The following is a 60,948-nucleotide window of genomic DNA, read 5'->3' as shown; positions in this document are numbered from 1 at the left end:
TCAGGAGGTTGATTGCCGAGTGGTTGATGTTGCCGCACTTGGTCCATGCTCTGTCCACCTCCGTGCTCTTTGCCTGTGGTGTTCCCGTGCGTCTTGAATCACGGTGACAGTCCTGTAATTTAAGGTGTTTGTGTGGCGGGTCAAATGTCACGCGCTTCGAGATGCAGTTTGCATGAATGGCGCTCAATAAAATAATTACCGTATTATTAAAATGATAACAATGAGAAACTGCACGACATTCGTCAACGATACTGTGGGGATTTAAAAGTAAAAACAAAGAGAGGCAACGTTTCGGGCAATGGACCTTGTCGTGATGTCCAATGATTGGTCAGGGCCATCGCCCGAAACGTCGGGCGACAATATATTTTTATTTCCTTTTAAAAGCCTCTGGTGTTTGTTGCTGAATGCCGTCGACTTCCGTGCATTGCAGTCGATGCAATAAAAATGTCGACGCGCTGATATTTCTAAACCGCGTGGAAATAAAGCCACTTAAATCGGGAAAACAAAGTGTATGTGATAAACGGTCTTTATTATGAGTACGTTGTCAATATAGTGAACTTTAAAAATATATATTGTATCAAACAAAACGCCGCGTCTTATTATATCGATATGAATAACAATCGGTACACGTTCAAAACATTCCATGCTGCCGCGCAGAAAAATGTACGAAATTGAATGTTTTAATTTCACAACAAACGCACTCCCCTTCCAGGAGCGGACGACGCGTCAGTCAGAGCGCACTTCATCAGTATGGGCTATAAAACAAAACAGTAGCTTTCCATTTTAAATACGGAGTTACACGTACAACAACGATTGTACAGTGGCGTTTGATTTGCAACGTTGCGAATTCAGTTAAATATTAGTGAAATCGGTGTTCCAGTTTTTTGATTGAAATACAATTGTCCACAAACGCACCGCTTCGGGAACACGAAACGCGCGTCGCATTTCTATGAACACGCGTTAAGTTTTAGATTGCCGTGAGTGTTCACGAGTGGATGATTAGCACGCAACTCACGATCTGCAGGCCACAAGTTGAAAACCTGCTCACCTCACAGCCTCATCGTCCCTCCGGGGTGGATTTAAATGAGCACCACATTGCGGGAAGTCATCAACAACAACAACAAAAACACCCACAGAGCGACCTGACCCCCTCTGCCATGAGAATGTGGAATCGCCTACCGACGGGCTCTGTCAGGGCCACCAAAGGAGAGCAGCGAAGCACAAAGCTCGTTCGATCTTCGCCACTTTGATTATTTCGTGCTGGAGTCACCACCATTCAAGGTGAATGTACGGAAGAGTTGTCAAGTTTAATTTCACTAACTCTGTACGTTGCGCATTTAAAAACGGCAAAGGTGCAGCCCTGCAATCGTTTTGCTTGCGCCACTGCTGAAGGAGATGCCTCCAGCGGAGGGGAAGCTCTCGAGAGCCCCGCTAGAGGGTTGCTTGGCCTACTCTTCCGCGCTGGCCGGACGTCTTGGCAGAGGTAGGAATACCCACGCGTCACCGTGCCGCGCACGCAACCCGTTCATACCGCCGGGTTGACAGAGCCGATGGTGTCGGATTTGAGAAACTCGCCGCCGTCGTTTTAACCGCCGTGCCGGGAGATCGAATCGGAACGGCGACCTCCGGATCGCGTTGAGCATTCAAATGAAACGTAACACACACACGTCAATAATAACTTAAGTTTCACAATGAGCTTTCATCACCAGAGAAAATACGACTTTGGCTCTATTGAAATAAAAACGTTGTTTCCCCACGGATAGACACCACGAGGGAAGGGAGCTATAGTCATCACATTGAACGGAGAAAGAAGAGAGCGGACAAGGGACGGGACGGGATAAGGATTAAGTCAAGCGGGAAAAAACGAGCAGACGATACCAACGAGGAGGTCATGCCGTAGAGGAGACGAAAGAGAAATCAATTCCTGAATTGCGGCGCCCCAATCGTGACGCTGGAATAAAGCACGGGGCCGCATCCTTCCAAGTACCGGTAACATCATCGTCATCGCAGATTCGATATCACAACCGCCACCGTCATCAACCATTACCACCGCTACTGTAACAATATCATCTTTATAACTACCACCACCAATACAATAAAAATAATTTTCACCATCACCACCTTCATCATCATCACCACAAATCCGCATCACTATCACCGTCATCCTCCTAGGGTGTCAAATTTGAATAAACCAACACCACAATATAATCTTCACCACCACCCCCCATCATCATCATCATCCCTCTTGGGTGGTGAACTTGAGTATGCAACCAGACAAAGATCCTCCGTAAAGCCTTAACAGATTGTTGGGGCAAGTGCTGTTAGCGAGCACCTATGAAGGCCGGCATGGCACACGAGGGGGTGGGTGGCCAGCACCACGCCCGGCCGCTTTTGTCTCCCCTGTGGCGATGTTTACGCATTGCACCAGGTACTCATTTGAGGCTGAGTCGACCTAAGGGAGGCCCGGTTCAGAGAATCGTTCCTGGTGTTAGCCGTGAGCGGGAATCGAACCCGGGTTTCCAGGTTCGTAGCGCAGTGCGCTAATCGCTACACCACCGCTCCACAAACCACCACCAGCACCAGCATAATCATCATCCCTCTGGGGTGGTTAAATTGAGTACACCATCACCACCACCTCTCAAAGGATGATTACTGTGACCAGCGAGGCTGCACCACTTCAGCATGCAAGCCTAACAGAAGCCCTTGGCTGTGTTGTTAAGGTCATTCCGTATCCCGCGACGGGAAAGTGGAATTGCCACCACGGGATTAGATCTGACACGTTAAGACGAGCGCCCACCGCCCAAAGCCGACAGCCATTGGAGCGTGGCACGTCATCGAGACAAAACTGAGTTTAACACGTAGTAGTAGTCGTCGGGTATTTCACGGCCAATACTACGCATGAGGTTTTTGGGTTGGATCGCGTGAATATAAATGTGTCGCTAAACCCACCCACCACCCGACATAGACAATTAACTAAGGTTTAGTAGGTTAGTAAGTAACCCACACTTGGGTTTACTCTCCAACACACCCGGTGTGCTGTACTGGCAACGAATTGACACATTTTGTTCATGTAACAAACCTTACTAATTGGCTGTGTCGGGTGGTGGCGAGTTTAAACACGCAACTTTGATGAACAATCTATTGTTGTATAATTACACCCCCCCCCCCCTGCTCTCTGCACCTGATTGGATGAGTGATGACGTGACGTTGCTCTATTAAAGACCGCGAGCTCGCGGATGGCTTCACAATTCTGGCTAATCGCCCGATGATGCTGGTTGTGATTACCAGCGAAACGTCGTACTACTCAAATTGTAAATGTTGTTCATTCACTCTCCAACACGCCGCTGGGCTGAAGTAGTAAACTAATCGGCGCGTTGTTGTTTACGTGACAAACCTTCCTGGCTGCGTCGCGTGGTGGAGGGTTACGACACATCCATACTTACAGCGATCTAACCCAAAAACGTTCATAATGGACATGTTTATATTTACGCGATCTAACCTCTACTATGAAAAAAAAAGCACAGCAACGAGAGCCACCACCACCATACAAACAGCAATGGCAAAATCCAGCACCACGGGAACCTGTGGGTGCTCATTTTCTCAAACAGTTTTCGTCACCCGGCGGGCCCGTGCAGCAAACGCTGCCCACGGAGCACCCCTCCAACAGTGCAGTGCCACCCGCGAGGAAACCAAACTAAACTATTTAAAAACAAAATAAAAGCCCCCACTGAGCTGCTACGTGGATCTTTTTTCAGAAGCGACATTGCAAAGGAGAGCTCAACGAAGTGGCATCATCATCCACGTGGAAATGCATAGCCGCAGCAGCAGCAGCCCAATACTCTCAAAGCATCAATGTTGATTCTTAACTGTGGAGGGGAATAACCCGGAGAAAAATCCACGCGAAACAATCGCGGATGGGCCCTTGGTCTAAGATATATTTGCTCGATAAGCCCCCCCCCCTCACCCTCCTCCTGTCGGAGCTAACCAATCGGGTGAGCAGGCGACACATTTGGCACGCGTGATTGGCTGGTTAGTTCCTTGTGTTGCGGGGCACGCACGCACGGACACACGTGTAGGCATGGCACAGGAGCGACGTGACCAGTACTGGACTGAACACCTGACCACGTTTGTCTCTCCCCCGATAAGTGACGTCTACACCGGGGGCACACGAGCGACACGATTAAGGCCGAGTCGGACCCTGGTGTCTTCCTGTGAAGCCCGCGCATCCGTGGCTTGGTTCTGGCTTGGTTCTGGCTTGGCACGGCAAACGGCGAGTGGGGAAAAACAAACACCTGAACCACGACGGTCCTCTTCTGGCTCGGCTTTGATGTGCCCGTGGAAAACGGCGGTTTGTGAGACCCCAAGAGAGAGAAACAGATGACGATGCCTTTCAGAAGTCGTCATTTCTTTTTACCATTTCATTGGCCTCGTGACGGAGAGGCGTGTCTTAAAGTTTGGCAAGTTACTTGCACAAGATGTTTCGTGACGTGCCATGCGGACTTCACTTGGCGTGCTTGGTCTGTCTGTGCTCCAGGATAGCGGTCCATATTCGGCACAGGGTTCCACCTCTGTAAAGCGGACATAATGGATTACTGGAAGAGATCTGAGAAAAACATCTGTTATTATTTTTGTCCGTGGGTACGATAGATGGATACAAACCGAATGAATAACAGTTTACTCTCAATTATCAGTGGGGGGAGATTGAACCGATTGCGAATTAAATGTGCTGAATAAATGAAAAGATAAAGCGTGTTCACATCTGTGCCGGTTCCACTACGAGCTACTCCTCACTCATCGAGGGTCGGGCCTCAGGTCGACTTACGAACGAGTTAGGTTCCAGGTCTGTTCGCAAGTCGATTCGTTCCCAAGTCCAACTTAACTCCTGTCGATTCCAAACATGTTGTGCGGCATGTACACTAAACACGGGTAATGGCTTTAAATGTTGTATAATCCCCTGTAGATGCCACTGGTTCTTTACGTTCTGCAGATGTAGATGCCACCTCCGCCATCTATTGCGTGGCGGTTGAACTTAGGACTCTCGGTCCAAACCGGCAACTGGACATACGGACAGATTTGTTCGTATCTCTAAAAGTTCGTAAGTAGAATGTTCGCAAGTGGAGGACTCCCTGTACTTCACCGCCATGCTACGCCGGGAAATATTGATCTATTATTATTATTATTATATTGTTCGAAGCGAAAGCTTAGTTGTTCTTGCCAAGCTGGCCCATCCCTACCTACGGACCCTACCCACTGATAGCTAATGCTGCTCAGGCATTCACCACCCTTCCACAACCCCCACCACCACGACTCAAACCAGCCCAAGCCATTGCCCGGAGGAAGAGGTGGGGTCCAATCAGGAAGAGGTGTGGCCTAACCAGGAAGAGGTGTGGCCAAAGGAGTTAGGGGTGGGGTCTAAGAAGGAAAGGGTGGGGCCTAAAGAGGTTAAACCTCCCAGTCGATTCAAGGCAATCGAAGCGTAAAACAAAGACGTGCAGCAGGCAGCAGCAATACCTTTAGTGCCACAGACGTTGCCGCAAGCCAACTTGTTAAGATTTAACATCCTTATTTACGTGCTTTTTGCATCGCTCTTGCTGTTTGTATGTATATAGAACTTCTTTAGCACCGTACATTATACCCGGGGTCCACTGCTCCACCCCAATATCTCGGACAACTGAAAGTCGGCTACTCTACTACGCAAGAGGCAAAGGTGCAATTGCCTGCTCACGCCAATGCTGGCAGAAGGCACCTTCACTCGAGGAATGAGAGGACTTGCCTTAACTGGAGAGCTTTGAGGTCCTCTCTGCTCACAAAGCCCAAAATGTCCTGCAGTGAGTAATCTTCCTCTACAAACTGTAAACAACACAACACACACAAAGCGCACTATTGTTGATGCTGCTGCTGCATTGACGGTGATGCACAAGCACAATTAACATGCATACACAATTGTCGATAACGTTGTTGTTGCAAATGCGATTTGTAACTTTTAACCTAACCCGTGTAATCGATAACACAATTTTAATGTGCAATTTCATTGAGGGACTGTGTTGTTGTTGTTGTTTTGGTGTGGTCTCGGACTGTTGTTGTTCTTTTGCTGCCTTGCTGGCCTTCATAGATGCTGCTACTCGCTAAAAGCAGTTGCCCCAACAGTCTGTTAAGGCTATACATGGGGGTCTGTGTCTGTGTGTGTGTGTGCGGTAGTGGAGTGGTTAGCACGCCGCGCTATGAACCCGGCGACCAGAGTTCAATTCCCGCTCACGGGCAACACCAGTGACGATTATCTGAACCGGTCCCGGGCCTCCCCTAGGTCGACTCAGCCACAAACCAGTACCGGATGCGGTGTGTAAACATCGCCACTAGGGAGACAAAGGCGGCCGAGCGTGGTGCTGGCCACCCACCCCCTCGTGTACCATGCCGGCCTTCATAGGTGCTCGCTAACGACACTTGCCCCAACAGTCTGTTAAGGCTGTGTGTGTGTGTGCGGTAAAGCAGCCTCCTCACCTTATCGATGGCACTTCGGGAGACACCCTGATCCCCGAGCCAGCTGACCAGCTCCGGGTCTTCTGATTGGCCGTGATTGGCCACGTAATAACGTGGCCGATCGTTTGGGATGTCTGTGGAGGGTAATACAGCGCGAGAGAAAGACAGCCCGTGTAGCCACAATCCACTGTTGGGGCAAGTTGCCGTTAGTCGCGAGTAGCGCCGACGAAGGCCGGCACGGCAACACGAGGCGATGCCCGAGCAGGTCGGCTACTCCATTACAAAGAGGCAAAGGTGCAGCCCTGCAATTTCCTGCTCACGCAAATGCTGCCAGCGAGCGCCTCCCCACTGGAGGAATGAGAGAATTTGCCTTGGCTGCAGGGCTGTCAGAAGGAGATGTGTATAGATATACACACGTGGTACGGACCGTCCGCTTATTTATCGTCACGTACGCACGAGGGCGTTGTTAAACTGCGCACCGGTTGGAATGCGCGACGTTTTATGAACCGCCGCGCCGGGAGATGGAGTGGAACCGGCGGCTTCCGCATCGCGAGGCCACGTCCCGCTCACCGCTAATCCACCGCTGTGGAAGCTCCCTCCGGTTCTCAGTTAAGAAGCAAAACATTTAACTTTTATTCCTAAGAGACATTTACATATACGCACGGCAAAACCGGTAACCGTTGTAACCAATTTTTATGCTTACCAGCAACCCTAAACAACATGATTTTAACAATAATACAACACTAACAACGCCAACACACGAACCACTGCATTCCTGCTTCTTGATCCACCAATCACACCGCACCAGCGGTCCCAGTGACGCCGCTCACCGATTGGCTTGCTGGTCGTACGGAGCATCTCGATGTCGGTGGACCTCTGCTGGATGGAGAGCTGCAGCAGCGTCTGGTACTCGCGCTCCTTGTCGATGAGCTCCTCCAGCAACCTGCACGCAACCCGGGCGTCACCAACCCGGGCGTCACCAACCCGGGCGTCACCAACCCGGGCGTCACCAACCCGGGCGTCACGACCGGCCATCACGACCGGGCATCACCAACCGGACATCACCGTTCCGCTGCGCCTCACAGACCCGGTGTCTCCTCCTCCTCAACTCTGCTCTCACACCTCGCCACGGTGGCGGCAGCGGCATTAACCCATCCCTCTGAGCAGCGGCATTAACCCATCCCTCTGAGCAGCGCCGCGGCCGGTGGAAGGGCCTCCCTCGATCTGCCCCCCTCCCAAATCTCGGACAGTGGTCGCTACTGCTGCCTGAAATTCCGCCTGCAAATCCACCTGGAATTCCAGCAGCAGCAGCGAGTCACCTTCCACCGTCAAGAAGCGCCAAGCAACAAGCAGAAAAGCGCGCCACCGCTCGGCAGCGTCGCCCACAGTGCCGAGTATTTCACGTTAATCGATCATCTTCTTGGTTAACGCGCACACGGTGTTTACCGGGGCGACCACCGGGATCTACTTGCCAATCAATGATGGGGCGACCATCGTCGCCCCTCGCCGATGGCATCGCTCCTCACCTGCTGTTCTCAATCTTGAGCCGTCCCAGCTGCACACTCAGCACCTGGCTCTGCCGCAAAGCGTCGTGGGACAGCGTGGAGCTCAGGGTGCTCACGCCCGAGGTCACGTGACCGTCGTCGGCGGCGCCCGCTGCCGCCTCGGGGGGCGGCAGCAGCAACTGGATTCCGTGGCGACTGCCGCCGCCACCCTCGCCGTTCTCGACGCGCTGCCCTCTCCCGACGACGACGCCGCCGCGGTGGCGGTCCTCCTCCTCGTCCTCGTCGTCGTCGTCGTCGTCCACCTCTCCGTCGGCGGCAGCGGCGCCGGCGCGGCCGGGCTTGCCGCGGCGTTCTCGCTCGTCCTCGACCACCGGGCCGAAGTGCGACTGAAGTTCTGACGGCAAAGAAGAGCGAGGTAAACGGCGCGCACGGAGAACCCCGCAGCAGCGAGGGCGGGCCCACGCGGGACACCGCTCGCCCACGACGGAGCCACGCGCCGCTCTCCCGACGTGGTTCCGCCGTTGGGTCGGGAAAACGGCGCCCGACGTTTCGCTACGCGTGTTGGGAGCGCGCGTGCGCGGGGAGCGGTGGTGCTGCGGTGGTGCTGCGGTCAGCACGCTGCGCTACGAACCCGGCAAACCCGAGTTTGATTCCCGCTCACGGCCAACACCGGTGAGTCCCCTAGGTCGACTCGGCCTAAAGCGAGTACCCTGGTGCGGTGCGTAGTGAACGTCGCCACTGGGGAGACGAAGGCCGTCGGGCGTGGTGCTGGCTGCAGTGGCGGCCGCCATGGCGGCCGCCATAGGCGCTACTACTCGCCAACAGCACTTGCCTCGACAGTTTGTAAAGGCGACACGGGGGGGGAGGTTGTTTGTGTGAGCGAGTGGAGTGGCATCACACCTGGTATGAGGGTGGTGATTGCCACTTGCACTGCTCTCCGAATGAGGCTGTCCAGGGCAAACATCCAGTGGGGCTTGATGTTGTGGTTTTTCAGCACGCGGTTCACCTGCAGCGAACAACAACAATTACAATTTATAACAACAACAATTATAACTTATAACAACAACAATTACAGCTTATAACAAACACAACAACTTGTAACCCGCCGTACGGTATCCGCTCCTCACTCTCGTAGAGAGAGGACGACTCAGAGAGAGAGAGAGAGAGAAAGGACGACTCAGAGAGAAAGAGAGAGAGAAAGGACGACTCAACTAACGCACAAGAAGCAGCCCCTAGAGAAATGAGAGCATTGCCCCCTTTGTCCCAGTTTCCTCCACAGCGCGTATTCTTCATATGGAGCCCCCCCCCTCATTAATAATCATGAGCGGGTGACGACACTCCACACGGAGCCCCCCCCCCCTCATCAATAATCATGAGCGGGTGACGTCACTCCACATGGGGGGGGGGAGGCACCTCAGTAAAAGGCCAGAACCCTCACGTCACATCAACACCACAACGCTACCGAGACCCAGCAGGAGAAAGGACGTCGTGATGAGCGAGGGAGATGACAACGCTGCCTGTGTTGGCTCGCACACGAATGGGTGCAGTAACCATGACGTCACTGCCTGCCTTGCGCTTGAATATTTCTGATTTACTGCAATACACCCGCCGCCCTTGGACGGGCTAGAGGCTGGTTACTCGCTGTGTAACACGATTTTGTTCCTGGGTAGTAAGTGTTATTTCCTAATTGTTATGCTCAAAAGTATAGAAAATGGCTATTATTATTCCCCACAAACTTTGCTTTTGTGACCGAGACTTTACGTGAAGGAATGACACAAATGCACACCACGTGGTCTCATTGACAACAGGTACATTTCAACATATCACTGTCCTGGTCACAAAGGCAAAGTTTATGGGGAATAATAGCCATTCCCTGTACTTTTGAGGCATAAGCAATTAGGAAATAACACTTACTACCCAGGAACAAAAATCGTGTTACATAGCGAACACTCATCGGCAAAACGAGAAAATGACAAATTGATTGAACGAAGAGCCGCGCACGTCGGTTGTAAGGGTACGCGCCACCCTTGAGTTTATTTTTGTTATTCAACAAAAAAAACGATCGAATAAAAGTGATGAAAGCGCCCGAGCAAGGGACGAGGGGGGGGGCGAGGGGGGGGGGGGAGATTCTTGATGGTGCCGGCCGCCACTCACCGCGTCCTGGAATCCGAAGAGCACCACCTGCAGCTGGTTGATGGCGACGCTGTCAAAGTCCAGCTCCAGCTTGAGCGCCGAGATGGCGCTGGCCACGGCCTTGCGGTCGGGCGAGCGCATGTACTCGCGCAGGCACGCCATCAGCTGGGACACGTGCTGCGCCGACAGACGCGGCTCCTCCGCACCCTGCGGCAGAAGCAGCAAGCGGTAAGCAGCGGCAACAGCAGCAGAAGTAGCAGCAGCAGCAACAACAACAACAGAATTAACAGCAGCAGCAACAGCAGCAGCAGCAGAAGTAGGAGCAGCAACAGCAGCAGCAGCAACAACAGAAGTAGCAGCAGCAACAGCAGAATTAACAGCAGCAGCAACAGCAGCAGCAACAGCAGCAGAAGTAGCAGCAGCAACAGCAGCAGCAACAGCAGCAGCAGCAACAGCAGCAGCAACAGCAGCAGCAGCAACAGCAGCAGCAACAGCAGCAGCAGCAACAGCAGCAGCAGCAACAGCAGCAGCAACAGCAGCAGCAGCAACAGCAGCAGCAACAGCAGCAGCAACAGCAGCAGCAACAGCAGCAACAGCAACAGCAGCAGCAACAGCAGCAGCAGCAACAGCAGCAGCAGAATTAGCAGCGGTAGCATCAGTAGCATCAGCAGCAGGAGCAGGAGACAGCGTCCACGAGTGAAACACGCCGTGCGCCGCCAAGGAAGGACTGCGGCACACCCACCGCGAGCTGTGAGTGCGGCCGTCTTTGTCTCTCCCAGTGGTGCCGGTGGTACGTAGTGAGAGAGAGAATCAACAAGGGGGTGGCGATGGACTTGGCGGGTGGTGGTGAGCGACCTGGCAGGTGAGTGAGTGAGTGATGGTGATAGACTTGGCGGGTGAGTGAGTGAGCGAGTGAGCGGTGGTGGTGGTGGTGGTGGTGATGAGACTTGGCTGGCGCGTGGATGCGGGCGCGGCACTCACCTGCGCGACGAGGATGTCCCGCAGGTTGGCCGCCACGAGCTCCTGCTCGGCGGTGAGGATGCGGTGCAGCGTCGCCCGCCGCTCGCTGTCCTTGCGCAACAGGAAGAGGCCCGGGTCGCGCTCCTCGGGGGAGGGGGGCGCGCTGTGGTCGTACGACGGCGACGAATCCTCGGGGAGTCTGCGGGCGACCCGGCGGGGGGTGCCGGTGGGGGGAGGGGGGAAGGTGGAGGGGGGGCAAAGCGGCAATCGTCCACCGGCGTGCCCGCCGATAGCCACGTGCCCAGCGACCGAGCGCCCAGCGACTTGCTCGCCACGACGTTCGCTTCCAGTTGAAAGCAGCGGCAGGGGAGGGGAGCGCAGAGGAGGGTACGGCAGCGGGGTGCGGGGCAATGGAGGGCGGGGAAGGCAGGGGAGGAGAGGGCAGGTGCTTACCCCAGGAAGAGTGGGCTGCGGGCGCGAGGGTTGTTGTTGTTGTTGAGGCGCCGCGGGGCCGCGAGGGGGTCGGTGCGCGACTCCGACTCGGACGAGGAGGAGCCCCTCTCGCTGCCCGTGCTGCTCGTGTCCACGTGGATCGCCACGGGCACCGACACGCTGCGGCCGTAGTCTGGGGCGGCGAGACATCGCGACGACGGTGAAGCCCGCGCGACGCTGCGACAGACCCAGAATCTCGGTTCAAGACTGGAGGAGGAATCCGACCGGGCTCTGAAACTCGACGTCCAGTCGGGGGGGGGGGGGCGCGGGTCAAGCAGGTTACACCAACAAACGATGCCGAACAAAAAACACTAAAACCGACATGGAGTGCAAAAGAGAGAAGAGGCGAGCAGCAGGCGATGACGTAGGTCACCGGAACGGGAAAGCGTGAAGACTCGTGCCCCGACCGCACGCGCCACCAGCGTTTCCCGGGGGGCGAGCGGGTTCCCCCGCCCTCCCCCACCCCCGCGCCTCACCTGGCCCCTGGCGGCACTGCCCCTTGCTCCTGCGCGCCCTCCCACCGCCCCCCGGTGGCGAGCGAAGGAACGCGTCGGCGAGCAGCTCGGCGGCCGCGGCGCGGGAGTCCGGCTCCGGCTGGAAGCAGCGCAGGATGAAGGCGCGGGCGTCTTCCGACATCGACTCGGGGATCTCCGGGTGGATCTTGAACATCCCGACCTGCGCGGGGGGGGGAGTCACGGACCGCCTCTCGTCGGCCGCCGCCACCGAAGACCGACGGCCCCTCGGCCCGGCGGGCGCTTTTGACCCACGGGTGGACGCCCGCCGGCACGCCGCACGACCGACGTCGGGGCCTAACCGCGGCTTGCCCCCCCCAACCGTCGAGGCTACGCGGGGGACCTTTGTCTCCGTGCGCAACTACCGGCAGCCGCGGCGCGAGGAGATCGCTCCGCACGAGCACCGGAAGCGCCGCAACATCGTGCGCCGCCTGGGCCTGTCCCGCCAGCGGAGCACGTGGCCTCAACGTGCACCCAAGCCTCGCACGAGCGCTGCGGCATGCACGTGCCCATCGGATGTGCGGGCGCAAGGATAACAAAAAGCAGCGGTGACATCGCCGCTGCTTATTGGCGAAAGGGGGATGCTGTGTGTGGTTGTTGTTTGTTGTTGTGGTTGTTGTGGTTGTTGTTGTGGTGGTGGTGTCAGCCTATAACCTTGAACATAGCTGCCTGGGGCTCTCCCAGCTCGTAGAACGGGGGCTTCCCCGTGGCCATCTCGATGATGGTACAGCCCAGGGACCAGATGTCGGCGGGTTTGCCGTAGCCACGTGGGCCCCTGTCGATGATCTCCGGAGCCATGTACTGCAGGGTTCCTGCCGACGCGCGAGACAAAGACAAAGACCCCCCCCCGCCGTATAGCCTCAACAGACTTTTGGGGCAAGTGCAGTTAGCGAGCGCGCGTGGATTTTCTCTTGCCAAATTAACGAGTGTCTATATATGTATAGACACTCGTTAATTTGGCAATAACAACTTGATATATAGAGGAGTGCAGAGCTTGGGCGGGGGGATTTGGTGCCAGTTCACTGCGTGGCTGTTGCTGCTCCTGGCGCCTCTGAGTCGTCCTCTCTCTCTCCGAGAGCGAGGAGCCAACACCGTGGGGCGTGTTTATCGCAGGAATGCCGCTGACACCGCCACACTCGGCAGAATCACGGCACCACCATCACCACAAGCATGACCAGAATTAACGTCATGGATACCACCATCACCATTTTAGTTCTTAGGCAACTGACAAGGCTGGAGACTTAATATCCCTAAAGCCTCACTTACACCACTAACTCACCTATACCCCCACTAATTTACTTACCCAACTCCACCCCACTCCACCCCACCCCACTCCACTCCACCCAACTCCACCCCACCCCACTCCACTCCACCCCACCCCACCCAACTCCATCCAACTCCACCACCCACACAACTTCACCCCACTCCACCCCACCCCACCCCACTCCTCCACCCAACCCGTAAAGCTGTCCCTGAAAGGCTCACAGATGTCCCCGGACAACTGCCTCCCCAACAAGAGGACAGGAAAACGAGGGCAGGTGACAACCCTCGGCGGCAGTGTCAATGTTGCAGGTCGGTCGCCACGTCGCCCAGAACCCAGTCGCACCCACAGCGCCGTGCGCGTGCAGTACCTGTGAACGTCTCTGTCGATGGATTGAGCCCTGCCAGCCTCTTGCTGGTGCCAAAGTCCGATATCTTGAGCACTCCGCTGTACGTGTTGATGAGGACATTGTCCCCCTAAGCACGGGCATGGGGAGACAAAGACAAAGACCGTATCGCCTTAACAGACTGGCCAGGGCAAGTCAGAAGAAGAATATGTATCTACACTGGAGGAATCCGATGAGCTATAAAGCTGTTTATCACAGTGCACTTAGCGAGTAGCGTGGACACCGCCCCACCCGGCCTAGGAGGCGAGGCCTTCGCCCCTGCCGTGAGCCTGAGCGTGCATCGACACGGACTCACCCACCCACCCACCAATCCACCGACCGACCCACCCACCCACTCAACGACCCACCCACCCACTCACCGACCCACCCACCCACTCAACGACCCACCCATGCACCCACCCACCCACTGACCCACCCACCCACTCACCGACCCACCAACCCACTCACCGACCCACCCATGCACCCACCCACCCACTGAACCACCCACCCCCTCACCGACCCACCCACCCACTCACCGACCCACCCATGCACCTACCCACCCACTGACCCACCCGCCCACCCACCACCGATTAACCCAACCACCCACCGACCCACCGACCTTGATGTCCCTGTGCACGATCTGGTTCTCGTGCAGGTACTGGAGGCCCTCGAGGATCTGCTTGGTGTAGAAGGCGATGGTGGTCTCGTTGTCCTTCAGCGGTCCCCACTTGGACCGCAGCAGAGCGGAGAGGCTTCCTGCAGACGCCACGCACAGCCCGCGTCGTGCACGGGCAGGCCTCTTGGTGCATCTCACTGGGGGCCCCGTGAGTGGGGGGCCCCGTGAGTGGGGGGCCCCGTGAGTGGGTAGGGGGCTCCGCGCTCAGTGACGAAGCTTACACCGAGGCTTGGGGCCTAGTCCTGCCAGTCAGCCTCCTCGTTCTGTTATGCCATCTGATGATCATATTCACTGTTTTTATTCACATTACCCGTCCTTTTTAAGAGCATTCATACAACATGTCTCTTTGTAAACGTTAAGTTTCGTTTCAACTTGCTTGACATGGCCTGGAACCTTGTGGTACGAAAGGCGCTCGATAAATACTGATATTTAGCATGATTATTATATCGTGTCAACCCTGCAATTGACAATCTCTCATTGACAACGCATTTCCCGAGTGTCTTGTTTCTTCTTCATCCTTATTATTACCACCATGAACGACGATTTACTTATTATATTTATATTAATTGATTCTATTAACGAACGAATGGGGTGAATGTTTCTGGATTTCTAGATGAATAAAATCAATTAAGTGTGCGGTCGTCATCATCGGCACCTCCGGGAACCTGCTCCATGAAGATTTTGAAGAAGCCCCCTTCGCTGACCGAGCCGAGGTAGCGCACGATGTTGCGGTGCTTCAGGTGCTTGTGCAGAGCGATCTCCTCGTGCAGCGGCTGCGAGTAGCTGTGCGCACGCAGCACAGAGGTCGCAAACAGGTTTTGATTCCGTACCCGTACCCGGCCGCACCAGGGTCGCAAACAGGTTTTGATTCCTTACCCGTACCCGTACCCGGCCGCACCAGGGTCGAAAACGGGTACCCGTACCCTACCCGATACCCGGCTACCCGTACCCGGCCGGGTATCGGGTAGGGTACGGGTATCGGGTACCCGATTGCGACCTCTGGGATGAAGCCAGGTTGCAGGCGCGGGTGGGTTGATTCTAGGAACTTGAATTGTGAGAAGAGACAAGACGTTGGGAAATGAGTGACAAACAGTTACTTACCAGTGACTCACGGGCCACCCGTACCCGTACCCGGCCGCACCAGGGTCGCAAATGGGTACCCGTACCCTACCCGATACCCGGCTACCCGTACCCGGCCGGGTACAAAGGCACCCCTCGCCCCCCACCCCGCGTAGTGGTTGAGTGTCGGGCCGATTTTGTTGATCCTCGGCGAGAACGCGAGAGACGAGGGGGCGGAGTCACGTGCACGGCGCGGTAACTTTAGAGGCACTTTTGTGAGTCAACTGATTGGCTCACAAGTGACTGGTTCACAAGTGACGACATCACATTCATGCCTCTATGTAAGACAAGCAGGAGGATTTATCCACGACTCTCTGGCTGTCCGCCTGGTGTGACGGTACTCGAACTGTAAACGTTGTCGTGGGTTTACTCTCCAACACACCCGGAAGCGTTCCGGTAGCTGCACTATACACTACACTATACACTACACTACACTATACACTAGTGCTGCACTAGTAACGAATTGGCCACGTGACAAACCTTACTAATTGGCTGTGTCGGGTGGTGGCGGGTTTAACGACACATTTATATTCACGGGATCTAACCCAAACACCTCTATTGTGGAGAAATCACGGGGGCGGCCGTCGGATTCGAACCGCGGACCTCTGCCGGTCTCTGTGTCTCGGCCACGCCACGCGGACGGAGCCGTGGTGTGGAGGTGGGGGGGGGGGGGGAGACCCACCGGCTCACCGGCTCCCTCATAGGCTGGCTCACCGACTTGCTCACCGGCTCACTCAGCGGCTTTCTCACACCGCCTCACTCACCGGTGGTCCTTCTCGGGCACCTCCTTGATGGCGATGCGGACCTGGTTGCTGAGGTCCCGGCCGGCGTACACCGTCCCGAACGTGCCGCGTCCCAGCACCAACTTCTCTTCGTTCTCATTGTAGTCGTAGTCCCACTAAGCCCACGCAAAACAAGCACGGACAAAGATCCCGCGTGCAGCCATCAAGGGCGAGCGCTGTTGAGCGAGTGGCGCCGAGGAAGGCCGGCACGGCGCGCACGAGGGGGCGGGGTGGCCAGCCCCACGCCCGGGCCGCCTTCCGTCTCCCCAGTGGCGGTGTTTACACACCGCGCCGGGTACTCGATTGAGGTCGAGTCGAGCCACGGAAGGACCCGGGAGCGGTCGCGGTAATCGTCGCCGGGCACTTGGGGCAGCGGCACCGCCGCGAGGGATCGTGTGGTCGCGCGCGTACCTCCAGCACGCCGCAGTCCACCTCGGCCTCCAGCTCCAAGCCGCGCTCTTCCATCACCTCCTTGGCCAGATCGTGGAACCTGACGCACCACGACACGCGGTGCGGGATAATCGTCGGCAAATGTTGGCGGTGATCGGGAATCGAACTCGTGTAGCCTGGGATTGTGGCGCGGCGCGCTAACCGGTGCTTCCTTTCGCAAACTGAGTCTCGGGACTCGTTCTCAGGAGGGTCCTGCCCAGTGTTTCCGCATTAGGGGAGGCAGGGGGGGTGCGATGTTGCTGTGTGTAATGTTGTTGCTGTTGAGCGATTCGTGGGTAATTTTGCAGCATTGCGATGTATTGACCAATACATCGCAATGCTGCTGTGGGTGCCACGGTGGCGAGATGTTAACTACCTCGCCGGTATGCAGGAGGTCGTGGGTTCGACCCTGACGCCTGTATATATGGAGTTTGCATGTCCCTCCCTCTCTCTCTCCCCGTGATCGTGTGGATTTCTCTTTGGGTCCTCCAGCTTTTCCTTCCACATTTAGAAACATGCGTTTTAGAGTATTTGGCTGCTATGAATTTTCACGTGATAAACCACTTCATTTAGGAATCATTTGTGGCCAGGTCGCTTATGATCTTGACATCGCTGGTACGAGTCATCGGTAAGTCCCACATCCTCTTGTGCCACATCACTCCATCTCTTCTCTAGCCCGTGCTGAGCACGTTCAGCCCCCTCTATCAGACCAAACAAAAGCTGTTTAGGCATGCGGTGGCTGGGCATGCGGGCTACATGACCCAGCCAACACAGCCTTGCCTGCCAGAGGAGCTCACCGATGGAACTTGTCCAGGTCTTTCAAGGATTCGTGAGCTCCTCACATAATCCAGCCTGGCTAAACCCAGGATGGATCGTAGGTAGGCCAGCCTAAATGTTTCTAACCGGCGAAGATGTTCAATTAGGGGGGTCCACGTTTCGTAAGCGTAGAGAAGGGAGGGAATGACTGTGGCCGAGAAGATCCGAAGCTTCGTGTGGAGCGACAGACCAAGCAGCTTCCACACAGCGTTACGCAGCCGATGAAAAGATAATGCTGCCTGACTGATTCGGAGTGAGACCTCTGCTGTCAAAGCGAAGCCGGTCATGAGCACACTGCTCAGGTATGGAAAATGAAAACACACAAACACACACGCGTGCACACACGGCCAACGATGAAAAATGCAAAGCACCTCTTGGCTTGCGACTCGGACGAGAAGCAAATCTGGAAGTCGTCCGAGTTGCCGGAGACGTAGAGGAAGCAGCAGCGCTCGTCGCACTTGGAGATGCTGCACGCCGCCGCCACAGGGCACAAGCCGGGCAAGCCGGCCACACAACGAGCCTCACACATTGAACTTTCTTTTTACAGACACAATCGGCCGTTTATTTTGTATTTCTTAATGAGACAATCAAAACAGGTTACAATTATGGCTCACGTCACGATTCATCTCCCTCCAGCAATTTGATAAATTGTTCGGATTCATAATTGAGGTTTGGACCAAAGGCTGAAACACCGCTTTGCACCTTTGACACTCACCTAACACCGCGGATGTCAGCGGCTTTGAAGTTCCACTCGTGAATTTTCTTCTGCAAAAGCAAAAAAATAAACATAAAAGTCCACGCGTGGAAAAACAATCCTGAACACTTGCCAGGAGCCTCCATGACAAAAAAATTAAGATTTGCGAGACTCAAGTGAAATGTTCCCGGGTAAACAAGTTAAATAAAAACAAGTTAAATAAAAATAAGTTAAATAACAATTACAGGGACACCGACTTACGGTCGGGTTCCAGAGGTCTGTTCGTAAGTCGAACTTTTACTCCTGACGATTCCAAATATGTTGTACGGCATGTACGCTAAGCACGGGGAATGGCTTTAAAAGTTGTATAATCTCCTGTAGAAGCCACTGGTTCTTCATGTGGCAGCTAGATGACATACGGACAGGTTTGTTCGTATAACTCTGAAAGTTTGCAAATCGAATGTTCGTAAGAGTCCCTGTACGATGAAGCATCACCCACAGCATCATCACACACGACATCGTCATCATCATCATCATCACCCATAGTGTCATCACACGACGTCGTCATCATCATCATCATCACCCATAGCGTCATCACACGACGTCGTCATCATCATCATCATCACCCATAGCGTCATCACACACGACGACGTCATCATCATCATCACCCACAGCGTCATCACACACGATGACGTCATCATCATCACCCACAGCGTCACCACACATGACGTCATCATCATCATCACCCACAGCGTCACCACACATGACGTCATCATCATCACCCACAGCGTCATCACACACGACGACATCATCATCATCACCCACATCGTCATCACACATGACGACGTCATCATCATCACCCACAGCGTCATCACACACGATGATGTCATCATCATCACCCACAGCGTCACCACACATGACGTCATCATCATCATCACCCACAGCGTCACCACACATGACGTCATCATCATCACCCACAGCGTCATCACACACGATGACATCATCATCATCATCCACAGCGTCACACACACGATGACGTCATCATCATCATCACCCGCAGCGTCATCACACACATGACGTCATCATCATCATCACCCACAGCGTCATCACACACGACGACATCATCATCATCACCCACAGCGTCATCACACACGATAACGTCATCATCATCACCCACAGCGTCATCACACACGATGACGTCATCATCACCCGCAGCGTCACGGGCCACAGCGAAGCCACGTGGTCACCGGCAGGGGGAAAGGGGAGACGGCCCTCACCAGGTCGCGGGGCTCAACGTGCCAGAGGGAGAAGGACTTCTCTTCCGCTTCACCGTTCACGGACACGTACGACGGCTGGTACACCTTGGAGCCCTCAAAGATCAGCACCTGTGGACACCGGGGGAGCGAGTCAGGGTGAATGTGCGTCCGCTGAACTTGTTCCGCACCGTGGGTAGTAGCCCAACCACGCTCATCGGAGGTGCGGGGGACGGACAACAAATTGAACACGAAAAGCAGTTCGGTGAAGAAGTGAGTTTTGTCAGTCTAGATGATTTAAAAGTGCACAGCTCCCAGCGGCTTCCTAATATCATAAGCAAGAGCGTTCCAGACGGCCGCAGAAGCGCATCTGAAAGCGCGCAATGCAGTGACCGTCTTTGTGTCGATCGCCAGCCAAATATGTATTGCCATGGTCAATCCACTGATGGATGAAGGCCTCCTCAAGTCACTGCCACCCCTTCACGATCTTGCGATGTAACGGCGGTGAAGCCCGCAAGCGCATTATTGTAATTATTATAATTATTGCACGGTGATTTTAAGAGCGCTGAGACGAGAATTCTAAAAAAAACACATTTCAAAAAACACGCGAGAATAAAATCGGAGCGGTCGGCAATTAACGAAACGCGTGGCCTAGAAGCCAGCGCTGTGGAGGCAGCAGCGGCAAGGGTTGGTGGACCACTGCAACGGACGGGGCGCCAATCTCCCTTCCCGCGGGCTTCGAGGAGGAGCCGTACCCTGGGCTGCACCGGTTCCGTCTGTACGGGGATCGAGTGTTTCCCCCTCGCATGCGTGGGTTTCCTCCTGCTGCTCCCGTTTGCTTCCGCGCGTATAAACACTGGTCATTAATTGGCCGAGAACACCTTCATATTTAGAGGAACGCAGAGCTTGGGCAATTGCTGGCAGCGGCTCCTCGCCACTGTGTGGCTGCTGCTGCCTCCTTCCTGCTTCCTCGTCTGCCGTTCCTCCTCCTGGTGCCTCTGAGTCGTCCTCTCTCCCTCCCTGTCGTCCTCTCTCCCTCCGAGTCGTCCTCTCTCTCAAAGTCGCCCTCTCTCTCTCCGAGTCGTCCTCTCTGAGTCATCCTCTCTCCCTCCGAGTCGTCCTCCCTCTCTCAAAGTCACCCTCTCTCTCCGAGTCGTCCTCTCTCTCTCAAAGTCACCCTCTCTCTCTCCGAGTCGCCCTCTCTCCCTCCGAGTGGACCCCCCCTCTCCCTCACTACGAGAGCGAGTGGGGGCCACTCCCCCACAAGGCGAGCCCATCTCGCCGCTCCGTCTCACCGGGAAGCGCAGGGTGCTGCTCTCGCCCAGCGACCCGGCCGTGTTCATGAACTCGATCCAGAAGTCGAGGCGGCTCTGCAGGGCCACCGCCTTGGTGCCCACGCCCCGCAGCATGTGCCGCAGGATCAGCTGCCCGTTCTGCACCACGGAGCGCACGTACCTACGCGCAAACGCAGGGGTCACCCCCCCGCCCCCCCGCACCGCCGAGCCTTCAACGCAGCGTCGAGGGCAAGCGCCGTTGAGAGGAGCGAGTGGCACCGGTGGCACGGGCCGCGTCGTCTCCCGAGTGGCGATGATGTTTGCACACAGCGCCAGGTTCTCGTTTGAGGCCGATCCCGGCGGGGGCCCAGGACCGGTGCAGATAATCGTCGCCCGGTGGCGGTGGCCGTGAGCGGGAATCGAACTCGGGTCGCCGGGTTCGTAGCGCGGCGCGCCCTACGGCTACGCTACCGCTCCCCGCATAACCACGCGTGCACACGTCACGCGTTTACACACGTGCGTACGTAGATACATATAGATATACCATAACAGCCTTTAGCAACAGGCTGTTGAGGGCAAGTGCTGTTAGTTGTGAGTGGCTGCGTCTATGGAGGCCGGCACTGTGGCACACACAGAGGGGGTGGGTGGGTGGATGGGCAGCACCACGCCCGTCCCCCTAGCAGTGGTGTGTTTGTCTGTTTATTTTGGCTACAGGTAAACAGACAATGGGCAGTTAATACAAATCTTCGACGTGGATCTGGTTGCACAATAGAAACCTGGTTACAGCAAAATAATAACGAGAATAATAACGACACAAATGTACGTGGTCAAGTTACGCATGGCCAGGGCGTTCATCGACATGACGCCAATCGGCATAAAATAGACGAGGCTTGTAGGACGCTTCGTATACACAAAGACACAGGTACACACACACAAACACACGCGTATACACATACACACATACGTACACAAAACAAAGACCACCATACAGCCTTAACAGACTGTTTGGGGCAAGTGCTGTTAGCGAGCACACACACACACGTATACACATGCACACACACACACGGTCGGTGTCAAACAGCACTGAGGCCGGTACGATTGCCAACAAAGACCACAAAACCACTTCACCGTAAACCCAAAGTCGGCCAAGCAGAGCGACCAACTGCCCGCGCACGCGGGAGGAGACGCGCAGTCCACGAGTGAGCAGCTCGCGGGGATAGCGGTGGCGGCGTCGGGGAGGGGTGGGGGGCAGGCGGGGGGGGGCGGGGGGGGGGCACTCACCAGGGCGGGGGGTGCAGGCGGTAGAGCTTGTCGGCGGCCTGCGTGGCCTTGGCGTGGTCTCCGGCCAGGAGGCTCACGGCCATGAAGAGGCCCACGTCCCAGTAGCTGGACAGCTTCTCCAGGCTGCCCTTGCGGCCCAGCAGCGAGTTCAGCTTCATGCCTGCGCGAGCGGCCAACGAGCCGCGGGGCGAGAGTGGGGTCATCATCATCTCCTCCTCCTCGTCGTCCCACTCCTTACTGCTGCCTTCTCCTCGCTGGCTCGTGCGGCCAGCGCCAGCGCGCCCGAGCTGCGTGGCGGGTGGCGGCCCGTGCGCGCGTGGCCTGTGATCTGGCAGCGCTGTGGAGGCAGTGGCGGCGCAGGCGCTGGTGCCCTCGAATAAACGTGCCAAGGGGTGCGCGAGCAAACATCCAAGGGAGATGTCAGATGCCCACAAGGACCTTCGCTGCGACGCAGAGAGACTCCCCGAGCGAAAGGCCAACTCCGCGGAGGGCGAGGCGACGGCGGCGGTCGAGCGGCGCCCCGCCAGGCGGAGAACGAAAAATCGCGGCTCGACGGTAAATCCTTCGATGCGGCACACGATGATGGACTTCACTTGCTATTCGCTCTCGACGTGCGTCCGTGTCGCGATACGCGTGTCCGGCACGGGCGGTGGCGGTAGCGGTGGCGGCTACGCTGCTGCTGCTGCACGTGACTGCTGCCCGTAACCCGGCGGCGGCGGGGGTTGGTGGATCACCGCACAGATGCTGGCGAAACTGCCCGGTAGGCGTGGGCGTCGAGGAGGAGACGTGCCCTGGGGATTCGGAGCCCTCTCGGTGCAAGGAGGACCCCCCTTGTCTGCTACGCCGCGCGACGCCGCTGCACTTCCATTTAACAGCCCGTTCCTCCGCACGGATCGCTTTGACGTTGTTGTTGTTGTTGCATCACAGATCTCCTTGCAAAGCTAGCTGGGTAGCTGGCTAAACGGGACATTCCGTGTGACATATAAACATCGCTTGATTGAGTGGGCGTGTGGTGAGTCAGTGTGTAAGCAAGTGATTGAATGAGAGGGCGAGTGGGTTGGCAAGTCAGTGAACAATTGTGCCTGGGTTAGCGATCGAGCGAGTGAGGCAGTGTGTGATTGATGTATTGAGCGAGTGAATAAATACAGGCACCTATCTTGCGTAGCTCCGGGGAGCCCTCAAAGTCTTGTCCAGAAGCGATGAGCAGAGAAGCCAAATGAATCCCGGAGTAGAGGCTCGGCTCCACGTCAAACGCCTTCCGATACCTGAACACACGCACCAAGACAAAGATCCCCCCCCCCACGTGTCGCCTTAACAGACTGTTGGGGCGAGCGCTGTTAGCGAGCGGCACCGATGAAGGCCGGCACGGCACACGAGGGGGTGGGTGGGGACAGCACCACGCCAGGCCGCCTTTGTCTCCCCAGTGGCGATCTTTACACATCGCCACAGGTACTCATTTGAGGCCGAGTCGACCTTGGGGAAGCCTGGGACCGGTTCAGATAATCGTCGGCGGTGTTGGCCGTGAGCGGGAATTGAAGCTGGGTCGCCGGGTTTATAGCGCAGCGCGCTAACCGCTACACTAACGCTCCTCACTTATATATACACACACACACATTGATCCAGACAAGTCTACAACACAACAGATGCCCAAGATCATTTCAGATGTCATACTCGCCCCGGACAACTATAAACTGAACGCGTTCGTCAATAACCCTGCGAGGCCTTGAAAGGAAACATTACGGGAAATGACCCAACTTCCCCGTACATCATGCACAGAGAGGCCAGACAGGCAGAGTGAGATGAGTTGGAGGGCCACATTTGATTACTCCACGGGGCCCCGAAGAGAATTACAATCGGGGGAGGAAAAAAAACCCAACGCTTTCGCCATTGACGTCAGCCGTGGCCGGGAATGGAACTCGTGTTCGTAGAGGCTCGTGGCGCTCGACTGCCGTGCCCCGCGGGACCCCGGGAGGTTCCGCTGCCCCCCCCTCTCCCCTCTCACCACTCGAGGGCGCTGTCGCGGCTCTCCGTGTCGCTGCAGCCCGAGTCCATGAACTTGTCCTTGTAGATGCGACCGCAGAGGCACAGCATGTCGGAGGGGGGCTGCTCGCAGCCCTCCACCACCTGACGCATCACCGACAGCGCCTTCTCGCGGTCGCCCGCGCTCCCGCGTCTGGACACGAGCGCGGCGGCGGTGGCGGCGGGCGGGGGGGGGGGGGGGACGGGGGGGGGGGACGGGGGGGGGCGGGGGGGGGGGCACACGGAGTCATCGACACGCAACGGCCGGTCATTTCTCTTTGGTCACGGCCGACGCGATTTTCTGCCCCAAACGGATCTCAATCGGGGAATCTTTCAAGCATTCATCCTGGAGGAGGAATCTGATGAGCCATGAAGCTCTTTTTCACGGATGTCCCCGTCGGGGGGCACACGGAGGTCAGCGCGATACATCAACAAACAACGCGCAAGGCGATACACGTGTGCAGGAGAGAGGTAAGCACGTCGCTGGACATGAACAAGTAAACACACAAAGAGGATACGAATATGGATTGCGCAGGTACATGAAGACCTGCCAATTTGGCGAACACCAAATGCAAGCTTGGGGCAAGGCAGCAAAACAACAACAGCAGCAAGAAGAGTCCCAGCCCACACCAAGACAACACCGCACAGTCCCCTCAAAGGAATTGCACTTGAACACTCAACTATCGATACGGCCACAGAGGTCAGACGTGGACGTTCCAACCGCAATGCGGTGCCACCGACGCTCGCTCACGACGAGGGGAGAGAACGAGGACGACTCGGAGGACGACTCAGAGCGAGGGGACGACGACTCAGAGGGGACGACTCAGAGGGGACGACTCAGGGGTGCCAGGAGGAGGAGGAACCACGGACGAGGAGCGGGAAGGCAGCAGGGGCGACAGCACCAGCAGCCACGCGGTGAACCAGCAACAATTGGCCAAGCTCTGCGGTCCTCTACATATTAAGGTGTTTGAGAGTATTTGGTGACTGCTATAGGTTTCCACGTGACAAGCCACTTCGCTGTGCTGTCATTTGTGCTTCCCAGGTCGTTTCTGAAAAAGAGCTACGTAGCTCAGTGGGGGCCTTACACCTGCTAAAATAAAAACTATTTTTAGTTTGGTTGTCGGCCAATTAATGAGCGTCTATACAGGTGAGAGGAAACCGAGAGCACTGGGAGAAACACAACACACGTGCGATGGGGAAACACGCTATCCCGCACAGAAGGAGCAGGAGGAGTGACGACAGTGGTGGTAATCATCATCATGATCGTCATCGTCGTTCATTATCGTCGTTATCGTCCTCATTGCCTTCATCGTCGTGGTCTTCATCATCGTCGTCATTGTCGTCGTCGTCATCATTATTGTCGTCTTCATCATCGTCACTATCGTCGTCATCATCATCATCGTCATCGCCACCTCCTCCTCCGTGGCCCATGCCCGCCGGTGCGGCCGCACGCACCTGTTGAGGGCGAACGCGTAGTGGAACTTGATGTTGTTCTGGTTGGCCAGGTCGCAGGTGGGCAGAGCGTCCAGGGTCTCCACCAGCTTCACCATCGAGTCGTAGTCCTGTGGGCCGCACGGCCAGCAAAGCCCAGCCAGTCAGCGTCTCTCGGTCACACTGCGAGGCGACGACCTCCCCACCCGCAGTGCCACCGCTGACCAGGCTATTCCCGTGGCCTGCTGCGGTTCGCGAGCAGCACTTGTGACAGGCCGGCACGGCACACGAGAGGGAGGGCGGCTAGCGCCACGCCCGGCCGCCTTTGTCTCCCGAGCGAGAATGTTAATGACGCACCGCACCAGGCGCTACTCATTTGAGGCCGAGTCGCCATAGGGGGAGGTCCGGGATCGGTTCGGATAATCGTCACCGGCGTTGGTGGCCGTGAGCGGGAATCGAAGGTCGCCGTGTCTGCTGCGCCAACGCTCCCCACACGCAATGCAGGACGACACTCCGATGAACGCTGGCACGGCACACGAGGGGGGGTGGGGTGGCCAGCGCCGTAAGTCCGTGCCGACTTCACCGCGCCAGTGAGCACGAGACCACGGCGCAAGTGAAATTCGTCCACCGCACTCATCGCCGACTGTTGGTCAACCCACGCTTGCCGAGAGAGACTCCGGGTTGCGAACTCGCCGGCTCCAAGAGGCGTGCCACACAAGAAGGGAGGTGTGGGCGGGCGGGGGGCGGGCGCGAGGAACGGAGTGTCGCGAGGAGTCCGCCGTCTCGGATCGTGGACTCGCAGGAACGCGCGGGGAGACGCGAGGACAACAAAGCCGTCACGCACACGGCAGGCGGGGAGAGGGGCGGCTGGGGGCTGGCTCACGCGGGCGGCCAGACGCACGCACGCAGGCCGCACAAAGGACGAGGAATCCCGTGTTTACCCAACAGAGCGTCGTCGTGGCGAGCGCGGGGGCCGGTGGCGAGAAGCCATCATGGGCCGCACGAAGCGATCGCGCACCAGACGCGGACACGCAGACGCGGACACGCAGACACGCACGCAGACACGCACGCAGACACGCACGCAGACACGCACGCAGAGATGCACGCAGACACGCACGCAGAGACGCACGCAGACACGCACGCAGAGACGCACGCAGACACGCACGCAGAGACGCACGCAGACACGCACGCAGACACGCGAGACGCTCACGCCCATTCACAGACGCACGCAAAAAAAAGACATTTAGGCAAGTGCTGTTAGCGAGCACCTATAAAGGCCGGCACAACACACGAGGGGTGGGTGGCCAACACCATGCCCGGCCACCTTTGTTTCCCCAGTGGTGATGTTTACACATCAAACCAGGTACTCATTTGAGGCCGAGTCGACCTAGGTGAGGCCCAGAATCGGTTCAGACAATCGTCTCCCCCAGCAGCGATGTGTTAAACACCGCACCAGGTGCTCGCATGACTGCGGCAGCGCGGGTCTCCCGCCGTGCCGGGCTAGGTGCACCTGCAGGTCGCGGTAGGAGAGCAGCAGGTTGATGACGATGTCGGGGCTCAGCAGCTCGGTGGTGTCGAGGCGCGAGCGGATGCGCGCCAGCTCCCGCGCCAGCTCCTCCCCCTGGTATTTGCCGCGGGCCCGGCGGATGTCACCGAGGATCGCGTCCTTGCAGAGGACGCTGCGCGGGGCGACACGAGAACCGCAGACTCACCACACAGACTCACCACACAGAGACTCATCACACAGAGACCCATAGACTCACCACACAGACTCACCACACAGATTCATCACACAGACTCACCACACACTCACCACGCAGACTCACCACGCAGACTCACCACGCAGAGACCCACAGACTCACCACACAGAGACCCACAGACTCACCACACAGAGACCCATGGACTCGTCACACAGAGACCCACAGACTCACCACACAGAGACCCACAGACTCACCACACAGAGACCCACAGACTCGTCACACGATGAACCACAGACTCATCACACAGAAACTCATAGACTCACCACACAGAGACCCACAGACTCACTACACAGACTCACCACACAGAGACCCATGGACTCGTCAACAGAGACCCACAGACTCACCACACAGACTCACCACACAGAGACCCACAGACTCACCACACAGAGACCCACAGACTGATCACACACAGAGACCCACAGACTCACCACACAGAGACCCACAGACTGGTCACACACAGAGACCCACATACTCACCACACAGAGACTCACAGAATCACCACACAGAGACCCACAGACTCGTCACACGATGACCCACAGACTCATCACACAGAAACTCATAGACTCACCACACAGAGACCCACAGACTCACCACACAAGAGTCCCACAAACTCACCACACAGAGACCCACAGACTCGCCGCCCACTCACCTGCTGGTGACCTGCACGTCCTGCAGGATCTGCTGGAGGCGGTCTGCGAGCGGCACGCACAGCGCCCCGAGGCCTGGGTCCCAGTTGAGGTGGTGCAGGGCGAGCGAGGCGCGACGCAGGGCGCCCCCCTCCTGGTCGCCCAGCACCGGCGTCACCGCCACGCCGTGCGCCGTCGCCGCCGAGTACGGCACGAACGTGCAGCTCCCGCACGACGCCTGCAAAGGGCCAAGGCCACCGGATTAGCCTCCGACCTTTGCCCTCCATCGGTGCATCCGCCGCCGATGGCGCTGCTGTTGCTGCCGCAGGAATTACAAATCGGCCCACGTTTATCTTAACCCTTTCCCGTTCCGATGACATACGTGTACGTGCGTGTACGTCATCAGTTTTTCTTCTTCCAATTCCGTTCCAATGACGTACGTGTACAGTCAGTACGTGTACGTCATCGGAGGAAGAACATTTAAATCATAAACTAACTTTATCGGTACCGAGTCTCCCACAAGGCCGTACGGGAGGGCGTGTGGCACAGTTTGGGGCCAGACATTGTAGAGGTGCGGTCGTGTCCCTACAGTTCGCTGTGGTGAGTACGATGTCTTTAAACACGGCGGCGCTACGCCTCTCTAGATAAAATTAACGCTGAGACGCTTGCGCGATCCGAGATTCAGCGGTGAATCGGACACCGCACCCTGCAACTTGCAGACGTCTTGGAACAGTAAAGGGGTTATAATTGTTGTCCGTCGGATGGAGGAGGGTGTATGAAAGAACATTATACTCACGCGGCGATCTGAGCCGAAGATCAATTGTGAGCCTCTAGCAGACGTGTGTACACACAAACACAAAGATCCCCCATGCAGCCTCTAGCAGACATGCGTACACAGTTTTCGATTCCCGCTCACGGCACAACACCAGCGACGATTATCTGAACCGGTCGTGAGCCTCGCCTAGGTTGACTCAGTCTCAAATGATTACCCGGTATACGATGTGTAAACATCGCCACTGGGGAGACAAAGGCGGCCGAGCGTGGTGCTGCCCACCCTCCCCCTTGTGTGCCGTGCCGGCCTTCGTAGGTGCTACCCGCTAACAGCACTTGCCCCGGCAGTCTGTTAAGGCTACACGGGGAACCTCTGTCTTTGATACCTTGAGAGTGTCGGGGTCGGAGCCGCTGTACAGAACGATGTTGTTGGTCATGTCGAAGCTCTCGCGAACTCCCAGGTGGTAGAGCAGCGAGGGCTGGTGGAAGAAGTCACTCATTTCCACCACGGCCACATCTGTTGCACCGCAGGAGTTGGACAAACACGCACGCACACACACACACACGGTTACATGCGCATACAAAGACCCCACCCCCCTTCGCCGTATAGCCTCAACAGGCTGTTTGGGCAAGTGCTGTTAGCGAGCGCCTACGAAGGCCGGCACGGCACACGAGGGGAGGGTGGCCAGCACCACGCCCAGCCGCCTTTTATCTCCCCAGTGGCGATGTTTACACACTGCACCAGGTACTCATTTGAGGCTGAGTCGACGTAGGGGATGCCCAGGACTGGTTCTGATAATCATCACCGGTGCCGTCGTGAGCGGGAATCGAACTCGGGTCGACGGGTTCGTAGCGTAGCACGCTAACACTACCGCTCCCCATGATTACACACACACAGACACACACAGACGCACACACAGACACACACAGACACCCACACGGACACACACACACGTACACACACCCAAATACACAAAGGTCCCCCTTGTGTGGAGGTGCACAGAATGCGGTTGGCGAGCAACGGCAATGAAACTCAAGACCCTGCATGGCGGTCTCAGCGACGCTGAGGTTTCGTTCTGACTGTGCCTCCACGCTGCACGCAAACACCACACCCTGCTGCTGCTGCTGGTGACAGTGGCGACGGGCGGTGTTTTGCAACATCCCGGATGTGCGAACACTGGAACATCTACGCTTTTGCTCCGCGTACTAACGGCGAAGATTCACGTCCAGCGCGGTGCAGCCGGCCAAATACCCTCTAAAGGGGCGCCTTCCAGTGGAGGGCCCTCCTGCCAGCGGTGGCGTGAGCAGAACAATTGCAGGGGCTGCGCCTTTATCCACATTTTCCGAATAAGGAACAATACAGTTCAAAAGGTCAACTTTGACCCTAGCAGGGTTCCAACTTTTACTCGAATTTTCCATCAAATCACGTGGCGTCTTCCTCCTCTTCCTCCTCCTCCCGCTCCTCTTCCTCCTCCTTCCTCCCCTTCCCCCTCTCTCACCACGCGCCCCGTGACGTCACTTCTGTCAGAATCTCAACGCTTCTCTTCCCTCCGATTTACCCTCCCGCGCCTATTAAGCTTCCCTTTTTAAGCATCAACTTGCGCGCGCGTTAAAAACAACGAAGGAACGATCGGGTGGACTAAACCTAAGATCTCCGCCGTTCCGCGGGAAAAGTGGCGCAAGGTGACATTCGAGTGTAAGAGATTATCGCGTGCTGCGAGCGGGCAGGTGGAACGGATTACGTTGTAACCCCAAGCCGGCGGTATTTTTTTTTTGTTCCCCCCGAACGGGCCCGGCGACGTGACGAAGCTCGCGGGTCATCCGAGATGAGCGCCGGGGACTCGGATTGCGAGCGGCAAACAGGGACTCCCATTGTGCCACGCGCACACACTTGGCGGCTCGCTCGTGGCGCCAACGCAACGGCTACGGCTCCGCTCGGCACTGACATCACCATCATCACCGCCATCACCGCCACCTCCTCCTCAATACCCCCCCCGCCCCTTGTTCCAAGAGGCCGAAGCAGACAGAACGCATCACGTGGGCTTGCTTGAGTGACCGCCACCGTGCAGCCTTCAACAGGGGCAAGTTGCGAGCAGTGGCGACCAAGGCCGTGTGTTTGCACACACACACGTGTGTGTGTGTTTGCACATGCATGTGTCTGTGTGTGTTTGCACACGCAAACACACACACACACGTGTGTGTGTGTGCACATGCATGTGTCTGTGTGTCTGTGTGTTTGCACACGCAAACACACACACACACGTGTGTGTGTGTGTCTGTTTGTGGGGAGCGGTAGTGTAGCAGTTAGCGCGCTGCACTAACCCGGCGACCCGCGTTCGATTCCTGTTCACGGCCAACATTAGTGACGATTATCCGAACCGGTCGTGGGCCTCCCCACTGTCAACTCAGCTTTAAATGAGTACCTGGTGCTGTGTGTGAACATCGCCACTGGGGAGACAAAGGCGGCCGGGCGTGGTGCTGGCCACCCACCCCCTCGTGAGCCGTTCTAGCCGTCATAGGTGCTCGCTCACAGCACTTGCCCCAACAGTCTGTTAAGTCTACACGGGGTATCTTTGTCTTTGTATGTGTGCGTGTGCACACGTGTGTGTACGAGTGTGGAAAGTTCATCCCGGGGTACATGACGCACAGAGGCGGCACGAGGCGTTCCTCGCCTCCATCCCTGGTGTCAACAAAGCAGGAGAAAAACAATCCCCCCGTTATTTATTTATTTACATCCACTGAGAACAAAAAGGGCAACAGCCTCGCAAACCTGCACGCTTCCTGTGCGGGGGGTTCGTTGTCCCTGACTCCAAGTGGCTCGCGGCCTCAGCGGACGGAGCGTTATCGATCCACGTCGCGACGAGTCTGCCTGCACTCCGCAGGGCACCACGGTGCAATACCCCGGGGCAGCGTGCGGACGTTGGCCCAACGTCCGCACGCTCACTGGGACCGCATTCTCCAGATGATAAGACGCAATCATCTCGCCCGTGTGGTATCTTAAAAGGAACTGTGGGTGGGGTGTCTGACAATCTGGTGTGCCTGTGGTGTGTGTGTGCGTGTTTCTGAGCGATAGTGGAGCAGTTCACGTGTTGCACTACGAACCCGGCCACCTGAGTTCGATTCCCACTGACGGCCAACACTGGTGACGATTAGCTGAATCGGTCCTGGGCATCCCCTAGGTCGACTCAGCCTCAAATGAGTACCTGGTGCGGTGTGTAACCATCGCCACTGGGGAGACAAAGGCGGCCGGGCGTGGTGCTGGCCACCCACCCCCTCGTGTGTTGTATCGGCCTTCATAGGTGCTCGCTAACAGCACTTTCCCCTACAGCCTGGGTGGGTGAGTGAGTGGATGGGTGAGATAGTGGGTCAGTGAGTAGCCTCAACGTGCACATAGCCTGGCACAAGCACCGTGGTGACGTCACTGCCACTTGGTGGCAATTGGTGGTTGTTGTTGTTGAGTGGGTGGGTGAATGAGTGGGTGGATAAGTTAGTGGGTCAGTGAGTGAGTCAATGCGTGGCTAACTGGGTAAGTGGATGGGTTCGTGAGTGGGTGAGTGGGTGGGTGAGTGAGTGGATGAGTTGGTGAGTGGGTGAGTGGGTGAGCGGATGAGTGGGTGAATAAGTGAGTGGGTGAGTGAGTGGGTGAGTGGTAGGTGGGTGGGTGAGTGGGCGAGTGGATGGGTGAGTGAGATGTTGAGATCTGCAGTGTTGGTGGTGGTTGAACACAGCGTGTGAGAGACGAGACAGCATCCGGTAGACCGAGTTCTCAACATGGGTGGAGAAACCAACGAGTGAATGTCAGTAACCATGGCAGTAGTCGCGACAAAGGGGCTACAAAGGAGGTGAGTGACCGCAGCGAGTGCCGCTTTACTCTCAACTCTACAAAGCGCAGTGAGAGGTAGATTTGGTCGCGGTCTCTGCATTCTACTTGGATGCGATTGCTGCGTATCAACAAGATGCAGGAGTAGATTTGCTCTTCCGGACAGGTGAACCACACGAGCATGCGTGCGGAGCGGCAAGCGTTTCCATGGGAGGAGGGATGAATCATTAAACGCAAACACCTCGTCAGGGCGACAGGCTGCTTCGGGGGTAACGCCGCCTCACGCCAGCCCGCTGTTTCGATTCAACTCCGCAGGCACCGCGGGACAGTTCAGCCTGGTTGAACACGTGCGTGGGTCGCTCACCCGACATTCGAAGGGAAATAAAAGTTTTGGCGCGTTTGTTTTCACGGAGACTAATTTGTCGACAAACACGGCGGTGGTTTGCGCGCGGCGCTACGAACCTGGCAGCCCCGAGTTGGATTCCAGAACGCTTTGCTGGAGCCTGCCCCTAGGTCGACTCGGCCTTAAACGAGTGCCTGGTGCCTAACCACCAGGCCCACTGTGGCAGCATCCCAGGCGCCCATATGCACGTCATACAAATGACTCCGCTTTACACATAGCTCATCGGTCCGATCGAAGGGGTGCGTTGGTGCCCGATAACAAACGTGGGGCACGCGAGAGAGGAGTGAGTGGAATGCCAACGCTGGCCTCCCTCCCTCTCTCCCGGCATTCAGGGGAGATGTCAGACGCCCGCAATGACCTTCGCTGCGACGCAAAGAGACTCCCCGAGCGAAAGGCCAACTCTGCGGTGGGCGAGGCGGCGGCGGCGGTCGAGCGGCAAAAAAAAAAAATCGCGGCTCGACGGTAAATCCTTCGATGCGGCACACGATGATGATGGAGTTCACTTGCTATTCGCTCTCGACGTGCGTCCGTGTCGCGATACGCGTGTCCGGCCCGGGCGGTGGCGGCGGCTACGCTGCTGCTGCTACTGCTGCACCTGACTGCTGCCCGTAACCCGGCGTTGGCGGGGGTCGGTGGATCGCCGCACGGACGCTGGCGAAACTCCCCGGTAGGCGTGGGCGTCGAGGAGGAGACGTGCCCTGGGGATTCGGAGCCCTCTCGGTGCAAGGAGGACCCTTGTCTGCTACACCGCGCGACGCAGCTGCACTTCCATTTAACAGCTCACAAAGACCCGCCGGAGCGAGTCCAATGGCTCTAAGGCTTTAAAAAAATATAGAAATATAAAATAAATGTTGTGCGACTCCCTTATTCCGCGTGCGTGTCGAGGATGAGGAGCCGTACCTCGGCTGCGCAAGGAGAAGGCGGTAACAGCAGAACTGTGGACAACACCTGTTGCGTCCGTACGGGATCGAGTGCTGCCCCCTCGCACGCCTTGACGTTATAGAGGACCACAGATTGCTTGGGCAGCTGCGGGCCCTTCCCCGCCCCCTCTGTGCTTCCTCCTCGGGCCTCCGACTCGTTCTCTCTCCCGATTCGGCGAGCACTGGAGTGGCGCGTCACGTGCCGAAATTATTGCAATCGTTAATTATCGTCTCGTTTAATAACGAGCGCAAGAATCACCCGGCAACGAGGTTGACGTTCCTGCAACTCAATTGCTCGGTCGGGAATTTCGAGGTGCGCCACGCACGCGCACGCAAGGGCACGCGTGTCTCCGAGCTCAAACGTCAGCCCGCTAAAATAACTTGCGGGGGAATGCCATGCGGTGTGATTGCTGGAATGGCTCAATGCTTCTCATCAGGACATCACGCCAGGCAGTCCATCGCACTTAAATCACTCCACTCAAAATACACGGCTGCCCTAAATCACTTGTTACAAAAAAAACACACACTTCGCCTGCTATATACACAGTGTGTATATATACACGCGGTATATATGTACACATTCATGTGCCGCTCACTGTGCACAGAGTCTCAGAGTGTTACGAGATCACACCGTCTCAGTTCGATACTTCTGGTCTACAAGTCCACAGCGGAGAATCTCGTTCTACTCACTTCATTCGGATTAAAGGGTGCTCAGAATCCCCACCAACTCCTCAGTCACCACCATTGGAACCTCATTTGCCAGTAGAAAAATGATAATTGTTTTTTTACCCTTTAATCTGGCAACAAAACTGACACCTTTTTTACAAGGAGTCATGTTTGCATAGACCACAATACCTGCAGTCATAATGCAAACAAAAAACATAACTATGATAATGTATGCACTGTCCCTGAAGTTGATCGGTCCACACCCGAGACAGCTTTCCTTAGAGCCTAGTCTCTATCACCAACTCACCCACCAACTCACTCACCGACTCACTCACCGACCCACTCACAAACTCACTCACCGACTCACTCACAAACTCACCCACCAACTCACTCACCCACCAACTCACCAATCACCAACTCACCAACCAACTCACTCACTTACCTACTCACTCAGAATCCCCTACTCTTCTTCCCTGCATGTATGTCTCTATGCTGTGTCTCTATATATTCAGTAGCACCCTACTACTCACCCGCCTACTCACCGACCCACTCGGTGGCGAGGGCACCGCGGTGGCGAGATGTTAACTACCTCGCCCGGCATGCAGGAGGTCGTGGGTTCCATTGTGGGTTCGATCCCAACCCTGACGCCTGCTGTATATTCTTTGGTTCTTCCGGTAAAGTCACGTGGATAGAAAATAAAATAAATAAAATAAAAGCAAAAAAACACCCCACGACGTTTCCATCGCAACACAAGCGGTCTGATGAAGACCACTAGTAACTAGTTTTGTACAGAACTTCAACATTATCAAAATCAATTGAGTGTCCATGTTGGCACGCGTGTTCTGCCACTGCCGACAGTTGTGTTTGGGAGTTTTTAATATTCCTTTGGCGTTCTTTAAGCCACTTAGTTGAGCTATCATCTGTGGCCAGGTCGCTTTTGAAAGAGAGCCGTATAGCTCAGTGGGGGCTTTACCTAGTAGTGACATAAAACTCACTCACCTTCTCACCTACCCACTTACCTGTTCCACTCCTCTTCCTCCCTGTGTCTATGCCTCTGCGCTGAGCAACCAGTAATTGTTGAGCGATCGTCTGTGTTTAACTCACGGCGTTTCGGTTTAACGGTCAAACGAATGCAACCGGTAGGTGTGACCCTGAAAAATAACAAAGTTTAATTTTGAGTGGTGGCCTAATGCAACTATTATAATACACTCTGTTTATTTTAAGGCCACAGTTTATTGACGAATGTGGAGTTTGGTGTTGTCAGTTGTGCTTGTACACCACTGTCAAGGCAGTATGACCAAATCATTTGTAAATGTTACTTGTGAGGGAATTGGACCCACAGTAACGAGTTTAATCCCTGACGATGGTTGACTTAGCACCGCCACCATCATCATCTTAGTTAACACTCATCGTCTTATCCGGGGTCGCCGATTCAATCTCCCGGCGTGGCAGTCGAACCAACAGCGATGTAAGTTTATGAAATCCCCTCCAACCCACCACCGCCACCCAGTAACGTGAATGGGTTCAACTACAGTCAGTGGATATAGGTAGAGGTTGCGTGTGGTGGGGTGAAGTGTCAGCAAAGTGTGGGTACTCCCAGCTCTTCTGGCCGGCGTGGGAGAGTAGGTAAAAAAAACACTACACAGCTCCCGATAGTAGGGGCTCTTCCACCAGCAGTGCCTTAAAGCCGGCAATTGCAGGGCTGCGCCTTTAATCATCATCGTCACCACCATTTCGTGGGTCTGCACAACTTGTGGGCGCGTCAACAGTGCACACGTTTTTTCAACTCATTGGTCACTGCCATAGGAATGTGTAATTTATGCCAGTGGGTATATGGCACCACCCACACACAACAACAACAGCAGCAGCAGCCATTCACCCCCAATAGGCGGTGACGTCACCACAGTGCTTTGTGCCAGGCTGTGTGCACTCTGAGGCCCAAATGAACGTCATGAAGCTCGCTTGACAATAAGTCACGGGACCAACCCAGGTGTCATGGGACAAGATTCATCGCCAACACCACAAAGACGACGACCACCCCACATAACCTTTCTAAACAGACTGTGCTGTTCGTAAGCACCTTTTAAAGGCCGGCATGGTACAAAGACAAAGATACCCCCCCCCCCCCGCCGTATAGCCTGTGACTGTTGGGGCAAGTGCTGTTAGCGAGCACCCATGAAGGTCGGCACGGCACACGAGGGGGTGAGTGGCCAGCACCACGCCCGGCCGCCTTTGTCTCCCTCGTAGCGATGTCTACACACTGCACCAGGTACTCATTTGAAGCCGAGTCGACCTAGGGGAGGCACAGGACCGGTTTAGATAACCGTCACCGGTGTTGGCCGCGAGTGGGAATCGAACCCGGGTGGTCGGAGCCGTAGTGTCGTGGTTAGCGCGCTAACTACTACACCACCACTCCCCGGCATGATACACAAGGGTGGTCAGCAACGCACCATTGTCTTCCCCAATTTTTTCTGTTTACACACCGAATGAGCTACTCATTTAAGGCCGAGCTGACCGATGGGAGACCCAGTCCCAGTTCACCAATGTTCGCTGCAAGCGGGAATCGAACTGGGGCTGAGGGGGTTTGCAGTCCAGGGCGCGCTAACCACTGCGCCACCACTCCCAACACGATGCCAGCACACTGAGACACGTACGGCCGCATGAACTGCGCAAGGATTATAAACAGCATTGACGCATCCCATTTAATCACAACCCAAACACGACGTATGCCTGAGCAAACTACTCACGTGGCATTGTCGTGAACGTGAGCCCACAATGCGCAGCAAGCCGGCTCCGGTTACCGCTCGCGTGAGACTCATCTCGATGTAGGAAACCTCTTGAAAACGAGTTCATAAAAGTTAGTTTATAATCCCCAATTGAGGGTTTTATTGGCCAAATATAATGTGTATGGCCGCATTGATTAACTCGCCAGATGGCCCACCAACACTCCCACAGCAGCCTATACACGGGGTACAATCACAAGCAACCTTTGACTGCAATGTACGTGCATTTAAATGGACACCGCACACACGCACGCACGCAAGTTCCTGTTGTGTGCTGTACGAAGCATCCTGCCGCGGGCGACCGGCTAGCACAGCGGCCTGACAACAGGGAGGAGGTCGCGGTGTCATCTCCCGGTGCGGGAGTGGAACTCACGGCCACGTCTCTTGAATCCCCTGCCCACATGTCCACCCGGCAGCGTAAATGAGCGATATAAATGGGCGCCTTGATCGGCAAGGCGCGCGTGGCGGGGCGCAGCGTGGGTAGTACTCTGGAGGTGTTTCTAGAGCTGCCTCGAGTGGAGGCGCTTCTTCCGGCAGCAGTGGCCTGAGCGAGACATGTGCCGCGGGGCTGCGCCTATACCCCGTGTTGTGCTCGAGAAGCCTGCAATGCACAGGACGCAACACGCGCCTCGAGCTAAGCATAACCTACCTCCCCCCCTCCCAGCGCGGTATGCGATAGGCACGCACACGGCGAATCGCGAGCGTCTGTGAACCATGACCGCAGCAAATATGCAAGCCCGTCGCCCTAATGCACTGGGCCCTTGCGTACACCTCGCTGCTCAACGTTGGAGCAACGTTGGCGTGTTTACTTGGGACTGTATAATCACATTTAGTAGCCGGACACACGGTTAAAAAAAAAAACCACACCGTTCAAACTCACACGCACACACACAGTGCAGATACGAGATACTGATGTTAACGCCTCTGACCTGGTCGCAATGCCAGCGAGTTGGACATGGGACGCACAAAACGACGAGAGGATCGGTTTGCGCGATGCGTATTGCAGTTTGTCGGAACAAATTGAAAATAATGTCCGGGTGAGAAATGCATGACATTCACACCGCCCGGGCAAGCGTCCTTCACGTGCCTCCCTCCTCCGCAGAGGCTGACCTTGAAACCGCTGGTACCAAGTCAGGGGCAGGTCCACTCGATACCGCTTCAGCCCACGTGTCCTCAATTGTCCCCTTCTCTCTCTCCATGCAATCCACTGGGCTCACACAACCCATCCTCGTAACCACAACAGCTCATATCTCTCTTGTATATACCACCCCCTACTATCCGGCCAAACTGGCATTCGCTTGGCCGTGCGGTGTGGCTTGGCGCTTGCGGGCTACGCCATCACACAAGGGATCTTTTGTGAATCCTGAATGTTGCACACTGGCGTAGATGTCCCCTTTTAAAGGGGGTGGAGGGGTCCACGTTTCGCTGGCTTAAGAGAAGGGGCGCCACGGTGGATAGGAGAAGTTAACTACCTCGCCTGGTATGCAGAAGGTCATGGGCTCGATCCAGACCCTGACACATGCTGTTTATCTGGAGTTTGCGTGTCTCTCCCCGTGGAGATGTAAACTACCTCGCCTGGTACGCAGGAGGTCGTGGGCTCGATCCTGACCCTGACGCATGCTGTTTATCTGGAGTTTGCGTGTTTCTCTCCCCGTGGTCGCGTGGATTTTTTCTCTCCAGGTTCTCCGGTTTTTCCTTCTGCATCTATAACCGTGCGGTGTTGTGTATTTGGCTGCAATACATTTGCACGATGATCGAGCCCACTCGGTTGAGCGATCATTTGCGGTGATAGCCAAGTCGCTTCTGAATAAAGAGAGCCAGATAGCTCAGTGGGCCTTAAGCTGGTAAAATAAAAAATAAAGCATCTTATAATAGTTGTGTTTGTTAATAGGTGGAAGGGCATCACCGTGGCCCCATGAGCAGCGAAGGGCTCCTCTGACTGTGTGGGTCATGGGGGCACGCGGGGCGGTTACAGGAAAAGCCGCAGTATCGCCTTCTCAGTTACAATGACACACACACACAGACACACACACACACAGACAGACACACACACAGACACACACAGACATACACACACAGAGACACACAGACAGACAGACACACACACACAGACACACACACATACCCACAAACACACAGACACACACAAACACACACAGATGCACACACAGACACACACAGATACACACACACACAGACAAACACACACACAGACACACACACACCTATAGACACACATAGACAAAGACATCCCCGCCCGGCACGACCAAGATCCCCTGTCACCGCTGCCAGTCGGACGCGTGCCGCGTTGGCGAGCACCGAGGCCGGCATTATCATCATCATCAGCAGCATTACCATCAGCATCATCATCAACATCAGCAGCAGCATTATCATCAGCATCATCATCAGCAGCATTATCATCATCAGCAGCAGCATTATCATCAGCATCATCATCATCATCAGCATTATCATCATCATCAGCAGCATCATCATCAGCATCATCATCAGCAGCATCATCATCAGCATCACCACCATCATCATCAGCATCATCATAAACAGCAGCAGCAGCATCATCATCATCACCATCACCAGCATCATCAGCATCAGCAACAGCATCAGCATAAGCAGCATCACCATCATCAGCATCATCATCATCATCACGACCACCGCCCCCCCCCCCACCTGCGTTGTAGAAGGCGTCCAGCACGTCCGCCTCCCCGAAGTCGAGGCTGCCGAAGGGGACCGCCTCCAGCCAGGCGCCCACCGCCTCGCAGGCCGCCACGAGGCACAGCAGCCCCGGGGGGACCGACACCGCCACCGCCGACACCCCCTCGGGAGTGAACCCCGCGCCCCCCTCGCCTGCCGAGGCGGCTGACTCCCTCCTGTCGCCCACCCCCCCCGTGGTGGAGGCCGCCGCCAGGAGGGAGGCGGCCGAGGGGGCCGACGGGGCCGTGTCCACGTAGGCTACGCGGAGCTGTCGGCTCGGCCGCGAAGAAGAAGAAGGTGGTGCCGGGTTGTTGTGGTTGTCGTCCATCGCGCGTCGTGACGACGACGACGTTTTAACGACGACGCTGTTGTTGTTGCTGCTCTGGTTGCTGTTGTTGTTGCTGTGGTTGCTGTTTTTGTTGCTGTTGTTGCTGTGGTTGTTGGTGTTGCTGTGGTTGTTGTTGCTGTTGTGGGTGTTGTTGCTGTTGTGGGTGTTGTTGTTGCTGTGGTTGTTGGTGTTGCTGTGGTTGTTGTTGCTGTGGTTGTTGTTGCTGTTGTGGGTGTTGTTGCTGTTGTGGGTGTTGTTGTTGCTGTGGTTGTTGTGGTTGTTGCTGCGGTTGTTGTTGTTGCTGTGGTTGTTGCGGTTGTTGTTGTGGTTGTTGCTGTGGTTGTTGGAGCGCCGTGCTATGATCGGTACAGTAACCCTCTTGCACAAGGCGGCTTTGACCACGACAAAGAAGCTCCCTCGGGAACGAGGAGCCGCATGCCGCTGTGGTGGTTGTTGTGGTTGTTGTGGTTGTTGGTGGTGACGGAGTTACCTCCGCAGCAGGGTCCCGGGAGCTCGCAGTTGCAAGGCTGCGCCTCTAGCTCCCTGGAGCGCGAAACGAGCTGACGAGTCGCCTGTAGTTTAAACTTCGTCCACGGACATGTCCCTCTCTTCCTCTCCACCACAACAACCGCCGATTGTTCTTGTTTTAAACAAAAGCCGAGAGAGAGGAAGAGAGAGATCATCAACTCGCTCTCAGCAGCAGCAGCCACGGGCGTGCACAGGTGACGACGACTTGGGGGCCCAGAGTCGCAATCACCTCGCCTCGTGGCCCCTGGAAACGACGTTTCGCTCAGAATCTCCAGCAGACGAAGGAGCGACGATCTGATGATGTAAGATGCGTGGCAGTGTCCAGGGTGGAAGACGACGCTTGTGTTGTGTCGAACACGGTACACCCACCTCTGATTTGACGGCAAAGCAGAACGTTCAAAGTACGAGAGCCATTCTCATCATCAGTGCCATCACCACCACCAACATCACCACCATCATCATCATCCTCCCCATCGATGTTCCTCCTCGGCGTCTTAAAATATTCACGGTTAACTCGTGCCCCATTGCATGCCTCTCTAGCCTGGACGGTCACTTTCAACAACGCGAACAACAACAACGTGGACAATGCAGAACTACAGCCGAATTAAAACGTTGACAAAACGGCGCAGCGCGCTCACTGCATTTGAACGTAGCTTGTTGGGTGGGTTCTCTGGATTGACACAAATGTACATCGCCAAGGAAGGAGGAGCAGGAGGGATGATGATGAGGATGAGAGAGAGGGGGGAGTGGGATAAATTTCGCGTGGCTCAATGCGGATGCGTTTTGACGGCCGTGCGAAGCGCGCGATTGGTGCGACGCTTCGTGACCCCCCCCTCCCACACACATTGGGCTTGCTCGTGGCCAGTCAGAGAGAGAGAGAGGAAGTGGGTGGGCCGTGGAGGGCGTGGTGGTGGTGGGTGGTGGTGGTTGGGAGATAAAGGCGGTGGTGGTGGTTGTGGTGGTGGGTGGTGGTGGTGGGTGGTGGTGGTGGTTGGGAGATAAAGGCGGTGGTGGTGGTTGTGGTGGTGGTGGTGGTGGTGGTGGTTGTGGTGGTGGTGGTTGTGGTGGTTGTGGTGGTGGTGGTTGTGGTGGTGGTTGTGGTGGTGGTTGTGGGCGTATCGCGCGCGGGGCGTGTGGAAGCTCCTCGTGCTGCACTGCCAGGCGGCTGGCTGCGAGTGCGGTTGTGGTGGTGGTTGTGGTGGTTGTGGTGGTGGTGGTTGTGTGGAGCGGTGGTGGTGGTGGGGGTGGTGGTTGTGGGGAGCGGTGGTGGTTGTGGGGAGCGGTGGTGGTGGTGGTGGTTGTGGGGAGCGGTGGTGTAGTGGTTAGCGCTACGCTGCGCTGCTGAACCCGGCGACCAGAGTTCGATTGCTGCTCACGGTCAACACGGGTGACGATTATCTGAACCGGTCCTGGGTCTCCCCTAGGTCGACTCAGTCTCAAATGAGTGCCTGGTGCGGTGTGTAAAAACATGGCCACTGGGGAGACAAAGGCGGCCGGGAGTGGTGCTGGCCAGCCACCCGCTCGTGTACCGTGCCGGCCTGCATAGGTGCTCGCTAACAGCACTTGCCCCAGCAGTTTGTTAAGGCTATACGCGGGGGATCTTTGTCTTTGTGTGTTTATATTCCTGTGTATGGGTCCTGTGCCTCTCCTAGGTCGACTCAGCCTGAAATGTGGACCTAACAGCAACATTGGGTAGCCAAAGGCGGCCGGGTTTGATGTTGGCCACCCAACTGCATCTTGTGACCTGAATCGGTGCTCGCTAACGACACTTAAATCGAGCGATCTATAAGCGGGGGGAGGGGGGGTCAACATGATTCGCTTTGAGCGTCATCCAGCCGTGTGGGAGCCGGGGGTTGGTGGGTCACGTGGAGATGGAACTCGCGACCTGCTGGGCGGTGGTGGCCAGGAGGTGTCAGCACCACGTGACGCTGGTGGACGGCACCACGTGACGTGTGGTGTGCGGCACCACGTGACGTGTGGTGTGCGGCACCAAACAACATTCCTGGCCGACACTGGCCTAGCCACAAACCGCGTCGGAACATCACAAGGTGTCCGTGGCCCAACATCGCATTCATGAATGGCGAATTGAGACGCAAGGCCACAATCATCGTGCGACTGTGAAACCCGCACTATGGACCATGTGGTAAACACATAGAGACCCATCGAGATACATGGAGACCCATAGAGATACATAGAGACCCATAGAGATACATAGATACCCATAGAGATACATAGAGATACATAGAGACCCATAGAGATACATAGAGACCCGTAGAGATACATAGAGACCCATAGAGATACATAGAGACCCAGTGACATGCATCGAGATGCATAGAGATACCCATAGACATGCTTTAAGGGGCCGTCCATAAATGACGTCACGCGATGTTGGCCGATTTTTTATCCCCCCCTCCCCCCCTCTTCACACGGCGTCACAAAGTCAGACCCCCCTCAAATATGACGTCAAAAAGCTCTGCCCCCCCCCCAACCATGTTTCCATTTTGAAAATAAAACATGCTTCAAATCTCTTTAAACTATTGTCATTGTCCTGCGTATTTAATGTGGTGCTGCACTCTGATGTAGAAGAAAACATTTATTTGAAGATAAAAAGGAGGCGTTGGAAAGCTTAAATTTAGCATGAAATTCACTTGAAAATATTCAACGTCTATCTAAACTGCTCAGAATATTGTATTGAAATTATCTTAAATTATAAAATATAAAAAGTAATTATAACTATAAAAAATACTTGAAACTTTGTACTAGAACGAAGCAAAATGGAGAGTGCAATTAGAACAATCACTTATTAATTTCACAGAATCAAAAGCCTTGGTAGAATCATTAGAATCAAAATGTGTAATAACAGTCATAAAAAAAAACATTTATGCTTCTCCATTCTCCCATGGAGAAGCAAAATGCTCCTTCATGGAATTAATAAAAGGTGACCTAACATTGCCCATAGACTCTATGGGCAATGTTAGTCTATGGGTAATGTAAGTCTATGGGCAATGTTAGTCTATGGGCAATGTGAGTCTATGGGCAATGTTAGTCTATGGGCAATGTTAGTCTATAGGGCAATGTTAGTCTATGGGTAATGTTAGTCTATGGGCAATGTTAGTCTATGGGCAATGTGAGTCTATGGGCAATGTTAGTCTATGGGCAATGTTAGTCTATAGGGCAATGTTAGTCTATGGGCAATGTGAGTCTATGGGCAATGTTAGTCTATGGGCAATGTTAGTCTATAGGGCAATGTTAGTCTATGGGTAATGTTAGTCTATGGGCAATGTTAGTCTATGGGCAATGTGAGTCTATGGGCAATGTGAGTCTATGGGCAATGTTAGTCTATGGGCAATGTTAGTCTATAGGGCAATGTTAGTCTATGGGTAATGTTAGTCTATGGGCAATGTGAGTCTATGGGCAATGTTAGTATATGGGCAATGTTAGTCTATTGGCAATGTTAGTCTATGGGCAATGTGAGTCTATGGGTAATGTTAGTCTTTGGGCAATGTGAGTCTATGGGCAATGTGAGTCTATGGGCAATGTTAGTCTATGGGCAATGTTAGTCTATAGGGCAATGTTAGTCTATGGGTAATGTTAGTCTATGGGCAATGTGAGTCTATGGGCAATGTTAGTATATGGGCAATGTTAGTCTATTGGCAATGTTAGTCTATGTTAGGCATATTTGATCAGCTGCACGGCCTCTCGAGAGAGTATGATTACAGCAGCAAGGAAAAATATATACAGTATATAAGATAGGCGACGTTTCAGGCAATTACTCTGTTGCAAATATTTGATATGAGCAGAAGACGTTTCGGGCAACAGCCCTTCTTCATAGCAATGATGTGTTATAAAGAAGGACCATTGCCCGAAACGTCACCTGTTATAAATGTATTTTATTTTGCCACTTGGCGGATGTGAACCATTGTGTGTTTGTTGTATGTGCTGTGAGTTTTGGGTCTTGCGTAATACTACGACACGGCCGCTAGATGGCAGGCGAGCACCTTGTGTGAATGTGTGTCACCGACTTGCCGACTGAGCTGGCCCGGCTGAGTGCCGGAGGTTCTCATGCAAGGCGATGAAGCCCACGTGTGTCTAAACTGAAGTGGCCAAACTGATGCGGCCAAACTGATGTGGCTAAACTGATGTCGCTAAACTGATGTGGCTACACTGATGTGGCTGAACTGATGTTGCTAAACTGATGTGGCCGAACTGATGTGGCTACACTGATGTGGCTACACTGATGTCACTAAACTGATGTGGCTGAACTGATGTTGCTAAACTGATGTGGCCGAACTGATGTGGCTACACTGATGTGGCTACACTGATGTCACTAAACTGATGTGGCTAAACTGATGTGGCTACACTGATGTCACTAAATTGATGTGGCTACACTGATGTGACCAAACTGATGTGGCTAAACTGATGTGGCTAAACTGATGTGACTACACTGATGTGGCTAAACTGATGTGGCCGAACTGATGTGACTACACTGATGTGGCTAAACTGATGTGGCTACACTGATGTGACTACACTGATGTGGCTGAACTGATGTTGCTAAACTGATGTGGCTACACTGATGTGGCTAAACTGATGTGGCTACACTGATGTGACTACACTGATGTCGCTAAACTCATGTGACTACACTGATGTGACTACACTGATGTGGCTACACTGATGTGACTACACTGATGTGGCTACACTGATGTGGCTACACTGATGTGGCTACACTGATGTAACTACACTGATGTGGCTACACTGATGTGGCTACACTGATGTGGCTATACTGATGTGGTTAAACTGATGTTGCTAAACTGATGTGGCTACACTGATGTGTCTACACTGATGTGACTACACTGATGTGACTACACTGATGTGACTACACTGATGTGGCTACACTGATGTGACTACACTGATGTGGCTACACTGATGTGGCTAAACTGATGTGGCTACACTGATGTGGCTACACTGATGTGGCTAAACTGATCTGGCTAAACTGATGTGACTACACTGATGTGGCTACACTGATGTAGCTAAACTCATGTGGCTACACTGATGTGGCTACACTGATGTAGCTGAACTGATGTGGCTAAACTGATGTGGCTACACTGATGTGGCTAAACTGATGTCGCTAAACTGATGTGACTGAACTGATGTGGCTACACTCATGTGGCTGAACTGATGTGGCTAAACTGATGTGGCTAAACTGATGTGGCTAAAATGATGTGGCTACACTGATGTGGCTAAACTGATGTGGCTACACTGATGTGGCTACACTGATGTGTCTAAACTGATGTAGCTACACTGATGTGGCCAAACTGATGTGACTAAACTGATGTGGCTACACTGATGTGGCTAAACTCATGTGGCTAAACTGATGTGACTAAACTGATGCGGCTAAACTGATGCGGCTGAACTTATGTGGCTGAACTGATGTAGCTAAACTAATGCGGCTAAACTGATGTGGCTGAATTGATGTGGCTAATCTCATGTGGCTAAACTCATGTGGCTGAGCTGATGCGGCTGAAATGATGTGGCTAAACTGATGTGGCTACACTGATGTGTCTAAACTGATGTGGCCGAACTGATGTAGTGGTGCACAAGCACAGTATAACAACACAACTCAACACATTCGTCAATAACACTGTGGCCTTCAAAGGACAAAATGTGCAAGAGGCGACGTTTCGCTTCAAGGGCCATCTTCATAGCACATCATTTTACGTGATATGAACCAGGATCATTGCCTGAAACGTCACTCCCATTAAACATATCTCTGTTATTTGTGTTTGTGCACGCAATGCCCATGAAGTATCTAATAATAAAATTAGAAGTTGATTTCCTCATATTGAAGAGGCAGGAAGCCCGGATTGAATGACATGCAGGCATCGGCACTCTAATTTCACACACACACAGTTCACCAGGGCAATGGGATGCTAATGAAGGCATGAGGGTTAAGGAGGAAAGGTATAACTTAATTTGGCCTCCACTCAGTCCGTCAGCCGTGGGTAAACAGCTGGGCAAGAGATATCCCAATCCACCCACTCCAGTCGCTCACACTCTACCCACCCGTTAAGCTTCTTGCACGCACGCGTATGTATATTGTACTGATGTAGGGAGTTACTTGGTGGAGTGGTGGCGCAATGGTTAGCTGCGGTCGACGTCCAGTGGCGAGTGATATCCGAACAACCAGGTCCGCTGTTATGCACCCGCCTTCAACCAACCCGCGCTAAACCAGCGTGGTGAAATATGGTCAAACAACCCACCCCCCAGGACCGACATGGCGTGCGGAGGCCTTCATCCAGCAGTGGACCGACAAAACAGCCGCACATACGCGAATTGAATCGCATCTGAATGTGCCAAAATAAACCTACCGGATGCTACAGATTATAAGGCGCTACGGATAGCAAGACGCACCCCGCAATTGTGCTAGGTATCAAATTCAGATATATAACAAAAATCTGGTGACACACATCTACCGGATTATAAGACGCACCTAAAGTATAGGGTCAAAGTGCGTCTTATAATGCGGTAACGTTTAGTCGTTGGTGTTATTGTTTCTGGGATGGTAGCCTATGCATAATGCGGTGATATTGATGAGTGTGGAAAGTTATTCATACGTGTGGAACGCAACGTGAAAGTGGCATTGAACGACTCTGGATATTAAGGTCATCATAAGAGTGGACCTCCTCTTACCCGCGACCCTATTGCCCGCGACCCTATTACCCGAGACCCTATTATCGGGCGACCCTACCATAGTCTCACCAATAACCACCCGGCACCATTCGCCAGTGCAAACACTCCCAGCTGCCAACAACAAACATCGCCTGTGTATTCTCCGCAGGCGGTTGTGGAAAGTGCCGCTAGCCAGACGGGCACGGCGCACAAGGGGGTGGGTGGCCAAACACCACGCCCGGCCGCCTTTGTCTTCCCAGTGCTGATGTGTAAACACCGCATCAGATACAGTACTAATTTAAGGTTGAGTGGACCTAGGGGAGGCCCGGGACCGGTTCAACCATTTGCTGCCATCATTATTGGTCGTGAGCGGGAATGGAACTAATTCGGGTAGTCGAACATCGTAGCGCAGCGCGCTAACCACTGCGCCACCGCTCTCAACAAGGATAATAAAGATCCCCCATGTAGCCTTAAAATACTTTTGAGGCAAGTGCTGTTAGCGAGCGCCGATGAATGCCGGCACGGCACACGAGTGGGTGTGTGACCAACACCACGCCCGGCTGCTTTTGTCTCCATAGTAGCAATAATTGCACATAGCACCAGCTACTCATTTGAGGCTGAGTCGACCTAGGGGGAGGCCCAGGATCGGTTCGGATAATCGTCACCGGTGTTGGCCGTGAGCGGGAATTGAATTCAGGTCGTGAGGTTCGTAGCGCAGCGTAGCGCTAACCGCTGCGCCACCGCTCCCCACACACGGACGTCCATAGGGGCAGAAAAAAAAATAATTCCTAAGTCGAATCCTTGGCATAGCTCCTGCGCTGTGGGTCGAGTGTGGGGTTCACGCTGAGGGCAGCGTGATGATGATGATGATGCATTAGCGTGACTTCATTTGTTCGCATTGAATAAAACTACGCAGCAACCAAGTTTGGAACGATTTCGCGATCTCGCGGGGACGGTAAAGAAACCGAATTGAAGGCACTAATTTAATGAGGAGGTTCCGAGCCAAACGTCCCTTTTGGGATTAGCTACAATCTGCCGTCTGTTGGCGTCCTCCGGGCTAAAGCAAACTTGCATTCAATGTCTTAAGTCGGACCACCACACGTCAGCCTGGTGGCGGTGGTGGTGGTGGTGGTGACGCTGCTGCTGCTGTTGTTACTGCACGTGGCTGCTGACTACGACCCAGCACTGTGGAGGCAGCGACAGCAGCGTCAGCGAGGGATGGTGGATCGCCGGGTGCGAAACTCCCTGCCACCCGCGGGTGGGTGTCAAGGAGGCGCTATAACCCTGGCTTGCCACAAGGTGGTCTTTACGTGAGCCTGTACATGAGTGTTTGTTGAACTTCTACTTCAACAACTGTGCCCATCGGAGGTGAGGGGGAAGGACAACAAACTGAACACAAAAATCAGTTAAAAAGAAATTAGTTTGTCAATCAGGATGATTTAAAAGCGCACAGCCCCAGTGGCTTCCTAAATCCGAAGCAGGAGCGTTCCAGACGGCCGCAGAAGCGCATCTGCAAGCGCGCGATGCGGTGACCACCGCCTTTAGGGTCCCCACGTGCGTCTACGGCTTGCCAGGAGACGGCGGGTACGGCAAGATGTGGACTCATCTCCACGTGCTTCCATCTGTACGGAGATAGAGTGTTGTTTGGGTCTTCTCCGGGCGCTCCTGTTTCTTACCGCGCCAATAATAAACCCTCGTCGTGAGCTGGGGCTGAACGCGCCTTCAAATTATAATTATAATAGACAAATTATAATAGACGCAGAGATGTAAGTCTCACTGGCTATTGTCATGGCCACTAATAGACTGGAGAAGGTGGCACACGACGAGTGGAAGTCACCGTCATAGCGAGAGACACTGGGCACTGCCGGATAAAGCTAGTGCGAGGCCTGTAGCATTTGTTATAAAGGGGCCCTAAATAAAAAAAACCACATTAAAACAAATAAATGTTTAACAAGCACAGTAAAGTAATTGTATTTTTTTCATTTGCTATACAGCCAGATCATACGACAAATCGCTAACCTTAAACACCCAGTGTTTCATAAAAGTTTAAAGCAGTATAGTACTATAGTAATAGAGCAAGTGCAGAATCACTGAACCGGAATCGATAGCTTGAAAGCATTTCGCGCGGGGGTCCTTGAAAGTGCGGGGCCCGTAGCTGCTACATGTGTAGCTATTACATGTGTAGCTACTACATGTGTAGCTACTACATGTGTACTACTACATGTATAGTAGCTACTACATGTGTAGCTGCTACATGTGTAGCTACTACATGTGTAGCTACTACGGACTCCCTCGTGTGCGCTGTCCCAGCCCTTCATAGGTGCTACTCGCTGACAGAGAATGCCCCAAAAGGCTGTTAAGTCGATACGGGGGATCTTTGTCTTTGTGTGTGTGTTTGTGGCCAAGGGTTCAGTGTTGTTGAAGGGCATTAGTGTGAAATTAGGTGCTGCGCGCTGGGTATGCGGGGGACTTGTTATTGTGTGGAGGGAAGCGGTGCCGTCAGGCAGCAGTCCACACCTGCACACCGACAGCCCAGAGGTGGTAGCCCTCCCAAGGCAGCGTGGTTCTTCACCTTTGCTGCAGCCTCGCACCCCTCTGGTTCTCAATCGGTACAACAAGTACAATGTTCATAAACGCGTACAGGGTTTGATGACACGAAGTAAGTTGTTACTACGTGCCTGTGTTTAGTTTGTGTTTGCGATGATTTACCTTCTAAAAAAGCTGTCCATGTCCCGCACCCCCAGAGAGGGCATCTCGCACCCCCAGGGGATGCAGCGTGCACCCCCCAGGGTAAGAAGAGCCACTGCTCTAAGCAAACTACTCTCAACTAAACGATACGGAACTACTTGATTCATGTACCAGTTGAAGCCCTCTGAGCTATATAGCTCTCTTTCAGAAATGATAGAAGTGGTTTATCATGGATAAACCGACCACGGTGGAGAACACGCAAACTCCAAATACACAGCAGGTGTCAGGGTCGGGATCGAACCCACGACCTCCTGTATACCAGGCGAGATAGTTAACATCTCTCCACTGGGGCGCCTACTCACGGATAGCTCCGTGAAAGTGCCTGCTGTCTGTGAGCGCGTCTCCCCACGTCTCCCCACGTCTCCGTCTCCCCACGTCTCCCCACGTCGTCCCACGTCTCCGTCTCCCCACGTCGCCCCACGTCTCCGTCTCCCCACGTCGTCCCACGTCTTCCCACGTACGCACAGGACATGGAGGCGAGGGTTGAGGGTTCATGTGAGAGGCGCCCGATCTGAGACGAGCCGATGGAAGACGACGGGGTCACTGGCACCCCGCGTCGCTCGTGGAGGGGGAAAGCCACGTGGGGTAAAGTGCCTGGTGTGGGCCATTGCCCGAAACGTCGCACATTATTTTTGTCCCTTTTAAGGCAACACCGTTTTGGGTTTTTGGAAGATGACCATGTAAGCACATTTACACGAACACACATACAGTACACACACTGACAAAGAGGTATATATACAACATGGGGCAAGTGCTGTTAGCGAGCAGCACCTATGAAAGCCGGCACGGCACACGAGCGGGTGGGTGGCCAACACCACGCCCGGTCGTCTTTGTCTCCCTAGTGGCGATGTTTACACATCGCACCGGGTACTCGTTTGAGGCTGAGTCGACCTAGGTGACGCCCACGACCGGTTCAGATAATCGTCACCGGTGTTGTCCGTGAGCGGAAATCGAACCCGGGTCGCCAGGTTCGTAGCGCAGCGTAGCGCTAACCACTACACCCACCGCTCCCCAAACTGACACACACAAAGACACACACGCACACACACTGACACACACGACCCCTTACCTCCAGTTTGACCCCACATCGTCGTGTCCAGGCTCGCGTGACCCCGAGCGATACAGGAGTCACGAAGCCCGGGTCATTACATCACAGGGGTTCCATCACTCACATCCCAGGCCTGCCTCCTCGCTGTGGGTGATGGGCAGATGGCCGAGTGATGGGGGCTAGGGGGCGGGGGTGGGAGGGTGGCGGGGGAGGGAGGGGGGGGGGCCCTTGGCTGACAGGCATGGAGGTAGGGGAGGCTGCGAGTCTGCTCTAAGCCCCACGAGGTGTTGAATGGTGTCACCACCAGAGACGACTTGGCTCAACATTATAGGAATGTTTGGCAAAATTAGACATTCCTGCCAAGAACAATAGCCCCAAGCTTTCGTCTTCCCTCCTCCGGCCCCTCCGCAAGAAGAAAAACAGTGACATGTTTATCTCTCGCTTCTGATGTATGGTTTGAGCATCTAAATATACACGTGCGGGGAGCTCGCCTCTTTACAATGGGTAGACCGCCGGGTTCACGCCGAGGTTGTGGGACTTAGGGACAATACGTTTGCGTTGATACGACTGCCCAGAAGGCTTCTCTCTCGCGTTGTTGTTGTGCTGAGCGCGTGTTCTCGAGTTGCCGCGTGCGTTGTTTTATCTCGATATCAATTACAATTTAAACTTTTGTGGCGCATCACCGCACAGTATCTGCTCATCGCTCTCGTGGACACACACAGAGACAGAGAGAGACAGAGAGAGACAGCATCACCAGCAGCAGCTTCATCAGCAGTAGCAGTAGCGTCATAAGCAGCAGCAGTAGCAAGTTCATCAGCAGCAGCAGCGTCATAAGCAGAAGCAGCTTCATCAGCAGCAGTAGCAGCAACACCATCAGCTACATTTACATCGTCATCAAGAGCAGCAGCAGCATCGTCAGTCATCCAGTGTACGCCGCCACCAAGATAGCGTGTTGCTAATGCCTTACACGTGTTCGCGAGTGCTCTGTATGTAATCAGGTGAGAACTCTTTCAGATAAGGTTGTTTTTCTCTTTGCCAAGGCCTATAACATCATCAATCATCACACCGTTATGTGGACTATCGGTATTAAACCAGTTTGCACGAGTGGGTCTCGAATGGGGTAAAGGCGCTGCCGTGCAATGTCTTGCTCACATCACCTGCTGGCGAAAGTTCCTCCACGAGGGCGAGAGGCTCACTTGTAACGGGGCTCGGAGTGGTCTACGCAGGCCAAGACGTCTCGGATCGAGGTTGGAGTAACCACCATTCGTACCTAGGCGACTACCTGTGGTTGTGGTTTACCTGTTCACATGACTCTTGGGTGGACAGAGGTGGGGGCTGGGCAGTATGGGGAAGGTGTTTGAGAAACTTGCACCGTCGTTTTAACTGCCGCGCCAGGAGATCGAACCGGCGTGCATAGTCCATACGTTGCTCGGTTAATGTTATACACATTTATATTTTATTTACAGTTTTTTTACATTAAAATTTTACTAGGTAAGGCCCACTGAGCTCTATAGTTGTTTTCAGAAGCGACCTTGCCAGAAATGATAAGTCAACAAAGTGGATTATCAACATCACCACGTGGACATGTAGAGCAGACGAACGCTCTGAAACGCGCGATGTTGATTCTAAATTATGGATGGAAAAATCGGGGGACTCGGAGAAAAAGTCCACGCGACCACAGAGAGAGAGAGACACGCAGACTCCAAATATACAGCAGCAGCAGCAGGCGTCAAGGTCGCGATCGAGCCCACGATCTCCTGCATACCAGACGAGGTAGGTGACATCTCGCAAAACCGGTAACCGTTTTTTTAAACAAATATACATAACGTTGTACTGTATATAGTTCTGCGTAAAAGTAGGACACATTTTCTAAACGGCAGTCAGTCCATCGGCAGGTCACGTCTGGACACACGTAAAGTGTAAGTACACACGTAAAGTGTGAGTACACACGTAAAGTGTGAGTACTCAGGTAAAGTGTGAGTACACACGCCTTTATCAAGATGCACTCCCAGAGAAGAAGACCGCCTCGTGGCTGATGGGATGTGTCAAACAAATGCTTGAATTTGTTTTACGCGGAGACGCAAATTATGGAAAGGAGGTGTTTATTTTGTATTTTATTTATGAACTTTCTAAACAACGACTCTCGATTATGGGCCATGGTGCAGAAACACAAACAACAACAACAAACACAACACATTATTCAACAACAAAGGGAAATAAAATAGAATTGGCGACGTTTCGGGCAATGGCCCTTTTGAGCAGACCATCAGTTGCCATGTAATTACACTTAAAAGCGCTAGTCCCATTAACAACAACAAAACACGCCCAGTGCATGGGGCAGCGGAGGCATTAATACGCGGAGCTTGTTGGCAGGTATCTGTTAGCAGCAATGGTTTTGGTAAGGGGGCTGCTTTCAACAGGTGGCAAATAACTTAACGTGTGGAGTGTGTGTGTGCCTGTGTGTCTGAGTGTGTGTCTCTGTGTGTGTGTCTGTCTTCGCAAAGTTCGGAGGGTCATGTGTGTGTGTGTGCGTACGTATGTATGCATGTGTGGGGGTATAGTGTGTGTACGCTCTATTAAAGCCTAAATGGGGGATTTTTTAAATCTTTGTGTAATAGCAGTGGCGAATATCTGAACCGGTGATGGGCCTCCCCTAGGTCGACTCAGCCTCAAAATGAGTAACTGGTGCGGTGTTTTAACAGCGCCGCTAGGGAGACAAAGGCGGCCGGGCGTGGTGCTGGCCACCCACCCCCTCGTGTGCCGTGCCGACCTTCATAGGTGCTCGCTAACAGCCCTTGCCTCAGCAGTCTGTTTAGACTATACGGGTGATCTTTGCCTTTGTTTGCCCTCGCGGAGTTGGGAGGGTCATCTGTGCGAGAGGGTGAGTGAGTGAGTGTGGAGCGGTGGTGCAGCGGTTAGCGCGTTGCGCTACGAACCTGGCGACCCGGGTTCGGTTCCTGCTCACGGCCAACACCGGTGACGATTATCTGAACCGGTCCTGGGCCTCCCCTAGGTCGACTCGGCCTCAAATGAGTACCTGGTGCAGTGTGTAAACATCGCCATTGGGGAGAGAAAGGCGGCCGGGCATAGTGTTGTCCACACCCCCTTCATAGGTGCTCGCTAACAGCACTTGCTCCGACAGTCTGTTGAGGCTACACGGGGGATCTTTGTCTGTGTGTGTATAAGACCTTTTGAAGCCGATACGGGGGATTGTTTTTGTCTTTGTGTAATATCAGTGGCGAATATCTGAACCGGTGATGGGCATCCCCTAGGACGACTCAGCATCAAATGAGTACCTGGTGCGGTGTGTAAACATCGCTACTGGGGAGACAAAGGCGACTGGGCGTGGTGCTGGCCACACAGTGTACCGCACCGACCTACACAGGTGCTACTCGTTACCAGCACTTGCCCCATAAACCCTGATAAGGCTATACGGGGGATCTTAGTCTTTGTCTCGTAGAGGCATATATCTCTCTATCTGTGTATACATGGGTCGTCTCAGTGTGTGTGTGTCTATGCCTTTCCCGGGTCTCTGTGTACAGAGTAGGTGTGTGAACAAACTGAACAATCCTTACCCCGCAGACTCCACACCTGACCTGCACACAACCTTTGTTTAAAGGCTCCCTCCATCCACAGGGTGGCTTAGACGCTGTTACCACACTCACAAAAAGATGAAGGCGCAGCCCTGCAATTGCTCGCTCACGCCACTGCCGGAAGAATGGAGCCTCCGCTCGGCTTTGTATGTAGCTCTCGAGATAGCCACGCTTCACGCAGCCACACTCGGGAAAGGGATGTGAGACACTCATTCAGACTGTCTACTCGAAAGACCTGCTCTCCACCTGAGGACGGCTGCTTGCGTTGTGGCCGAAACGTCGTGAGAATTATTTTATTATGTTTTATTTTTATTATTTCCATTCTACGTGACTTTACCGAAAGAACCAAGAAGATGAATCCCTGCAGTCACGAAAGAAGCTTTAAATCGAAATTTAACTCGCGCCGTTGTTGAGCCTGCCACGCCTGGAGATCACATTGAGTCGGCGACCTCTGCATCGCCAGTGCAGGATGCGAACAATTACATGATGATCATGATGATGAACTCAGTTTAATAGAGCGTATTTTAAGTTAGTATTTCAAAACGTGGCACAGTACATCGGAGGTAAACTCTGAACAAAAAATAAAAGCGATATGAAAATAAAACATTGACACACCAGAATGGCAATTAAACCTAAAGATAAAATCTAAATTAAAATACGGGCAACCACTAATTATCGGTGGAAACTCGGGAAGCTACTGCGATAATAACTGGTTAACAACATATTATACAAGTCACAATATGCATAAAATCCAAGCACCCAGCAAGACTGCAGCTCCCTCACGCACGACTCAAATGACGCGTATCACGTCATCATGTATCACAATATGTTGCAGAATAAAACAGTTTAGATGTTAAAAAATTTGGGGGCGGCAAATTTAAAATCTAAAACATTTCCAGGATTCAAAATCTAAACGTAAATATAATCATTGAGACACCTGTAAAATAAACTCACTAACTCAAATAAGCCAAGCCTCAAAAACGAGACAATTCGAATCGACCAGAAGCAACATCTTTATTTAGACTGGAGGAATCCGATGAGCTATGAAGCTCTTTTTGCAGATGCCCACTACGGGCGGGTCACCAAGTTTTTTTCCCCCACCACCCCCACCACCGAACTTTGCTCGGTGTATTGTGACATCGCAGGGCCGTGAGAGTTAGAGATTGCTTTGGGGGTGGCTTTGATCTAGCAGTGGGTTGACCACGGCCCTCATTGAGAATAACACAAACTAATTTTGAGAAGCGCATAAAAAAACCGTGCGTGATTATTCTCGATATCGCAGACTCGATTCTACTTCAGTTTACCACGTGGGAGGCTTTCGCGACCAATATCATCCATAATAGAGTTTTTTTGGGTTTTGATGAAGCAAGTTCTAATTACTGGCGAAACGTCGTACTCAGATTGTAAGTGTTGTGGCTTGGCTCTCCAATGCACCGGTGTGCTGTACTAGTACACTACACTATACACGACACTATACACTAGTGCTGTACTAGTACACTACACTATACACGACACTATACACTAGTGCTGTACTAGTGACGAATTGGCCACGTTCTGTTTACGTGACAACCCTTACTAGTTGGCTGTGTCGGGTGGTGGCGGGTTTTAACGACACATTTATATATTTACGCGATCTAAACCAAAAAAAACCTCCATTATCGATTCTACTTGTGACGAATGTTCCAGCGGCATAAACATGCATCGTCATGATTGTCGTCGTGTGGAGACCTTCGACACGACAGTGTTCACCATCGCAAGGCCACTGGCGGTCACTGACGGCCTTGACCTGCAGCCCCCAACAAGAAAACACAAATTGTCAAAACACCGCCCCATCATCATCATCATCGCCGTCGTGCTGCTGGCAACCGCAACACCGATGATCTTTTACCCTGCGAAAGTGGCCCCCTCCAATCTGAAAATTTAGTGAAGAACCGTGGTCTATGCCGTCAGTATAATCTATAAAACTAAACTCCAAACTATATATAGATTTTATTTTACCAGGTAAGGCCCACTGAGCTATATAGCGATTTTTCAGAAGCGACCTGGCTCTCACAAATTATCTCTCAACGAAGTGGCTTATCATCAGCATCACGTGGATATTCAGAGCAGCCAAATAATTCTCAAACGCGAGTTCCGAAACGTGGAGAGAGAACAACCGGACGACCCGGAGAAAAATCCACGCGACCACGGGGAGAATGTGAAAACTCCAAATATACAGCAGGCGTTGGGCTCGAACCCACGACCTCCTGTATACCAGGCGAGGTAGTTCACATCTCCTAGCCACCGCGGCGCCCTTACACCCGGAAGGAACTCGATTTAGTCCGACCTCGCACAGCTAAGCAGACTACGAGCCTGGATATTGTTTGGATGGGCAACCCAGCAAACGCGGGGATAATCAACATCAGCCACTCTCGATCGGCTCTATCGGATTCTCCTTTGTCTTCTGCTTGCGTTCTTTACTTTCTCGACAGGAGAAAACGAGAGACAGTACAAGTTGGTAAATGTGCGGAGAGGTATGCCCAGGTGCACGTGTTCTACGGAAATTGCACCGAGAGAGAGACAAAAACAGAGAGGAACACGTGAATTAGAGAACACACACACACGTGGATTATTATACACATCATCATATTGCTCTTCTTCCAGCGGTGGATAGACCACGGCGATTGCACTGAGAGACAGAGAGGGAGAGAGGGAACTCGTGGATCGGAGAGCTAACGCAAGTTAACAGACATCGTCACGTGCGCCGCAAAGACAAAGACCCCCCGTGTGTGTAGCCTCTAACAGGCCGTTGGGGCAAGTGCTGTGAGCGAGTAGCACCTATGAACGAACGCCCCCGTGCCGATGTTTACGCAACCGTAGTCCACCACTCTCCACTGACCGATGATTTCATCCGTAAAGGATATTAAACTGCTGGCCGGTGCCAGCGAGCGAGCCCAGATATGATCAGAAATGTAAAACTTGCGGCGCTCAACAGACTTGGCAACAGCTGTGATAACACTCGAGTCGCGCACGGGACACGAGTTCAGTGTCCGAGTTCTTACGCTACGGGGGGGGGGGGGGGGGGGGCAAAGGCGCAGCCCCTGCACCGACCTGCTCACGCCGCCGCCGCTGGCCTTCGGAAGGCCCCCGTCCGTGCGAGGGAACTCAACGTGTGCTGCTGGAGTCACTCGGTCTACTCTTCCACGCTTTTGTGCAGGCCCGGGACGTCTTGGAAGAGTTGGGAGTAACCACGCTTTGCCGCACCTTAGGGGCGAGTGTTTTGCCTACTCTTCCACGCTCGCCTGCCGACTGCTGAGAGGTGGGGCTACCCAATGCCAAGTTGCTGGCGGGTGTCGCTGCCCGGCTCGGCATGGACACGTGGAAGTGCAACCATTTTTTTTGTTTAAATCCACTGCTGGATGAAGGCCTCCCTCCCCCACTCCATGCGAGTCGTGGGGGTAGGGGCTAGCTAACTACACGGAACACGCCCCCGTTATAACGCGGAATGTGTCCCCGTTATAACGCGGTTTCTGAGCGGTCGACGACGAGCTACCGTCTTGATGCTGCGCGGCTGAGCGGCACGCGGCACGAGAGGAGAGACGGCGTCGTGGGAGCACGGGGAGTGCGATGGACTCCACCGACCCACCACAGCCCTCTGAGCCCCCAGCGCCGATTGCAATCGGGCTGTTTGTGCGTCCGAGTGGCCCCCCAGTGAACGTGGCACGTTGCGCCAAACGTTCGCCCGACGTTCGCTGGGTTGCCCATCCAAACAAATGGCCAGGCTCACACGCCGCTTAGCCGTGCGAGATCGGACCAAATGCGAGGGCATTCCGAGTGTAAGTTTACACAACAACACGGCGGGAAACATCAACAGTGTGTGTTGTAAAATGTCTGTATCTAATACAGTACAGCACAGCGTGAACAACTAGCCACGCCCGGCCGCCTTTGTCTCCCCAGTGCTACTCTTTTTGCTACGCCGCACCAAGTGCTCACTTTTCAGGCTGCGTCGACCTAAGCGAGTCCCGGGACATACCGTGCGCTCCTGTCGACTTAGACGGGAATGGAACTAGCGTGGCTTGAGTGGTTTCATGCTGGGGTGCGCTAACCACTGCGCCACCGCTCCCCCTAGCCGCCGACATATTTTTACACTTTAAAGTCTCAAGTTTATAAGCGGAGGGAGTCTGGTTAAAGAGGCGTGAGCCGAGAAAATATGAAAAAAACCCTTAACTGATGCCAATCTTACTTTTAAGAGGGACCACACCTTCCGAACAAATACAAAGATCCCCCGTGTAGCCTTGACAGACTGTCGGGGCAAGTGCTGTCAACGAGCAGCACCTATGAAGGCCGGCACGGCACACGAGGCGGTGAGTGGCCAGCACCACGCCCGGCCGCCTTTGTCTCCCCAGTAGCGATGTTTACACATCGCACCAGGTACTCATTTGAGGCCGAGTCGACCTAGGGGAGGCCCATGACGTAACGCAGCGCGCAACCACTCCCCGCACACATACTGACACACACACGTGTTGCTTTCAATCCAAATTCCATCTCAGATTCTCCTGGCCTGCGTCTCCTCTCCTGGTTTATCCAATTACACTGCACTCGCTCACTCACTCACTCGCTCACTCCATCACCACCATCTCCATCACCACCACCACCACCACTCGCTCACTCACTCCACCCCCAGAGCCACCTCACTCCCTCCCTCCCTCCCACCATCACCACTCGCTCACACACTGACTCACTCCCTCCCATCACCATCACCACCATCACCACCACCACTCGCTCACTCACTCCATCACCACCATCTCCATCACCACCACCACTCGCTCACTCCACCCCCAGAGCCACCTCACTCACTCACTCCCTCCCATCACCACCACCACCACCACTCGCTCACTCACTCACCCGCTCACTCCGCTCCTAGAGCCACCTCACTCACTCACTCCCATCACCACCACCATTATCACCACCATCACCACCATCATCATCAGCGGCGGGGTGGTGCGGTGGTCACGAGTTCAACACCTCCCTCCCGGGATAAAATCATCGTTTGCACCTCCACCTCCGAGTGAGCAAATCAGCGCTGCTCTCGCTGCGGCAGTTGAAACAGCGTGGAGGAAGAGTAGGCCAACATTCCACTCGAGAGAGAGGAGGGGGGCGCTCTAGAGCTCCCCTTCTGCCAGCAGTGGCGTCGGCAAGCACTTGCAGGCCTGCACCTTTACCCTATTGCATACACAGATATATAATTATAGACTTTAATGGACATTAAAGTCACCAGATTTTTTTTTATTGCATTTTAAATAAACAAAACGATTTATATTTACAAGAGTGCAAAAACAAAAGACCAAAAGACGCTAACGCTATTTAACAACACTGAACTCTACCTACAAAATATACACACACAACACACACACACACGCACTCTCTCTCTCATATGTACACACGCTGTGTGCGGCATTGCAGATCACAATCGAATAGCCAATCAATCAAATCCCAGGGCCGCCTGTGGAACAACGCCTCCGGCACATAACGATTCCACGTAATTCAACTTACGCTTGAAAGTCATCATGATCGGCGCTTCGTTACCCCGATGGTGCCGTTCTGGAATCGTGTTGTTGTGGGATGATGCCGTGTAGTCTAGTGGCAGTGCCTTACGCTGCCCATAATCACTACCGCAAAGCCGAGTGGCAAATGTACTCCTGGTTGCACACAGGCTTGCCTCGCTCGATGCACTTGTGGTCAGTAGATGCATCCAAAGTAAAAAGGGATCACAAAGCGGAATTGCGAAGCATCCAGACCCACAGCAGTCACCCAACGCACGATGAACCGTGCGGGACAGCTGCCTGCCGTGTTACGCGCACACAGTACACACACCCAGTACACACACACACACACAGTACACACACAGTATACACACACACACACACAGTACACACACAGTACACACACACACAGTGCACACACAGTACACACACAGTACACACACACACACACAGTACACACACAGTACACACACACACACACAGTACACACACAGTACACACACACACAGTGCACACACAGTACACACACAGTACACACACAGTACACACACACACAGTGCA

General features: G+C 54.2%; 1 protein-coding gene across 1 annotated transcript; it reads right to left on the bottom strand.

Annotated features, from left to right (window-relative positions):
- Positions 1 to 510: 510 nt before the first annotated feature.
- Positions 511 to 41,642, bottom strand: LOC144947944 (mitogen-activated protein kinase kinase kinase 15-like). The gene is made up of 28 exons (XM_078877369.1): positions 39,931 to 41,642; positions 29,043 to 29,173; positions 27,909 to 28,123; positions 27,010 to 27,178; positions 25,524 to 25,630; positions 24,052 to 24,222; positions 23,202 to 23,314; positions 22,050 to 22,209; positions 20,790 to 20,949; positions 19,519 to 19,626; positions 18,263 to 18,312; positions 17,919 to 18,014; positions 16,714 to 16,792; positions 16,285 to 16,418; positions 15,057 to 15,184; positions 14,345 to 14,481; positions 13,711 to 13,816; positions 12,734 to 12,891; positions 12,044 to 12,242; positions 11,529 to 11,700; positions 11,097 to 11,274; positions 10,137 to 10,322; positions 8,883 to 8,988; positions 8,004 to 8,376; positions 7,308 to 7,420; positions 6,499 to 6,611; positions 5,774 to 5,850; positions 511 to 4,568 (listed from the first exon to the last, which is right to left on the bottom strand). The coding sequence occupies exons 1-28, from the start codon at positions 40,280 to 40,282 to the stop codon at positions 4,502 to 4,504; spliced, it is 4,158 nt and encodes a 1,385-aa protein (XP_078733495.1). The 5' UTR covers positions 40,283 to 41,642; the 3' UTR covers positions 511 to 4,501.
- Between the last annotated feature and the right edge of the window lie 19,306 nt (positions 41,643 to 60,948).

Source organism: Lampetra fluviatilis, chromosome 47 (assembly GCF_964198595.1).
Source record: "Lampetra fluviatilis chromosome 47, kcLamFluv1.1, whole genome shotgun sequence".
Lineage (NCBI taxonomy): Eukaryota > Metazoa > Chordata > Hyperoartia > Petromyzontiformes > Petromyzontidae > Lampetra > Lampetra fluviatilis.
This window is presented reverse-complemented; position numbering and strand designations above follow the sequence as displayed.

What these genes read in the sequence shown, in the direction of transcription:
- LOC144947944 (XM_078877369.1), bottom strand. Translation starts at nt 40,282, where the DNA reads ATGGACGACAACCACAACAACCCGGCACCACCTTCTTCTTCTTCGCGG. An exon ending in TCTCCTACCGCGACCTGCAG is followed by an intron (nt 25,631 to 27,009) that starts GTGCACCTAGCC and finishes TGCGGCCCACAG; the next exon opens with GACTACGACTCGATGGTGAA. An exon ending in GCAGTGCCGCCAGGGGCCAG is followed by an intron (nt 11,701 to 12,043) that starts GTGAGGCGCGGG and finishes TCGCCGCCCCAG; the next exon opens with ACTACGGCCGCAGCGTGTCG.